Source organism: Cynocephalus volans, chromosome 10, assembly GCF_027409185.1.
Source record: "Cynocephalus volans isolate mCynVol1 chromosome 10, mCynVol1.pri, whole genome shotgun sequence".
NCBI lineage: Eukaryota > Metazoa > Chordata > Mammalia > Dermoptera > Cynocephalidae > Cynocephalus > Cynocephalus volans.
Window position 1 is genome coordinate 42,509,234 of NC_084469.1, and position 72,089 is coordinate 42,581,322.

Genomic DNA, 72,089 nt, shown 5'->3' on the forward strand with positions numbered 1-72,089 from the left:
GGTGTTGCGTGGGGCGAGGGCTTCAGCCACACCCTCCTGACATCTGAACCCAGCCCAGCAATGACCAAGCCACTACTGGAAGCCCTCTGGTCTCCCCTGCAGGAATGAGGGGGGTGCCACAGGCCTCAACCTCACCCCTCCTCCTTCCTCCTCCCACCCTATTTCCTTCCCCTTACCCCTCCCCACTACCCCCAACTGCTCCACAACATCATAGAATGTAAAAAAAAATAATAATATTAATAAATAAATAAACTTAAAAAAAACCCAAAAAACAAAGTTTATAGTATTAGGGTCTCATGTAATCAATTTAGTGCCACACAACCGGTATTCTTTAAAAGATTAAATAAAAGTGAGTGAAATAGAACAGAAAAGAAGAAAAAACAGAGTGCATTACATGTCGTAAGACTAGGTATTGTTTCAATGAACTTTTTCTTCTGTTGTTTGCATATACTTGGTTGCAATGTAAAGGGTTCGTGTGTGTGTTTTCTGTTGGTCATGGTTAAAGGATTTTAAAAATTCTTGCTCTAGTGATCTGGTCTCCAGCCTCATATCTCTCTCCCTTGTACCCTACTGCTTACCTTCCCACCACCTCCATACCTCGATCCATTCCAGCCTCCCTGCTATTCAGCACGCCCTCACATATCTACTCAGCTTGCTCCCTCCCCTCCATCAAATCTCTACTCGAATGTCATCTTAACACAATGTGCCTTCCCTCAACACTCTATATAAAACAGGAGCCCTATAATATCACTCACTATCTCCCTTACCCAGCTTTATAGTTTCTTTATGACACATCTCCATGTGACATGTGTTTGTGTTTTCCTGTTTACTGTCTCCTTATCTCCACTCAAACTGTAAGTTCCTGTGTTTTGACCAATGTTGTGGTATCTTAAGTAAGCACTAAATATTTGTACTGTCCTATGTATTCTTTTTGTGTGTGTGTGTTCACAGAGGTGGTTTAACTCTTTCATTTCCAAACACGATGTTTCCCATCAGTTTTTAAAAGTTATTTACAAAAAGTGTGATTCTACTACTTCTACTTTTAAACACATCAAGCACTTTTAAATATCCAGAAAGACTAGATGTTTCATATGAAAATTTGTCCACTGTTAAATAAAATTGCACACAATTAACAATGGTTATAATCTGAGCTACCTTCTAAATATGACCATGTAGGGCCTCAAGCCACTCCCTCCTCACGCCCTTCTACCTTCAGTGCAGTGGACAAGTAATGTGTCAGGCATGTGTAATGTTTAGAGATGGTTGGACAATTTCATATCTAAAAGTCATTTACAGAGGACAAGCTTTCCTATGAATTTCAACAAAAGTGCTAGTTTTACTAACTTCTTTGTCATACACTGAGAACCTCTTTAAAATGTAGAGACTAGATATTCCAAAATAGGAACTCATTTGTCCATTATATACATTATATATAATGCAACAGCAATAGTATTTATACTCGGACAAGAAATTCATGGAACAATAGAATTAAAAGATACAAATCTTTCCATGAACTTTCCATGGTTGCAGTGTAAAAGGGGTGTGTGTGTGTGTTTTCTGCAGGTCATGGTCAAAGTTCTCTCATATTACCTTTTACAATTCCCTCCCACCTCCTCCAACCATCAGACGAGTACAGATAGTACTATACTGCTTACAGAGGTGGTATAACAATTTCATTCTCCAAAGACAATATTTCCTATGAATTGTCACAAAAAGATACATCCGAAGCAATATTTGCTACCTCTACATTTAACATATGTTGGGCACTTCTAAGTATCTAGGTAGACTAGATGTTTCAGGTACTGACTTATTTCACCCAGCAGTCTTGAATACACACAGCAGTCTTGAATAAACTGCATACATGTAACAATAGTTGTAATTTGAAAGTGTCTTGAAATACGAACAATCTGGCCTAGAATTCTTCCCTTAACCAACCCAATGGGCTATAATGCTCAAATTTTCAGAAGACAATCTTTCCTAGAAATTTTAACACAAAATGTCATACACTGGCAACCTCTTTTAACATCTAGAAAGACTAGGTGTTGTAAATTAGGACTCATATGTCCTTCATATACACTGTATACACAGCAAAGTAAAACAAATGCACAAACATAGGGGACAATGGCCAGTCTTGCCTCACTCTAAGCAGACTGGCCTAGGGCTCTCTGCACGTCCTTCTCCTCCACTCCCCACCCCCCCAACCAGTGCACAAACACGATATGTACTACTAAGGAGATGGTTTGACCATTCCCTCAAAAACATATAAATTTTAACAAGACATTTTAAAAATGTGTTATTTTAGTGCCTCTACTTAACATATATCAGGCTCTTCAGAACACCTAGAAAGACTAGCTATTTCAAAACAGTACTTAGCATTGTCAACTGCATACACAGTAGTGAGGAATAAAATGCACACACAAAACAATGGTTATAATATGAAAACATCTTCTAAGGATGACCAGTCTGGCATACAATCTTCTCTTCCTTCTCACTGTCTTCTGCTCCATATCCTCTAAACCACTGAACAAAAGTGGACCTGTGTCACTCCTGGTGTTGCTTCTAGATGTGGTCTAACAATTCCATTTTAAAGTTATTTCTATGATTTTTTTTTTTAAACAAATGGGCACTTACAGAACATGTGATTTTCTAACTCTGTCATAGATTGGCAACCTCTTTATACTTACAAGGCCTAGATGTAGCAAGAGTTTCCTTTTTCAAATGTTGGGGGAAAGTTGAGAGTCCCTTTTTCATAGTATACACACAGGCCTTCTACAAACAGCCAGTAAATCTTCCCACAGAGTGGTGGGCATTTCCAATCAGCCCAATGTGCTATGTTACAGTTACGGAAACCCCAAAGGTCCATTTGCTCGCTGCTCAATAACCAATAATTGAGAGACAAGTATTGGTGTAAGGAAAGGTAGCCTTTAAACAGGAAGCCAGCAGCCTGGGGAAATGGTGGACTTATGTCTCAAAGACTATCTCCACTTTTCCCAGACTTGACAAAGGGTTTTATAGGGACAGGTGGTAGGGAGCTGGTTCATGGTTAAAATTGCAGATAAACATCAAAGGACTTCCTGGGTGGGAGCTGAATCATGGTGACCATCCTCCATGAAGTCAAGTCATGGATTCAGTTCCTGTTAACCTCAAAAAGATCTAGTTGGTAAGCTAGTAAAGAATGGACATCTGGATTAATAATTTCTTCTATAATTATTCTGAGTACAATGTGAGCAAAAGTCATTATGTTCTAGCAATCGTGAACAAGAATCTTTGTATTCTAATGTCCAGCTGCAAGCTACGCAGGTTGGGTTACAAGAGTAAGAAAAAAAAACTTTTTAATTTAGAATTTAACAAAATGGAGTCACTTCTGTTCAGGCTGTCGCATTACTCTATCATTCTATCATCTGTCTCTTCCCATACCAAGGTCAGAAAGAGCCAAGACCAACAGTGTGAGGTGGCTGGATAACCATTCCACGCATCCTCATCGGGGGCTCTGTAGAGCTAGGGCTAGGGGCTCACAGACCCCTCAAGCTCATTGTCCAGACTGGGTCACAAACCCTTCACACGCAGGTCTGCGAGCTAGGTGACAGGAAAAGGTTCTTGGAGACGTGGGTGAAGAAATAATAGGCTTTATTTAGGGTTAGGAGCCGCGGACCCAATACGCTCCCAGGAGCATCCTCTAGAAGCTTCTGAGCCATTAGTCCTTTATACTCAAGTCCATAATCCAAAAACAAAACAAAACAAAACAAAACAAAACCCGGATGCACATGCGCAGTCACAGTAGCCCGCAGCACACCCGTGCGCACCGCACACCCACCTCAGACGCTGGGCAAGCCTCGGAACATCGGAGAGGCCCTGACCGTTTTCCTCACATTTTCCCAGCAGCTACCAGTCACCTTCCAGGCCCGTTATGGCCTTTGTCTGTCATTGTTGGGACAAGGTGAGGTGTTGACTGATTGGGGCAGAGGGGTCACTCCAGGACCGGATCTGCGCAGCTCCATGGCCTAAAGAGGTGGCCGAGCTTGCGTCCATAGACCACCTTCTCCAGCCTTCCAACCAAAACGGCCCTCTGTGGCACTAGGGTGGCCGCCATTCTTCTCACCCGCCATGCCCGCTGCCACCAAAGGTGCTGCGTCCTTAGCGGCCTGACTGGGGGGCTTCGCCTCCACCCGGCAGTGTGGGGACGGCAGCCCCGGCGGGCCCCAGGGTAGGACGGGCAGCCGCTGCCGCCATCAGGTCACCGAGGTGGGGTCAGGGAGAGGCTCGCCGCTGCGTCAAGCCTGGGCCGGGACCGCGAGCAGCTGCAGGGACAGCTCCTGGTGTCTGCGGGGCAGAGGCCACCGCCTGTCCCCGGCCCCCAGCCCACCCGGCGGGAACAGCCCGCCTGCTCCTCGCGGTGCTCCCTGCAGGAACTCTGTATTCTTTGTTAGGTTAACTCCCGGGTTATTTTGACCGGTAAGGGGATCGCAACCCTCGGCACGGTGTGGTCTGCACCACGCTCAGCCAGTGAGTGCAGCGGCCATCCCTATACAGGATCCGAACCCCCGGCCTCAGCGCTCCCAGCACCGCACTCTCCCGAGTGAGCCACGGGCCGCCCCCCCCCCCCCCCCCCCCCCGCCCAGGTACTTTTTGATGAGCTTGTGATGGGTGAAAGGAAACATCCCCTCCTGAGCACAAAAATAAAACACACCAGGAGACGGACTCAACCAAAGTGCATCAGGCAGGCAAAATGAACAAGCGGGCTGCCCTCTCAGAAGTGGGAGCAGCAGCAGGGAGAGGTGGGGTGGGCCTTATTTACATCCGGTTAGGCTGAGCTGCACTGTTCCTATTGGCTAATAAGGAAGGGGAGGGAAGCCAGCGGGGTTTACTCTTCTATAGGTGGAGGAATTCACACGCGGAAGGGGACGTGATGGTGAGGAGAAAGGGGGGGGGTGTCTTTGTTCTCGGAAAATGTGCTGTTCTAGGGACCTGAAACTTTCCGCAGCCGTTTTGGGTGTTCCTCCTGTCCTCGGTGGCCATCTTAGACATTGGCTAAAACATAATTGCCTAACAATGGGTGTCTTGAAGTTTTTAATTGTGATATAAATATTACGTGTAAAAGAATGCACAATGCTTAAAATGAATAATGTAACAAATGTGCATGGGTACACTACCCAGTTTAAGACAAACTGCGAATGGTATATTACTTTCTGTTACTGTTGATGTATTGGGCTATTGGTAAACTCACCTTGAATCTGGAAATGTTGCTAAAGTTTATTTTTTATAGTTTTCATAATGTTCTGGTTCTTTGAGGTTTTCTATGTAGATGATATTTCATACTATATCACCAGCAAATAAGTAAAATATATATGAGTTCATTTAATATGAGCTCACTTCAAATATAGCTCATTTAATCTTCACAACCACCCTGTGAAGTAGGTATCGTTTACCGTCCCCGCTTTGCAGGTGAGAGAACTCAGGCCTGGAGAGGTGAAGTAACGTGTCTGAAGTCGTGCAGCAAGCAGCAGAGGCAAGATTTTAAAATTTAAAACTTGGTAGTCTGGCTCCAGGGTCTATGCTTCTAACTTATACTGCCCCTCAAGTAATTCCCATTCAGGTTTTGTCTCCTCTCCAGTTTTCTAGCCTCACACCTCTTTTATTTGTTTGTTGTTTTGTTATTGCTGTATGAGACAGGACCGCCTCTACTGCATTGAACATTAGCAGTTTAAAGAGAATATCCCTAAACTCCTTTGTTAAATTTACATTTGCACCGTTTTCGGTATATAGATTTTATCAAATTAAGAAAGTAATGGGTTTATTTTTTACCTAATTGTTAATAGATAGTAAACTTCATCAAATGATTTTTATTTCTATTGAGTTAGTCATTTGATTTTTCTCCTTTAGAGTCCATTAGTGTAGCAAATCTCACAGCTAGATTTTCTGCTGTTAAACTCTACTTGGTCTTGATATAGGTAAAATTCAGTTAGTTAATATTTTATTTAGGCTTTTGAACCTATGTTTCATAAGTAAAATTGGCTTATAATTTTTTTTGTAGTATCATTTTCCATTTTAAGAATCAAGGTTATACAAAATTACTGAAATAAATTTGGCAGGTTTATCTCTTTTTTTTAGGACAACTTTTAGAAGATAGAGAAGATGTGTTCTTTGAAATTTTGGTGGAATTTGGAGCATAGTCTTATATTTCAACTTCTTTTATAATAATTGATTTATTAATGTTCTCAATTTCATTTTGTGCCTTTTTTTATTTCATATTTTCCTAAATGTACCTACTTCCTTATGTTTTCAAATGTATTAGTGTTGAATAACCTATGTTGTGTCTCTATTTTTTTTTTCTGCTTATTCAGTCTGTATTTTGTATATCTTCATCTGCTCTCTTTTTTAAAATTCATCATTTTCACATCTATTCACTGAACCAGGTTTTGGTTTTGATAATCTTCTCTATTGGTTTTTGTGTATTGTGTACACTACTTCATTGATTTTGACTGTTTATTATTTATATATTCCTGTACTTTTGGGTCAATCTGTTTAGCTCCTTGAACAAACTCCATAGCTTATTTTTTTCCAATTTTTCTTAAATATTTGAAATTATATATTTTCCACTAAGTACTTTTCTAGCTGGATCCTACAAATTTTGAATGAATTATTTTCAATGTGATTCAGGTATAAGTATTTCTTAATTTCTTTCATTATTTTCTCATTAACCCAAAATTTGTTTAGTACTGTGTTTTCTTTTGCTTTTAGTATTCAGAAATGGAGAAGTTTTAGCTCTCTTTTTCTTTGTTATTTCTATTTCTATTGCAGATGGTCAAAGGGCATAGAACTGTACCATCCAATATGGTAGCCAGTAGCCATATGTGGATATTGAACACTTGAAATGTGTCTAGTTTGATTGAGAAGTGTAATATGTGTAAAGGACACAAAAGATTTTGAAGACAGTACAAAAAATGTAAAATATCTTATCAATAAGTTTGATATTGATTACAAATCAGAATAAAGTTATATTAAATATGTTAAGTTAAATATATTTATGTAATTAATTTTACCTCTTTTTAAAAACTTTTTTAAAATAGCTACTAAATTTTTTTTATTACATATGTGGCTTGCTTTATATTTCTATAGTCTATATTATATGTAGTGACATAGATGTATGATATTATTTTAAATCCATTGAGTCATCATCTGGGTTTTAGCATGTCATCATTTTCAGAGTAATTCGTGTGTGTCAGAAAAGAATGTATATTCTCTATTTGTTGTACATGAAGTCGCATGTAGATTCCATTACCTTGACATTCTTAATCCCGTTCTTAAAATAGCTAAAGCTGTTCATTTTGAATACTTGCAGTATCAGTTGCTCAGAGGGTCATGTGATTTCTTTATCAGTCATTATATCTTCTTAGTCTCTCATTCATTTTATAAGTATGGGTCCATACGAGATGGTGTGGACTTATTTCTCCCCACTCCTTCCTGCCAAGTGCACAGTAAATGCTAGAAATAACAAACAAGAGCTCTAACAGGTGGAAAAAAGGAAGATGGATTGGGTAGAGAGAGACCCCAGGACTGGAGGAACAGCATGGTGGCAGGGCTTCTTACAACCCCAAACCCAGCATTAGAATATGGCCCAAGTAGGCCCACTCCTCCTGCTGTGGAACAAGGGCCCCATTGACAGTACCAGGTGAGCTTAGGGATTGATTGGAAGCCCCACTGACAATAAGCACCCAGAGGAAGTGTTCTTTCCCACCAGGTCTGAGACTCTCCTCTCCCATCCAGAACACAGATTGATTGGCAGCACCAGGAAGAGGGATCCTGTCACAGCAAACCCTGGCCCAGCCAGATCTGGAGATCCCTACTTCCCCTGTCTCCAACACACACACACCTCGAGATGTCCTCTGATTAGGTAGTACTGGCAGGTGGGAATCCCTCCACATACAGGACCCAACCCAGGAAGCACTCTTCTTCCTCATGGGCTGGAGAATCCCTTTCCTCACCATGGTCCAGCCTGGGGAATCTCCTTCCACCCAAAGTACCACAAAGACGCTGAAGATGAAATTGTCATTGGAAGCATATCCCACAAAAGTAGGCCAAGGCCTGTATAGTAAACCCAAAAAGAGTGACTGCCTTCTAAATTAAAGATTAAATAAGATGCAGAGTCTCCTAATATAATAGCCAAAATATCCAGGAATCAATCCAAAATCACCTATCATACCAAGAACCAGGAAAATCACAACTTGAAGGAAAAAGAAAGACAACCAACTAATGCCAATACTGAGAAGATTCTGATGTTGAAATCATCTGGTAAGTATTTAAAGCAACCATATATTTTTTAAAAAGTTTCAGTAGGAAATTACAAATTATTTTGAAACAGATGAAAACATAGAAAATCTTAGCAAAGAAATATGTTATAAAAAGAACTAAATGAAAATTATAAAGCCAAAAAATATAATTATTGAAATTAAAAACTCACTGGGTGGGATTGACAGTAGAGATGACAGATAGCAGAATCAGGAAAATTGAGGAAAGATCAATAGAATTTACCCAATCTAAACAACAAAAAGAAAATAGACTATAAATAAACAGAGCCTCAGGGACCTGTGGGACAATGACAAAAGTTCCAGCAATCTTAACATCAGAGTCTTAAAAGGCAAGGAAAGAGTGGGGGACTGAGAATATTCAAAGAAATAGTGGCAGATAATTTCCCAAATTTGGTGAAAGACATAAACTTACAGATTCAAGAAGCTGAACAAACCCCAAATAAAATTGTCCCAAAGAAATTCCTACCAAGCTATATCATAACTAAAATGCTGCAAACTAAACACAAAGAAAAAATCTTGACAGCAGCAGAGAGAAATGTGACATTATCTATAGGGGAACACCAATTTGAATGACAGCAGGATAGTCATTTGAAACCATGAAGGCCAAAAGGAAATGGCACATCTTTTAGGTGCTGTCAACTTGAAAGAAACCACTGCCAACCGTGAATTACATATCCAGTGAAACTATCCTTCAGGAATAAAGAAATCCAGACATTGTCACATGAATAGAAACTAAAAGAATTTGTTGCTTTCAGACTCATCCTTAAAGAACGGCTAAAGGAAGTTCTTCACTCAAACGATAAACGAATCGTGGAGCATCAGGAAGGAAGAACAAATGAACATGGAAAGAGGAGAGACATGAGCAAATACAATAGAGCATCCTTCTCATGAGTTTTGCAAGTATATAACGTCCATTTTTTGACCGTTATGATGTTATTATCTTGAATTTAATTTATTAATAATAACATTGTTATCTGGTATCATTAGCTCATATTTGCCTGGTATATCTTTTGCCATCACTTTGGTTTTAATTGTTTTTGTGTTGTTTGGCTTCACATATGTGTTTTGTAAAGAACATGTTGCTCTGTCTTGGTTTTTTGTTTGTTTGTTCGTGTTTAACTCAAATTGAGATACTCTGTCTTTTGATAGGAGGGTCTGACCCATTTACATTTCTGTGATGAATGACATAATAGGCCTTATTTTGTCTTTTCTCTCAAACATACTTTCTTTTTGTATCTTGTTTTCCTTTTATCTGGGTTTCCATTAAATGATCAGTTCTTTTTTTCTGGTTTGGATGTTATACATTCTATTTTATTCTCCTGGTGTTCCTAACTTATTAAAATCGATGCCTATGTTTCTTTCTCACCACCCTACCCCCTTGTTCATTTTTTAAGCTCGTGAATGTATATACTCTCCCCCTGATCAAGACAGGTAACTTGACTACTCTCATTTTCTCATTTCTACTTCCCACCCCATCCCCAATGATACCTAAAAGTTTAGTGCTGTATTACTGTGTATCTAGTTAGTGTTACCCTGCCTCACTACCTCTTCTCCTTGCTTATTAAGAAGATAATAAATACTTTGTTAAATTATTCTTATCCTTACTTTCTTTATATCTTGAAGCATCTTCCTGAATTTTTTTCTTCTTGCAGAAATACTTCCTCCAAGAATATTTTCAAGGTTTTTTATGCATAATATTGTCTTTATTTTGCCTCGTTTACATAATACTTAAATAAAATGTAACATTCTAGATTCGAAGTTTTATCTTTTACAATTTAAAAATATTGTTACATTTTCTTTTTTTTTCTTTTTTTTTAAATAAAGATAACCGGTAAGGGGATCTTAACCCTTGACTTGGTGTTGTCAGTACCACGCTCTCCCGATTGAGCTAATCAGCCATCCTTATATAGGGATCCAAACCCGTGGCCCTGGTGTTATCAGCACCACATTCTCCCAAGTGAGCCATGGGCTGGCCCAAAATATTGTTACATTTTCTTATTGTGGTCAGTGCTGCTATTGACAACAGAGTTATTTATTCAATACTTTTTTTGTTGATGGGCCATAAAATGCCAGGCACTGTTTTTGACACTAGGGATTCAATTTTTTTTTTAATTGTGATTTTTGTTTTGCAGGTGATCTGTGTTTTGTCTCTAGAAGGTTTTACAATTTCTTCTTTGTTTATGTATGCTGTTAGACTTCACTATAATATGTGGTGGCTTTTCATAATTTTCTTATTTGACTCCCTATGAATACTTTTAATCTAATGTCTTTAACTTTTCTTTATTTCTCCACAATTCTTGGTTATTGTTTCTTAAAATGCTTTTTCTTCTCTGTTTATTCTTTTCTTCTACGACTTTAATTATATAAAATCTAGTCAATCTCCATATTGCTTAACATTTCTTTAATATATTTCAACTTTTTATCCCTTCCTGATATCTTATGGAAGAGTTCCTTGACCTGATATTCTAGCTTTGGAATTCAGTCTTCACTTTTACATTCTGGTATTCAATCAATCTGTTGAATATTTTATTTCAACCATCATATTTTTCATACACAGATTTGTTGTTTTTGTTTTTATGACAAGTTCTTGCTTGACATTTCCTATGTCCTCCTTTGTCACTTTTAGGATAGCTTTTTAAAACTATATATGTAGAGCACAGAGTTTTATTCTAATGGTCCATTAATTCTGGTTCATCTTTATAGATTATTCAGCTTACTGTTTTTCTTTTATAGCAATATAATTCTCAGTTATTTTATGTTTTTCCTGTGAGCGCATATATATTTCCTAGGCCCAGGTTATAAGCTGGTAACGTAGAGAGGGAAGAGAACGAAAACTCTGGGGTATTTCCTACAACTCCTTCAACTCACTAGGAAGGGCACAAGTTATCGATTAAGTGTATGTATGAATGTGTCTGGGTGTGTGTATGTGAATTATTCTCAATGCAGAGGATCTTTGGTGTTAAAATTTGGGCAAGACCACTCTCCGTTTACCATTCTCTTCTTACCAGGGGACCTTGTCCTTCAGAAAACCTCCCTACTTCCTCTTCTTTTTGCTGTAATCATATGGCTCACTTTGTGTGTGCGTGTGTGTGTGTGTGTGTGTGTGTGTGTGTGTGTGTGTATCAGGGGCGGGAGAAGGGTGAATAAATCCCTATGAGGTTTCTCTGCTTGTATCTATTGGTATCCACTCCTCTCCCAACCTAGTTCCAAGGCTATCCTGTGAAATGCTGAAAGAGTGGGCAAAGATTTACCCAGGACAATGTGGAAAGTGGACAGAAATAAGCAAAACAAAACCCTAAAATGCAGCCCCATTTCCTACAACACCTCCCCAACAAACTCCTGTGGCATCTAGAATCTTCCATTGCAGCTACCATTCCCTGTCTGTCTACACACACACACACACACACACACAGAGTTTCAAGTCAACTATCCAATAGTTTGTCAATTGAACAACCTCCCTCTTCTGGAGAATCTCCATGTTGGGTTTTGGCAAAGGTGATAGCTGTTCATGTTAGAATGCTGTATTAACTATCTTCTTCATAACAATATTATCCCATACTTAGTGGCTCAAAACAGCACACACTTAATATAGTTTCTGTGGGTGAGGGTCTGGACATAGCCTAACAGAGTCCTCTGTAGCCTACTATCAGGGTGTCAGGCAGGATTGGGTTCTCCTGGGAAAGCTCTCCAGTGAATGATCTGCTTCCAAATACATGGAGCTGTTGAACGGGTTCAGGTCTTTGCAGGCTGTGGGATTGAGGACCTTAGGTTCAATCCCTTATTCTTAGTCCCTTGTCAGGGGAGCCTCCCCAACATCATCACTCACTTCATCAAAGCCAGCAAGGGAGGGATCTCCTAGCAATGATACTAGAGGAGAGGGTCTGGGGAGGCCCAATATCCAGCCTCAACCTACCCCATCCTCTTACCACGTTTGATACAAAAAGTAAGAAATACACACCTCAGGCAAAGTGCAGGCTGGCCCCAGGAAAACGAGCAACAACCCCACCTTTTACCAGGATTCAGCTTTTATAGATTCACTAACTCCTTTCTACTGAGTACGCTCAGCCACTGGATTTGCATAAGTCCACCCCTTGTGCTCTCAATCTCCCCATATTGATACTGAAAATAGGTGCAATAAACAACAGTAACTCTCCTCTAGGGGAGGGCCTAGTGGAGGGACTTGAGAACTTGGGGAGTGGCTTGAAATCCAGAGGTGTGTCTTGTAACAAGAACCCATGGAAACCGAGCACCTACTATTTCAGCATGACAAGCATCAGACGCTTAATGTTACTCTTGTGTTTTACTGGTTAGAAGCAAGTCACAGTCCTACCCACATCCAAGGGGAGGGGATTGCACAAGGGTGTGACTACTAGGAGGCTCAGATAACAGGAGTTGCAAGTCCCTTCTCGTGGGAACCAGAAATCATCTTTCCCCAAAGTTTCTGAAAGCCACTGAAGGGTTTTAAGCAATAAAGTAATACCACATCCTTGCTTTAAAGCAATCACCGGCCAGAAAGTGTGAGTACATTGGTGGAGAGCTAACTCGAGTTAGGGAATAAAGACAGGAAGCTGTGAATATAGCCTAGTAAAACGGTGGTGGCCTGAAGTATGGTAATGCTAGTGGGAATAGACACGAGAAAGTTGGATAGCTATTTTTAAAATGTAATAGAAGAGAAAAAGAGTTGGAGAAAAGAATTGAGAATATTCTGGTTTGGGCTTGTGCAAGTGGGTGAGTGGGTAGTAATTTCATTCCCTGAGAAGAAGAGGGACAGTTTAGACATCTTCAGCTTGAGGTGGGTGGGTTAACCCCATAACAATTGGAGAGACTCAACCATGTTCCCTTGATAGAACGACCTTTTTGGATAAATTTAAACTAATTTTTATGCCCGCAAAGAACTTGTTGCTCAAATTTACTGATGCTGGTTCCACCTTTTCAACTCATCTCACATAAATGAATTTTCAGGATTACTAGTCGTCTACAGATACAAGAACATAGGATTGAGTGTACGAACAGGAATATGCTCTTCCTAAAAATACAACTTTTACACTTTCTGAAGGAAAAGGATGAGTTTTAGGTCAAAAATATGGATAGAGAAGATGGTGGTGGCTGCGGCGGTTGGCGCGGAGTAGCTGAGGGGGAAAGGCGGCCACTGGGCCTTAGGCAGCCGGGAAACTCGTGGACCTTCCTCTTGCCGTCTCTTAAGGGAGGACCGCTGCTGGTGGCCGGTCGTGCAGGCTGACCGCCACTTCGCCCTTGGCAGGAGAGGCTGCCTCATTTACAGGCAACAGCTTTGAAGTATGGAGCAGGAAAAGAATTGTTTCGTAGCTGCAAAAGCGAGTCTCTAAACAGGGAACATGGCACTGGGGCCTCTGTTGACACTGCCAGGATCCCGGAGGCTGGGGCTGCGCTGAAGGTGGCCAGCTGCCCTATTCAGGAGTCGAGGTTTCAGGTCGGCATAAAAGAAGATTCCTGGGAGCGCCCGAGCTGCGCCGTGGGACCGAGTGAGCAGCCTGAGATGGCGGTGGCCGAGGACGGGGACGGTGACGTCGCAGAGGCAGAGAGGGAGCCACCCGGACCGGCACAGCCCCGTGAGTGACTCCCGGCCCGGCCCTGCTCAGGGCGGGGAGAGGGTGGACACCCGCTCGGCTTCCGCCTGCCCCACCGGGCCTCACCAGCCCTGGGCTGCCTCCATTTTCTTAGGTGGTGGCGGCTCCGGCCCGGCTCGACCAAGCCTGTCCTCCTCGCCCAAGCCTGTCCTCCTCGCCCAGCTCAGCTACTCACTGAGCCTTCCCACTTGCTTGCCCCAGCGCGGGGCTTCCTTGGGCCTGCGGGCAGCCTCCCCTCCCACTCCCTCCGCAGTTCTCTGGCGGGGCTGGTGGCATGGGGCGTGCTCAGCCAGCGTCGGGAGGGCAAGGAAGTACGGGCTGGGCCGACTGTCACTCCATCGCACCCTGGGCTCTGGCCCCCGGTAAACTTCCTGTTACCGGGAGGCAGATACCATCTCTGCGGCCACCAGTTCGGAAAAACGCCTAACCGATTTCTGGTTAGGAATAGTGTGGTCGGAGAGTTCCCGAGTTCGCTTGAACCTGCCGGAGAGCTGACTGTGGGTGGGCACCGGAGTCGGTCCGCGCCGGGGGGATTCAAAGGTGAACCGTGTGCTGCGGGCTCCTCCCCTGAGGAGCTCACGCTGTGGTGTGGGAGATCAGACAAGTACACAAATAACCACAATACCAGGAGGAAGGTGATAAGTCCCGAGAAAGATCTACACAGTGCTACAGAGGCACCCAGAGCGACCAGTCTTCTGTGCCTAGCAGAAACCTGGTAGACTTCCTGGGTGAGGCGGTGCCGAGCAGGGTCTTGAAGGCCCAGCTGATAGACGAGGGTTGCAGAAGACACGTCCCAGCCCAGCCCAGTGCGCACAGAGCGGGGAGACTTCCGGCTAGGGAGGCAGAGACTCGTGACAAACCACACACCCTGTGGGGCAGCCACTGTGTGATCCAGCAGCCTGGGCCAGAGCGCACAGAACAGGGAGAAGTCCTGCACAGGAAGTGGAAGCCCGGCAGAGACCACACACCCTGCGGTATCACCCGTGATCCAGCAGCCCAGCAGGGTCCAAGCTGACCAGAGAGGTGGCTCCCCGGAGAGTCCCAAGACCCGAGGCAACCACACACACAAGGCACTAGAGGCCAACTGAGCAGTCACGGAGGTAGCCATACCAAATTGGCAACCACAGCAACATCTTAGTTAGTCAATAGTCTCAAACTGGTGGACTGTGAAACCCCCTGCCACAATGAATAAACATCAAAAAAAAGATACCAGAAATACAAAAAATCAAAGTACACCACCAAAAGTTAATAAATCTCAAACTCTAGATCCTATAGAACAAGAAGCCTTTGAAATGACTGACAAGGAATTTTGAGTGATAATTCTAAGGAAACTGAATGAGATACAAGAAAACTCAGCTAGACATCATGATGAAATGAGGAAAAGTATACAGGACCTGAAAGAGGAAATGTACAAGGAAATCAATGTCCTGAAAAATAATGTAGCAGAACTTGCCGAACTGAAGAAGTTATTCAGGAAAATAAAAAACACAATGGAGAGTTTAACCAGCAGGCTTGTCGAAGTTGAAGAGAGAACCTCTGAACTTGAAGATGGGCTGTTTGAAATAACACAAGCAGACAAAAAGAAAGAAAAAAGAATCAAAGACATTGAAGAAAATCTGAGAGAGATATCAGACAACCTTAAGCACTCAAATATCCGAGTCATGGGTATTCCAGAAGGGGAGGAAAACGGAGATTGCATTGAAAACATATTCAACAAAATAGTGGCAGAAAACTTCCCAGGTATAGGAAAAGTCACAGATCTTCAGATCCAGGAAGCTCAACGATCTCCAAACGTATTCAACCAAAAAAGGCCTTCTCCAAGACACGTCATAGTCAAACTGGCAAAACTCAGAGACAAAGAGAGAATCTTAAAAGCTGCAAGAGAGAAGCGTCAAATCACCTATAAGGGAGCCCCAATCAGGCTAACATCAGACTTTTCATCACAAACCCTAAAAGCTAGAAAGGAATGGGATGATATTTTCAAAATACTAAAAGACAAAGATTGCCAGCCAAGAATACTCTATGCTGCAAGGCTATCCTTCCAAAATGAAGGGCAAATAGTATATTTCTCAGACAAACAAAAACTGCGGGAGTTCACTACCACATGACCACCCTTACAAGAAATCCTCAAGGGAGTACTGGGTTTGGTTCCTGAAAAATAGCTACCACTGCCATAAAAACCCAAGAAAAATCAAAACCCACTAGTATAATAAAAATGGCATTCATGAAGAGAAAACAAACAAACAAAAACGCTATCTACAACCTAAGGAACTAACAAACACAGAAACCAAACAGTAAATCAGAAAGCGAGGAACAAAAGACACCTAAGACAACCAAACAACCAATAAAATGCTAGGAATAAATCAATACCTTTTAGTAACAACTCTTAATGTAAAAGGCTTAAATTCCCCAATCAAAAGACACAGACTGGCTGACTGGATCAAAGAGGAGGACCCAACTATATGCTGCCTACAAGAGACCCACCTCACCCATAAAGATTCACATAGACTAAGAGTGAAAGGATGGAAAAAGATTTACCATGCAAACAGAAAAGAAAAATGAGCTGGAGTAGGTATTCTTATATCTGACAAAATAGACTTTAAACTAAAAACCATAAAAAGAGACAATGAGGGACACTACTTAATGATAAAAGGACTGATCCATCAAGAAGACATAACAATCATAAATATGTATGCATCCAATGTTGGAGCAGACAGATTTATAAAACAAACTCTATTAGACCTAAAGAAGGAAATAGACACTAATACCATAATAGCAGGGGACCTGAACACCCCACTGTCAATATTAGACAGATCATCTAGGCAAAGAATCAGTAGAGAAACACAAGATCTAAACAAGACTCTAGACCAATTGGAATTGGCAGATATCTACAGAACATTCCATCCAACAACCTCAGAATATTCATTCTTCTCATCAGCACATGGATCGTTCTCCAGGATAGATCACATATTAGGTCACAAATCAAGTCTCAATAAATTCAAAAAAATTGGAATTATCCCATGTATTTTCTCAGACCACAATGGATTAAAACTAGAAATTAATAACAAACGAAACTCTGGAAACTATACAAACACGTGGAAATTAAACAGCATTCTACTTAATGACATATGGGTCCAAGAAGAAATCAAGCAGGAAATCAAAACTTTTATTGAAACTAATGAAAACAATGATACATCATACCAAAACCTGTGGGATACTGCAAAAGCAGTATTGAGGGGGAAATTTATTGCATTAAAAGCTCACTTCAGAAGAATGGAAAGATGGCAAGTGAACAACCTAACACTTCACCTTAAAGAACTAGAAAAACAAGAACAATCCAATCCTAAAGTTAGCAGACGGAAAGAAATCATTAAGATCAGAGCAAAACTTAATGAAATTGAAACCCCCCAAAAAATACAAAAGATCAATGAATCAAAAAGTTGGTTTTTTGAAAAGATAAATAAAATTGACAAACCATTAGCATGGCTAACAAAAAAAAGAAGAGAGAAGACTCAAATAACAAAAATTAGAAATGAAAAAGGCGATATTACAACTGATTCATCTGAAATACAAGGAATCATTCGAGACTACTATAAACAACTATACGCCAACAAATTTGAAAATCTGGAGGAAATGGATAAATTTCTGGACACACACAATCTCCCAAAACTGAACCATGAAAACGTAGAAAATTTGAACAGACCAATAACAATAAAGGAGATTGAAGCTGTTATCAGAAGGCTCCCAACAAAGAAAAGCCCAGGACCAGATGGATTCACAGCAGAATTTTACCAAACATTCAAAGAGGAATTGACACCGATTCTTTACAAACTATTCCAAAAGATTGAAACAGACGCAAATCTCCCAAACTCATTCTATGAAGCAAACATCATCCTGATACCAAAACCAGGTAAAGATATAACCAAAAAAGAAAACTACAGGCCGATACCCTTGATGAATATAGATGCAAAAATCCTCACTAAAATACTAGCAAACAGAATACAGTAACACATACATAAAATTATTCACCACGATCAAGTGGGATTCATCCCAGGGATGCAAGGTTGGTTCAACATACGCAAATCAATAAATGTGATACACCATATCAATAAACTTAAACACAAGGACCATGTGATCATCTCTATAGATGCTGAAAAAGCATTTGATAAAATTCAGCACTCATTCATGACAAAGACCCTCTATAAGTTAGGTATAGAGGGAAAGTATCTCAGTAATTAAAGCCATATATGCCAAACCCACTGCCAATATCATCCTGAATGGGGAAAAGCTGAAAGCTTTTCCTTTAAGAACAGGAACTAGACAAGGATGCCCACTCTCACCACTCCTATTCAACATAGTGTTGGAAGTACTAGCCAGAGCAATCAGAGAAGAGAAGGAAATAAAGGGCATCCAGATTGGAAAAGATGAAGTCAAATTGTCCCTGTTTGCAGATGACATGATCCTATATATCGAACAGCCTAAAACGTCTACAAAAAAACTCTTGGAATTGATAAATGATTTCAGCACAGTAGCAGGATACAAAATCAACACACACAAATCAGTAGCATTTCTTTTCTCCAATAGTGAACATGCAGAACGAGAAATCAAGAAAGCCTGCCCATTTACAATAGCCACCAAAAAATAAAATACTTAGGAATTGAATTAACCAAGGAGGTGAAAAATCTTTATAATGAGAACTACAAACCACTGCTGAGAGAAATTAGAGAGGATACAAGAAGATGGAAAGATATCCCATGCTCTTGGATTGGAAGAATCAACATAGTGAAAATGTCCATACTACCCAAAGTGATATACAAGTTCAGTGCAATCCCCATCAAAATTCCAAAGACATTTTTCTCAGAAATGGAAAGAAGTATCCAGACATTTATATGGAATAATAAAAGACCACGCGTAGCCAAAGCAATGCTGAGCAAAAAAAAAAATAAAGCTGGAGGCATAACACTACCCGACGTTAAGCTATAATAACCAAAACAGTATGGTACTGGCATAAAAACAGATACACTGATCAATGGAATAGAATAGAGAATCCAGAAATCAACCCACACACTTACTGCCGTCTGATCTTTGACAAAGGCACCAAGCCTATTCACTTGGGAAGGGACTGCCTCTTCAGCAAATGGTGCTCGGATAACTGGATATCCATATGCAGGAGAATGAAACTAGACCCATACCTCTCACCATATACTAAAATCAACTCGAAATGGATTAAGGATTTAAATATACACCCTGAAACAATAAAACTTCTTAAAGAAAACATAGGAGAAACACTTCAGGAAATAGGATTGGACACAGACTTCATGAATACGACCCCAAAAGCACGGGCAACCAATGGAAAAATAAACAAATGGAATTATATCAAACTAAAAAGCTTCTGCACAGTAAAAGAAACAATTAACAGAGTTAAAAGACAACCAACAGAGTGGGAGAAAATATTTGCAAAATATACATCTGACAAAGGATTAATATCCAGAATATATAAGGAACTCAAACAACTGTACAAGAAAAAAACAAGCAACCCAATTTAAAAATGGGCAAAAGAGCTAAGTAGGCATTTCTCTAAGAAAGATATACAAATGGCCAACAGACATATGAAAAAATGCTCCACATCACTCAGCATTTGGGAAATGCAAATCAAAACCACACTGAGATGCCATCTCACCCCAGTTAGGATGGCTAAAATCCAAAAGACTCTGAACGATAAATGCTGGGGAGGTTGCGGAGAAAAAGGAACCCTCATACATTGTTGGTGGGACTGCAAAATGGTGCAGCCTCTATGGAAAATGGTATGGAGGTTCCTCAAACAATTGCAGATAGATGTACCATATGACCCAGCTATTCCACTGCTGGGAATATACTCAGAGGAATGGAAATCATCAAGTCGAAGGTATAACTGTTTCCCAATGTTCATTGCAGCACTCTTTACAATAGCCAAGAGTTGGAACCAGCCCAAATGTCCATCATCAGATGAGTGGATACGGAAAATGTGGTACATCTACACAATGGAATACTACTCAGCTATAAAAACGAATGAAATACTGCCATTTGCAACAACATGGATGGACCTTGAGAGAATTACATTAAGTGAAACAAGTCAGGCAGAGAAAGAGAAATACCACATGTTCTCACTTATTGGTGGGAGCTAAAAATTAATATATAAATTCACACACACACACACACACACATACAAAAAAAACTGGGGGGTGGGAGGAAGAAGATATAACAACCACAATTACTTGAAGTTGATATGACAAGCAAACAGAAAGGACATTGTTGGGGGGGAGGGAGGAGAGGGAGGAGGGAGGGAGGTTTTGGTAAGGGTCAACAATAATAAACCACAATGTATATCGACAAAATAAAATTTTTAAAAAAAATATGGATAGAATCCACATACTCTAAAACATCTTTCATCAGAGTAACCTGGGTTGAACTCAGAAGCCCTAAGCACTGTGCTGTAGGCAACAGTGCTGACAATCGCGGGCATGCACACGGACTGCAGTCCCTGCCTCTGGGGTTCCCGCGCTCTCTTGTCAGGCGGTTCAGACACATGAAATGCTGCGCGAAAGTCTCGCGAGAGGGAAAGGGCTTGCTCGTCCTCCGATTCTCGCAACCGCGCCACGCGTGTTCCCACCTCCTGGGAAACAGGCGGACGAGGCCCAGGGGCTTCTGGGAATCGTAGTTCCAGACCAGGATGAGATCGCGCAGCCCGGGGACCCGCTCATTGTTACGCATGCGCGACTCAGAGCTGGTCCGAGAAGTTCGTCGCCTTTGTCAGGCCCGGGATGGGAGGTGAGTTTCTGGCTCAGACGCCGCTCCGTCTCGGGGGCGGCCCCGGGGGGTCGTTCTGCGCCGGGTCAGGGCTGGAAAGCGCGTTTGGGAAGGGATCCTCGAGGGCAGACCGTGAGCCCCATCCCGTCACGCTGTGGCGCGAATCACTCCCCGCGGGGCCGCGGGTGCGAGCGCGGGGCGGGCGGGCGCGCGGTGCGGAGCTGGCGGCGCGGGTCTCGGGCGAGCGTCCCGAGCGCGGCAGTGTTTGTCTACGTTCCTTGGGCCTCGGTGACAGCCCCAGCGCCATCTCTTCCAGGAGCTCGGTCCCCCCAGGGACAGCTCCAAGCGGAGGGGCAGGCATCGGAGGACCCAGCCTCAGGGACGCTGTCCCCGGGTTTCCAGTCTCCAGCTCCGTAGGACCGAGGCAGGCTCCACGGTGAGGAAGAAACCCGACCTGCCCTGCCCGAGACCTTGGAGCAGAGTCCCCAGACGCAAGGCAGGAAGGACACGAAGCCTCGGGGGCTCTGACCGTTCTGCACGGAGAGGTCCGGATTGGGGTGAAAAGCAGACTCGTCAGAACAAGAAGGAGGTGGCGATCATGGAGACAGATTTGGCCGAAATGCCCGAGCAAAGAGGTGAGAGTTGCTGAAGTGTCGAAGGTGTGTGGTGGAAGGACGAAATGCTTCCTCCTGCAGGGGAAACGGTTGCCTCAGGGAAGGGGGCTCTTGGCGGGGAGGGCGCTCTGTCTCCATGCCTTGGGGGCAGATGAGCTCTTAGAGTGAGAATCGAGGATTTGGATGGGATCACCGCCCTTTCCTCTCCAGCTGTGTGCACGGTGGACCCTTGAAAGCCACCCCTAAATAGTGAGGGAAATGTTAGCTTCTGAAGCATGAGTAAAGCCTCAGTTACTTTTCCTCACACGTCCTTCCTCGCAAATGATTATCCCATCCTACACTCATATCAGTGGGGCTGAGAATTCAGCTTTTTAATTGGCAAAAATATTTTCCCACACCTGTTATCCCACTTTGGCCGCACGATGACCCTATGACTTCAATAGAATAAATGTATGTGTTTCAGGAAGAGGAAACAGACCTGGAAGTCACTGATTTCCAGTTCTACTACACCATTGTTTCTTGACCAGTGTGGTCTGTGACCTCCTTGTCAGAATTCCCCCAGGGGCGCTTGCTAGATTTCTAGATAGTACCCAGAACTCAACCAATGATAACTACTTTGGGGTCCAGCAATCTACCTTTGAAATAAGTTTGCAAGGTGATTTTTGAGAACCATTGAGCCTATATCTCTGATGTTAATTTAGTATAGAGAAATCTGGGACATTAACTGACATACTTTAAATTTTAGAGCAGAGAATGTCATGTTCCAGAAGGTGTTATGATGATAGCACCTGAATTTAAGCCCCAAGTGGCAACATTCTGGGACATTTTTCATGATCCTGGGAGGTGGTAGATTGTTTGGAGCTCTGTTCAGTCTCAGTGTTTGTAGGGAGCACATGTGTTATGGTAGAGGGATTTTTAGACATGTGTATCAGAGTAACAAGATAGGTCTAGCCCCCATCATGAATGGTTTCTTGCCCTTAGCTCTGTCTTCCCAGGATTCTCCCCTTTCTCAAGAGAAGAGCACAGAGGAGGAAGAAGTGACAGCTCTGCGCCTCACAGCCAGATCTCAGGTGAGTGTGAGTCTCTACTGATTATTGAAATTCTGTCTTGTTTCACAGAGTACAGACATACTCGCTTCTTTTTGATGTGGGGTTTCTTTGTTCACTAGAGCCCACCTAGAGAGCCGAGTTTTTAGCTCTAAGAGATTACTTGGGAGACTAGTGGACTCAGTAGAAAATGTTTCCTACTTCCTTATAGTACCTTTCTTCTCCATCTGCTACTTATTGTCCATCAACAGGCAGGTAAACAGCATTTCCCTTCAGTCTACTGCTAATTTTTAGCTTGTTAATGTGGGAAACTATTTTAAAGATAATGTGGCACATACCTCTTAAAATTTGTTTCTCTAAGGAAAACAACATGCACGTAACTTTAAGTAGGGATTTAGGAAAGCACCTTAAATGCTGAAGTGGTTATAAAAATAATAAGTTCTCTGTTCAAAGGAATGCTGAAAAAGGAAAGCCTGTGAAGTCTTAACTAAAAGAGTTAACAGTTAGAATTCAACCCTCTGAGATGATGAATGCTGAATTAATATGGGTGCAGCTTGCTTTTATATTGTTGCCGACCCCCCCAACCAAGGGCAAATATGGCAAATATTAAGAATTGTTGAATTTAAGAGGTGGTTGTATTATATGAGTGATTATTGTGTTTGTCTTTTTTTTTTTTTTTTTTTTTTTGTCTTTTTCGTGACCGGCACTCAGCCAGTGAGTGCACCGGCCAGTCCTATATAGGATCCAAACCCACGACGGGAGAGTGCGGCGACGCTCCCAGCGCCGCATTCTCCCGAGTGCACCACGGGCTCGGCCCTATTGTGTTTGTCTTTTAACTTTTGTACATTTGAAGATTTTTAAAGAAGTTGGGTAGGAAAATAAGGAGCTCTCCATGATGAATGTGGCATACTGCAACCCAAAGATTCCTCAATCCTCTTTGCTACTATAATCCAGGTGTAAAAAGTAAACATTGCACGTTGGTAGTGTTTGTAAAAGTGACTTCTCAGGGTCCTTTATGTATCTGCTAATCTTCATTGGCTTCTCAACCACCTTATGTTAGTCTTAAAGACTTTATTAGTGAAGAAGTTTTAAGTTGTAGCTGATAAAAATTCACCTTAAACTGGCTTAAGCAAAAAGACATTTGTTGATTAACGTAACTGAAAAATCGGTCTAGCTAGATAAGGGATCAAGCAGTAACATTAAAACCGAATTTCACTGACCTTTTCCTCTCTCTCCATGGGTTTTGCTCTCAAGCAGGCTTTTCTCCTAGTGCTGGCCTCTACCAAGCTTAGTCTTACATCTTCCTATGTTGAAGGCCAGACAAAAAGGGCAGTTTCTCTCTATGTCATTCCAGTAGAAGTGCTGGGATTTACTCTAACAGGGTATTAGGCCCATTCCTGGACCAGTTCCTGCCCAGATCTAAGTATAATTGTCTATTGAATATACCTGCACACACACATACAAACACACATCCACCCATGAGTCAGGGATGGAGTCAGTACTACCTGAACTACATGGACAAAGTGTCCAGGCATAGTGTCCAGAGGATAATCAGGGTACAGGTACTAGAAGAAGGATGAATGCTTTATGTATTTCAACACTTTGATATTAGATTTAAGACTGTTACGGCTGTTATCAGGGTGGATGGAACCTGTTACGGAAATTTAAAAACCCTCTCTTTGTCCTTTTTGCATTTCATTAGATTTTGTTTGATGTTAATATTATAGCTTTCTTTTTTGTTATAATTTGCTTGGACTTTTTTTTTGGTATCTTATTAGATTTTTTAAAATATTAATATTTAAATTTTTGCTCATTGTAACAAGGTGAACAGCACAGACATAAAAAAATATAAAGGTAATTACTTCCCTCCCCAAATTCAGTCCCTCAGCTCTTCCTACTAAGGGTTAACAGTTTGTCGTATGTTTTTCCATAGTTTTGTTGAGTTCGCACTGCTGTATTCAGACATGTGGTATTTCCTCCCTCCATATATTTCTTTCCATTCCTCCCCCCACATCCCCAACCTTGCAATAATATTTTGTTCCGATGGACTAGTTTAACTTGATTTGTATGCTCCACTCATTTATTTACGTTATTTTTTAAATGAAATGGAAGTGTTTAAAGCTATGCAATTTCCTTTGAGTACAGTCGTAGCCATTTGGCATCACTTTGTGTTTTATTTTCTTTTGATATTCTGATTTTTTTTTTATTTATCATCAGTTGTTGCTCTGTTCTATTTCTGTTTTGGAATTTATTGAAATTTACTTTGTTACTTTTTGCAAATACCTCATGAATGTTTAAGTAGAAGGTACCTTCTATCCAGTTACAGCATTTGGTATATATTTATTTCAGAAACCTTGGGATATTATTCCCATTCTCTGTGATTTAAAGGGGCATGTTGAGTTCTGATATGTCTATCTCCTTATACTTTTTGTATTTTTTGTCTTACAGAAATGTAATCTTATGATATTTTACACATAAACATTTATGAGTTATATCTGTACCATTAATCAAATGAATTTGTTGTTGTCATTTTCCACAATTTAATACTTTTTTCCTTGAATTGATTCCATGTTTAACTGGATTTGGTGCTCACTTTCAGTCTTTTCCTTCCATGACTTCTCCATTCACAAGTTCTGTATTACAGTTCATCTTCTGATTGGTTAGGTTGACTCACAGGGGAATTATGCAGACATGCCTTTTTTTTCTTTGCTTATATTTTGTTAACTTTGCCATACTACATTGTTGACTCATTAGTGCGTATTTTAATACCTTATTCCCCAGAAAAATTCTCGTCTCCTAATGGAAAAACCATGGTCTTAATTCTTTTGGTTCTCATATTGAATCTAACTCTGTGTATGTGTTACAGAATTGATACCCAGTAACTTTACATAGACTATTCAGAATCTGAAAACAATTAGAATATTTGTCACTTATCACTGTCACTTTCCCTGTTGAGTGTATCTCAGGCCTTTGCTCCAGAGCCAGCAGCAACTGGAAATTACCACACTCACAATATCAAGTGAAAGATGGTGAACAAAAGTATGTTTTTTGTCTTAGGAAACAGTGACATTCAAGGATGTGGCCATGGACTTTACGCCAGAGGAGTGGGGGAAGCTGGATCCTGCACAAAGGGATGTGATGCTGGAGAACTATAGGAACCTGGTCTCACTTTGTAAGAACGGATTCTCATTGTGACTCTGAAATTTACTTCCTCGTTACTTTAGTGAAAGTGAAGTAGCTTAACAAAGCCTTCACTTTTGCATTCAGGAGTCATAAAGTGTTCACTCTTTTGGACCTAGAGAAAATCTGTTTCTGCTCTAGGTTCTTTGTGAAAAGTCTGCTTGTTTTGTATCGGGATTCTTCGGATTCAAATGGTAGAAACCTAATTCACAGTAACTTGAAAGGGAAAAACAATCTTGATTTAGGGAATCAAACATATTATCAAGATTACTTATTTATTTTTAATCAATTGGCTTGGTTTTGTCCTGTATTAACCTTTATTCTTAGGATCTCCCCATGAGGCAAAGATGGCCTTTGGCAGCACTGGGGTTACATTATTCTTCCAGTTAGGATGCTAAGCAAAAAAGAAAATTCTTCTACCCTGGGAGTTTCAGCAAATAGGGTCACACGCCCATCAGTGAAACAATTGATAGAGCCAGAGAGATGAAGTACTCTGACCAGTTCTGGATCCTGTGCCCACCATTGTGTGTGTGTGTGTGCACACATGGGTGCACATACGTGCATATGTTTGTATGCAGGGTAGAAGGGACTACGTTAGCTCCTCCCAAACCTCATGTGACAAATCCCCTAAGAAAGTAACTTCTATTAACTGGAGAGGAACAGGGAAATCATTAGAAGATAAAAACTCTAGTTACCACACTCACAATTTTGTGGTGCTGCCTGGAGGTCCCAGTTTTTTCATCTTCTTTCCTAAAATAAGGACTAATCTGTAGTATCTCTCCAAAATTTCTTCACACCGTTAAGAAATTGAGAGAAATTCTTTTCATTTTTTGACAGTGAAAACATTTGTCTTTACAAACCCAGTTTAACTCCTTACCAGCCCACACTCTTGCTGCAAATACTTTAACCTCCATTTAAAGGTCCGTGCTTCTTTACTCTAGACCTTACTGTAATGTCTTGACTTCTTTGTAGATTAAGGGGCTGGTACTATACTCCATTATAGATTTTTGTGCCCATCACAAATAACTGAGTTCCTTTTCTTTCTTTCCTTTTTCCTTCTCTACCTTTCCCTTCTCCTCTCTCCCTCCCTCCCTCCCTTCCTTCTTTCCTCCTTCTCTCTCTCTTTTTGATGAACAGGGCTTCCAGTTTCCAAACCTGAGAACTGCAGTTTGGAGAATGGAAAAGAACCATTGAAGCTTGAGAGAAAAGCCCCCAAAAGCAGCTATTCAGGTGAGTCAGATAGACAGGAGTCTGCAGAAATGATAGCCCAGCAGGACAGTGAAGAAGTGTTTAAGAAAGAATATTGGAAGTGCCTATGTGCCTTTATTTTTTAAATATTTTTTTAAAAATTGTGATATACTTCAAATACATTCTGAAGTTTAGAAAATAAAATAACACTTGTGTATCTATCACCAGGATTAATAAGTACATCCTCATATTTTGCCTCATTTGCCTTTTTTCTTTTTTCCTTTTTTTTGTACTATATAATACATAAAAGCATCATAATTGTACAGTTCTATGAATTTTCACATATCGAGCACGTTCATGTAACTCATGCCCAGATCAAACAACCGTACAAGTACCTTTGTGCCCTCTCTTAGTCACCTCTCTCTTCCCAAAGGTAACCTTATCCTTACTTGTGACCCCATAAGTTAGTTTTAACTGTTCTTGACCTTTATATAAATGGAATCATACTGTGTATTCTCTTGTGTCTGGCTTCCTTCACTGAACATTAGCTGTGAGATATGTCCATGTTGTTGGATGTCCTAGTTTGTTCATTCTCATTGTTGTACGGTCTGTCATAAAGTCAGTATACCAGTTTATTAATCCATTTTCCTGAAGATGGGCATTTGTTTCCAGTTTCTGACTATATGAGTAGTGCTGCAATGCACATTCTTTTACATGTCTTTTGCTGATCATATGTATGCTTTTCTGTTGGATACATACATACAAGTAGAATTGTTGGGTCATAAGGAAGGTGTGTGTGCACTTTTGGTAGATGTTGCCAAAGAGGTTTCCAAAGCCAACGTAACAATTACTTTCCCACCAGCAGAGTATGTGAGTTGTGGTTGTTCCATATGCTTATCAACACTTAATATTGTCTGTCTGCAATTTGGCCATTCTTAGGAGTGTGATATCTTTTACTTTTTGAGAATTAAAAAATATTACAGGGCCGAGCCCGTGGCGCACTCGGGAGAGTGCGGCGCTGGGAGCGCAGCGATGCTCCCGCCGCGGGTTCGGATCCTATATAGGAATGGCCGGTGCACTCACTGGCTGAGCACCGGTCACGAAAAAGACAAAAAAAAAAAAAAAAAAAAATTACAGATTCAGTTAAAGTCCTTTCATTCTCTTTCTTTCCTAGCAGTTACCACTATATCTTGAAGTTGGTGTGAATCATTTCAGTGTTTGTGTGTGTATGTGTATGTACACACACACACATGCATATACATAGATACATAAAACTATATATATTTCATTATGTTATACCTTTTCTTCTGTAATTTAATTTTTTAAAATTTCATATTGTATTTTGATATTAGTCTGTTAGTATGTATGAATCATGTTTATTCAGTAAGTCCATTGTGTGAATAAACTGAACAGTTATTTTTCCTTTTTAGCTATGAGTGACAGAGTTGGAGGGATCATTACTGATTCCTTATGTTCATCTTGAGAGTTGGCTTAGGGTAGATAACTGGAGGAGGAATTACTGGGTCTTAAAATATCATACATTTACTTCACTAGGAACTACCAGGGTCCTGTCACCATCACCTGGCCAACAGTTGATGTTATCACAATTATTAATTTTTATCAAACTGATGGGTACAAGATGTTATTTAATTTGCATTCCTCTGAGTGGTAACCGTGAGTGAGTTTGAACATTTCACATTAATTGGCTATTCAGTAAGTTTCCTTTTTTGTGAATTACCTATTGATACCTTTTGCCTGTTTTTAAAAATTGTGCTGTTCACATCTTTCTCTTGATTTGTTGGAGCTCTTTATATATTTTAGATACTAACGCATGAACAGAGGTAATATTAGAAATCAGTGAGGAAAAATTGGTTCTTCCAATCTTTGACTTATTTTATTTTATGGTATCTTAGGCATACAGAGTTTTAAAATTTTAATATCAGATTTATTTTGTTTTATAGTTTGCTTTTTATGCATTGTCTTTCTTATCCCAGTATCAGAAAGATAATCTCTGTTTTATTCTAAAATATCCAAGTTTTGTTTTACAGGTATTTATTTTGTATATGGTATGAAATAGGGGACTGACTTTTCTGTGCTTAAAGCCAATAGTCCAGCATCATTTATCGAATCTTTTGTCACTGATTTGTAATGCCAAAGCCAGTTCTCCTACATACTTGGATCTATTTCTAGGCTCTCTGGTTTACTTACCTATATATGCCCCCATACCATACTGCTTTAATTACTGTACTTATGTATCTCATAAAGAAAGTCCTTCCTGAATATTCTTCTTCTTTTTAATCTTATTGTTCTTTTGAGTGCCAAGAGAGCTTTAAAATCTTTTCCTTTGATTTTGGGTATGTCTGTTTCTCCTTGTGGGCCTGTTAGTTTTTGTGACTTGCATGCTCACCGCCCTTCTTTTTTTTGTGGGAGATTTTGCTGTTTTCTTAGTGATCTGTAAGAGCTCTTTGTATATGAGATATTTACCCTTTGTTATGTCATAGATTTTTTTTTCTAGTTTTTGCCTTTTAGCTTTGCTGTGCTTTTTGATGTACAAATTTAATGTTTTACAATCTTCTATTTTCTGCCTTTTGAGTATGGCTTGAGAAGTCCTTCCTCACCCCAAGATTACATGAATATTTGCCTATATTTTCTAGTGTATTTTTCTTTGAATTTTTTCTTTAAATCCTTTATCCATTTGGAATTGCCTCTTACTTCTCTGGGTGTATCTTCCTAGCCTTTTTCAAACAATTGAGTGTTTGACTTGCTCAAGATTTGACTTTAATCTCCCTTCCCTTTGTATGCTTGGAGTCGTAAACTTACGTGCTTACATGGGCCAGGAGGTGGTTGACTGAGTGAAGCAGGCAGGGTGGGACCGATAAACTAGAGGAGCACACACCTCAAATGAAATGAGCCGCCATGACTCCACTGGCTCTCGCTGAAGGGCTGGCATACTTTTTACGTAAAGGGCTAGATAGTAAATAATTAGACCTAGTAAGTAACTAGGTCTCTCTGCAACTGTTCAATCTGCCATGGTAGTTTAAAAGCAGCCCTAGATAATGCATACGTGAATGGGTATGACTGTGCTCCAGTAAAACTCTGTTTAGAAAAATAGGCAGCAGGCTGTGTTTGCCAACCCCTGCTCTAACTGGTTGTTGTCATTCAGTGTGCTACCAGTTCTTTTCAAGGGAAACCCCAAATTTGGATTTCTATGTGAAATCTCCCTGTTTTTAGAAGCTGGCAACTAATACGGAAAATTTATATAAACAGTGTGGGCCAAACAACTGTCTGAGGTCAGATTTGGCCAGCTACTCATCTGTTTGCAGTCTGTACTTTATCCTTAGGTAGTCTTATCGTTCCCACAACCAATTTTCATCTATCCTGATGAGTTCCAAATTTGTATTTCCATTCTAGACCTCTCCTTGGAGCTCTCGCTCTGAACATCTCTGTAACTATTTGATGTCTCCATTTGCTCATGTCAAAGACATTTCAGTACAACTTGTTTAAAACTGAATGTTGGAAATATGCCCAAGTTCCCCTTCCCCCCACCCAGCAGGATCCTTTTCCAGTAATTGTCTTAATGATACGTACTGTTTTATCAAATTGTACATGCCAGGAATCTATGAACAGTCTTTGCATTTCCCCTTCTCTCATTTATCCAATTTATTATTATATTTACCTAATTATATTGTAAATATTTCTTCACTCTTAACATCCCTCCATATCCCTTTTCTTTGCCTGGACTACTATGATAATCTCTCTGACTCTATCTTTGCCCCTGTATACTCTGTTCTGTTCTGCTTAAAACATTTTGATGGCTTCTCATTGCCTTTAGGATAACAGCCAAAATCCTTGAGGCCTACGGAGTCTTGCAAAATCTGACTCTTACTTATTATTCCAGCCTTATTTCTCACCTACTCTCCCTCTGTCTCTTTGTTCTATCGTAGCAGTTCTCGAATGTTTTGGCATCATAGCATCTGGTGTAACTAAAAATTATTGAGAGCCCTAAAGAGCTTTTGTTTATGTAGGTTATATCTACCAATATTTAGAAATTAAATATTGTATTAGAAATTAAAACTCAGAAAAATTTTAAGCTGTTAGTTAATTCACTTAAAAATAACAATTATAAACCCATTATATGTTAACAGTATAATTTTTATGAAAAACAAACAAAAAAATGTCATTGAAAAGAATGGAATTGTTTTACACTTTTGCAAATCTCTTTAATGTATGGTTTAGTAGAAGATAGCTGTATTCTCACACATGCTTCTGAATGCACTTTGTTGTGATATATTGTTCTGGTTGAAGTGTATGAAGAAAACCCAGCATCACACAGATATACTCATATAGTTTTGGAAAAGGGAGAAGTATCTTGTAACCTTTTCAGATAAGTATGGCTATTCTTCTTTGATATGACTCCAAAATTGGACAAGTGGTAATTTCTTGAAGATTAGGTACAATGTGGAATCTGAAACCATATCCAGAAATTTGTCATACTCTGTTACATTAAAATCTATTGATCTTTTGGAAAATATTTGTTCACTAAGTTTTATAGATCTTCCAAATGTCGACACTTTGCATTGTCAATGTTTTTAAAAATCATAATTTTTGTATCACCACTGACCTTAACAGAAAAGTCATTTAAGTTTTAAGACGCTATCAAGCTGTCAGTGGTAGGTAAATGTTTTCCAAAACTTGTAATTTCTGCTTGAAAGCTCAAATTTTATCAAATACTGTCATTTGTTTTTCTTGAAATGACAAGCTCACTTTGTTCATTTCTAAGAAATAATCTGCTAAATACTTAATGTGGGCAACATAGTTTTTTTGTTAGTCATTCTTTCAAATAGAAATGTCCATGAAAAAAGTGGTTAGTTCTGCTCACTATTCAACTGATTGCAGAAGTGATTTTCTTCAAGACAACCATCATACTTCCGTGTGAACAGAATCGTCTTATGAATATTTATTTCATCAACCCAGAATATTAAAAAGTGTTGTACTCAAGGATTCAAGTTTAATGAAATTTATAATGTTTATTGCTTCTTTAGACATTTTTTAATGAAACTGGCTTTTTTGTTTTTTAACTGAGAGTTACATGGTGGGGAGGAATATAGTAATTACTAATAAGTTTAGTGTCATTGTCCTGATTTGTGCTAAGTTGTGAACAGTTTTACTACCATTACTTTTGCAACCTCAGGGAAAATGTCATGACAATGAAAAAGGCAAATAACATCTAAGTGTTATTTTTGAAAGTAGTTTTGAACTTACCAGTCTCCCAGGGGCCCATGGACCACACGTCAAAATCTCTATCTCTACCTGCCTATACCAGCCTTTTATCAATTTATGTTTTATTTATTTAACAAACACTTATGTAGCACTTGTGCTATGTCACAATTTTAAGTGCTTTATAAATATTCTCATTTAATGCTCATTAAGGTAGGTATTATTGTTATTCCATATGAAGTGGGCACTGTTATTGCCATATCATACACATAAGGAAACTGAAGTAGAGAGGTAAAATAACTGTCCAAGATCACAGAACTAGTAAGTGGCAGCACTGGGATTCAGTTTCATGTGTGCTGATTCCAGTTCATATTCTCAACCGCTGTACTTTTCTTGAATGTCCCTCTTACCTTGGGGCTTTCATACTTATCATTCCCCACACCTTTCTCACATCATAGAATATGCACCCAAGTCCAATCCACTTTCTTTCATCTCAGTGATTTACTTCCTCAGAGAATACTCTCCCTCTTATTCACCCTCATATTTTTTCATAGCATCATTTGCCTTCTATTTCTCAATACTTTGAACAGGTTCAGTTTTATATTTATTTGTGAATGTTAGATTAAATTCTCTTTCCCTCTGTGTGTGTAGGGACTATGTGTATTTTCCCCCAGTAACTAGCACAGAGCCTAGTACATGGTAGATATTCAGTAGATATTTGTTAAATAAAATAGATAAGTAGATGAGTAGATGAATGAATAGAACTTATTTGGGTGTATGAAATGAGGGACAAGTCTAACTTAATTTTCTTTTAAATTTGTAATCATTGTTATGGCACCATTTGTTAGAAAAACAAATCTATCTTTTGTTTAACAACTGAAGTATCATCTTTATATTATCCTTAATTCTTATATATACCTGAGTTTATTTTTGAACTTTTCTGTTTCACTGATCTGTTTCTTCCTTTGAACCATGGTGTTTAAATTATTTTATCTTTACAAAGTAGTTTCATATTGGATATAAAAATTCCAATATACTTCTATTAGATATATTTAAAGAGGTTTACCTCCCATCCCTGTCCTCTTTCTTCTGTTTTGATATTTTCCCTATAGGTAACATTTTTATTAGTCTTTTGTTTATCCTTCCTTGGTATTTGAAAATATAACCAAATAGTATATATATTTGTATCCTCGTCCTTTTTTCCTACACAAAAAGTAGCAGGGTATGCATGCTCGTTTACACGTTGCTTTTTAAATTTTTCTCAGTATATTCTGGAGATCACATCATAGCAATATAGAGATCTTTCTCATTTTTTAAAAAGTTGTATAGTACTTCATTATATGTATACCCTATAGTTTATTCAGTCATTTTTCATTTTGCAGTGAATAGCCTTGTGCATATATCATTTCATATCTTTGCCATTACATATGAGAGATCACAGATTTTTGATCAGGGACATATTATAAAAGCATTGTTAGATTAAACTGGCAGTGGGATATACATTTGAACATGAGTAGGATTGGAAGACAGGAAACTTAGAAGTCATAACTGTACTCTACACTAACTAAGATGATAACTGCCTGAATATTTATTATAGCAGTAGGTATTCTGTAAAAAGTTGTTTCTCTCCATGCTGATCTACTGTACTCATTGCCTGCTCATTCACTGATATATTGCTTTATCTGCATCCCTCCTTCTCCTATATTTCTGGTCATCTTCCTCCTCTTATGGCTGTACTGGATGGGTGTATTCATTTTCTCTGCATATTCTAACCATTTGTTTCCCTCCATTTGCTTCTCTTTGCAAATCATCTTTTGAGTCAAATCCACTTATTTCTTGATGGCATGCTTTCATCTTTATTAACTCTTACCTATTACAGTACTGCCTTTTTGTTGAGCACAGAAACAAAGGAAATTTGCATTTCAAATCAATGTCTTTCAGACATGGAGACAAGACCTGAGAGCAAGGATTCAACTTCAGTGCAAGATTTTTCCAAAGAATCATGCCAGGTTGCAATAATAGACAGAATAACAAGGAGTAGTGTCTATGACTCCAACTTGGAAACAGCTCTTGAATGTGAAAATTGGTTAGAAAATCAGCAAGGAAATCAGGAGAAACACTTCAGAGAAATATTTACCCATGTGAATTCACTCCCTGAGAAAAGAGATCATGAGCGTGATGTATGTTGGAAAAACTTCAGCCAGAAGTCTGTCCTTATTGCTCAAGACAGAGTTCCCAAAGGATCCTATACCTTTCATACACTTGAGAAAAGGTTGAAACAGAAATCAAACGTAATGAAAAAGCAGAGAACCTATAAGGAGAAAAAGCCTCATAAATGTAATGATTGTGGTGAACTCTTCACTTACCATTCAGTTCTTATTCGACACCAGAGAGTCCATACTGGAGAGAAACCCTATACCTGCAATGAATGTGGTAAATCTTTTAGCCACAAAGCTAATTTAACTAAACATCAGAGAACTCATACTAGAATTCTCTTTGAGTGCAGTGAGTGCAAGAAAACCTTCACAGAAAGCTCATCTCTTGCAGTACATCAGCGAATTCACATTGGAGAGAGACCTTATGAATGCAATGAATGTGGGAAAGGTTTTAATCGAAGTACACATCTTGTGCAGCATCAGTTGATTCATACTGGAGTGAAGCCTTATGAATGTAATGAATGTGATAAAGCTTTCCTTCATTCATCAGCACTAATTAAACATCAAAGAACTCATACTGGAGAGAAACCCTATAAATGTCAAGAATGTGGGAAAGCCTTTAGCCATTGCTCATCCCTTACTAAGCATCAGAGAGTTCATACTGGAGAAAAGCCATATGAATGTAGTGAATGTGGAAAAACATTTAGTCAAAGCACACATCTTGTTCAGCATCAGAGAATTCATACTGGAGAGAAACCTTATGAGTGTAATGAATGTGGGAAAACCTTTAGCCGGAGCTCAAATTTTGCTAAACATCAGAGAATTCATATCGGAAAGAAACCTTACAAATGTAGTGAATGTGGAAAAGCCTTCATTCATTCATCAGCTCTTATTCAACACCAGAGAACTCATACTGGAGAGAAACCCTTTAGATGTAATGAATGTGGGAAAAGCTTTAAGTGCAGTTCATCCCTCATCAGACATCAAAGAATTCACACTGAAGAGCAACCCTGAAAAATTACTGAATGTGAAGAAATGTAAGTTGGCTTTATCACTGTGTTAAATACCTGAGTATTTAGGTGGCAGACCCTTAATATGCACTTGACAACCAATTCTTTATGCTTCTAATTACACTTGCTACATTCTTTTGAGCTGTAGGTAGTATGTTTCTTATCTCCATTGATTTGATCCCCAACCTCCCAAATACCCATTTGTGGAAATTCAAGAAATCCTTGAGAGTGGGAAGCAGTATGAACATTATGAAATCTAATTTCCCCAACTCTTGGTCATATCAGAGCCCTTTTGTAGCCTCTCAGTTTGTAAGGAAATTCTTATTTGATAGGTTAGGCTGAGGGTTTACATCCTTTCCATCAGGAAGATACAGGGTGGTTCTTGTTACTCTTTGAATCCAAAGTAGATATTCAGATATACAGATGGTGTCACTTCTCCAGAGAGTATCATTTCTTTTATATTATCCATAAAAACTAAAAAGGCTAAGTGTTGAAAGTTGCTTAGGACTTTTTCCCTGTCCCTGAAGGCTGCTGTTTAATTTGATGAACGTAACTAGAATGTATTTACAGCAGGTTTTAAGTTATGTTCATGTGGATTATGTTGTTCATAGATTTAAGTAATTGGTATCCCACTTCTGTGGAGATCTTCCTTGAATTTTTATTCCCTGGAAGTTACCCTAAAGTAGAGAGTTGTTGACCAAGTCCCTGTTTTCTTGTCCTTTGCATTGAATGCATCCTTGTTTCTCTAATCAAAGTATCAGGGAGACTTCATTCCTCTACAGTATTCAGCTTTTTGTAAACTATGCTTTGTCACTTTGAGAAAAAGCCCCATTGATATTGTGGGTCTGAAAAGTTGATGGGCTCAATGTGTTGTTGTATTTAGGATCCCAGGCAAGAAGAACTGAAGCAACTTAGGCACCAGGGCATACCTTCCTGTCAGGCATGAAAAACAGCTCATAGGATAGTCCTCAAGTGGCTCCCTTGAGGATAAGCAGCTTCCCTTCATGAAGAAGTTGCCATTTCTCTGGCCTTCATGTTTACCCACATTGTTTTTGTTGTTCTTCTATATATGTTGGTTGGCCTTTATCCCAGAGCCCTAAAGAAGATAGACAGTGCGTGAAAACAGTGATATTTTAGCATGATTTCCTTGGGTGACCAAAGACCAGTGGTAGGATTGGAAAAGTTTAAGTAGGTATTTAGTAAAACATTATACAAATGTCAGATTTTTATTGTTACTCTTGTACATATTACATGTTGTATGAAAAGAAAGCTATAGAAAATTATACACAAAAAAATAATTAACCACAGATTTTTTCTTTTTTCTCTTCTGAATCCTCTCATTCATGACCATCTAGCAACCAGTCCATATTTCTGCCACTTCCACATTATCCTCTTATAATTCTCTCTCAGTAGACCTTAATTTTATGACTGAGGAAAATTAGGGGAATAGAATTTAAAGAAGTGGTGGTAGTGGAGAACACAATCATTAAGGATGAACAGAGTATAAATCCTGTAATGATGGAAATTATAGGAAATAAGAGTGAAAGGATTTTTCACAAAGAGATTTTAGAATGAGCAAAAAAACACATTGAAGGGGGTTGAGGTGGGTGGGAAGGCTTAGGGTATGAGAGGTCAGGGTAGGATAATGGCTGGTTCAAAATACAGGAAAAGGAACTCAACTCTTTCGTCACCTTAATATTCAGCATTAATGATTTAGGGCAGAAATTAACAAACTATGGCCTGGACTCATGAACCAAGTCTGGCCTACCACCTGTTTCTGTAAATAATATTTTATTGAAACTCAGCCACATTCATTTACATGTTGTCTTTGGATGCTTTTGCATGTGATGGCAAAGTAGAGTAGCTGCAGCAGAGACTGTCTTCAAGCTGATGTAACAAAATACCATAAACTGGAAAGCTTATAAGCAGCAAAGATATATTTCTCACAGTTCTAGAGGCTGGAAAGTCTAAGATCAAGGTCTGGTGAGGGCCTGCTTCATGGTTCAGAGAAGGCACCTTATCACTGTCCTCAAATGGTATAAGGGGTGAACTCCAGTCTCTTCAGCCCCTTATAAGGGCCTGAATCCCATTCATCAGGGCTCTACCCTCATGACCTAATCACCTCCCTAAGGCCCCACCTTCTAGTGTCATCACATAGGTGATTAATTTTCACCATATGAATTTTGGAGGGACATATTCAGGTTACAGCAGATTGTATGTTGCACAGAGCCTAAAATATTTCCTATTTGCATTTGTCTCTACAGAAATGTTTGCTTTTCCTTGTGCTAGATTATTCATGCCATGTTGAGAGGTGGGGTATAGGGATTAAACCAGTTAGAAGTCAGGTGGAATGGAAAAGTTGTAATGATGGTGAACTTATCCTTCACTAGGGACTAAAGCTATTATAGTTACCTTCATAGGACACACTGGTAAGCACAGAAAGGCTGATAAACCCCCAGTGGTACTACTCAGTAATTTAGTAGTCCTGCCACTCTATTTTTAATGTTACAGAATTGTGTGTGTGTGAGAGAGAGAGAGAATTGACATGGGGAAAATAAAAGAGAGGGGAAACGATGCATCAAAATACTCCTAACCCTAGGATGTTACTGTATGTTGTTGAAGAATTGAAGTTATTAAAACTTTCAATATGTCAAATGCTTGAGTGAAAAGAAATCCATCTGGTGCCAAAATTTGAGTAATGAAATAAGGCCAACTATGGGTTATCAAAGTTGAGTTTGAATTCTGCCTTCTCCACTTAGCAATTATGTGACCTTGAAGAGCCATTTACTCTCTCTGAGTCTCAGGTTTTTTATCTGTAAAATGGGAATAAATCATCCCTTTCTCATAAGATTCTCATGAGGATTAAATAGGACAGTGTATGTAGAGGACCTAGCACACAGTAAATAGCTATAGAGAGCCCCCTTGCTCCCCCCTTCCTTATTTTCTCTCACTCTCTGGAAAAATAGAATTAAAATATAATACAAATCTTTACAGGAACTTTTTGAATGCCCCTCTTATGTACGTGTGTGTGTATTTTATATATATATAAAATAAACTGGCTAAGCATCAGTCAATAGAAGTTGAGTGAGTGTATCTTCCACACCTTTTGTTTACTGATTAAGAGCTGTAACCCTCCTATTCTCTGGCTTATCATAGTGATGGGGCTTCACTTCTTTCTGTTCTTGCTTCCATCTGGTATGTTTCCTACACAGTCTCCTTGAGGCCTCCTGGAACCTGCTTTATTTCCTTCTGAGTATCACTTAACCAGGAGCTATCTGATGGTTCCAGAGATTCAAGTTTGCAACCAAATTGCAGTTTAGTGTTAAGGGACTTGTTCCACAGCTCTGCTGGGCACAGCCCAGAGAAAAAGGAGCCTGCAGCTTTTCCAGGCCAGTGTTGCACATTGCCAGTGGCCCTACAGTTCTGGGGTCCTGACGGCAGCCCTGCTTCCTTGGCTCTACTAGACATCTCCCTGGTGGAGGCTCTCTGTGGTGGCTCTCACCCCACATTTCTGCTCAGAATTGCTCTAGTAGATGGCCTTTGTGGGGGCTCCACCCCTGTGGCCTAGGCCCCCAGCCTTTTCTATGTATCCTCTGAAATCTGGGTGGAGACTGCGACACCTCCACTGCTCTTATGTTCTGCCAGCCTGCAGACTTAACATGATGTGGATGCCAACAAGGTTTCCGGCTCATGCTCTCCAGAGCTGCTATACAAACCATACTTGGGGCCACTTGAGGCAGGGCTGCTCCAGCCAGAGCAGCTGGGATACAGGGAGTAGGTTCCCGAGGGCAGCAGTGCTCTAGGTCTGTCCTCCAGAACAACTTGGTCCCCCTAGGCCTCTGGGTCTGTGATGGGAGGGGCAGCCTTCCAACAGGGCTTTTCTCCTGTTGTCTTGACTTTTTTAGCACCTGGCTACCTCATCACCAAGCTAATGTCTTTAGCAACCAATCTATGTGCTGCACCCTTGCGTTTTTGTTCTGAAAGGGCTCTCTCATTCTTTACCACATGAACAGGCTGTATATTTTCCAAATCTTTATGCTGTGCTCCCCTTTTAAATTCTGGATTTACATCATGCTTTTTCTGCCATACCTCAGTACAGGCTGTTGCAAGTGTCCATGCAGAATCCTTAGTGCTTTTCCAATAAATTTGCTTGGAAATTTATTCCACCAAACATTCCAGTTCACAATTCTTAAGTTCCACTTTCCACAAAGTTCTAGGGCATGGACACAATGCAGCCAAGTTCCTTGCTATGGTGTAGCAAGGGTGATCTTTTGTCCAATTCCCAATAAGTTCCTTATTTCTGAGACCTCATCATCAGCATGGCCTTTACTGCCCACATTTCTACCAGCATTCTGGTTGCAACCATTTAACCAATCTCTGTAATGTTCCAAACTTTCCCTCATCTTTTTGTCATCTTCTGAGTCCTCTAAACTCCTCCTTCCTTTGCCCATTACCCAGTTCCAAAGCCATTTCCACATTTTCAGGTAGCTATAGCAGCAGCCCATTCCTCAATACCAATTTGTTGCATTAGTCCATTTCGTGTTGCTATAAAAGAATACCTGAGACTGGGTAATTTATAAAGAATGCAGGTTTATTTGGCTTACGGTTTTGGGATAAGTGCATCTGATGCAGGCTTCAGGTTGCTTCTACTCATGGTGGAAAGTGGCAAGAATGCGGCAGGTGGAAGCAAATCACATGGTGAAAGGAAGTGAGAGAGAGAGGGGAAGTGCCAGGGTCTTTTAAACAACCAGGTCTTGTAGGAACTAATAGAGAACTCATTCACTACTCCCTACCCTAGGGAGAGCATTAATCCGTTTGAGAGGTATCTGTCCCCCAGGACTCAAAACGGCTGCCAGCACTGCCACATTGGGGATCAGATTTCCACATGTTTTAGGGGAACAATAACATCCAAACTCTTATCATTGATTAAACAGTTACCATCTCAAATATTGCTTTTGCCATACTGGAAGAAAAGGAGGGAGCTACAGGGTCTTGCACTGACATACTTCACTTCCCTTCACAATTATATTCTCTAAAATAGGTCAGTGCCCCCATCCAACCTTTCCTGGTAAGCTCTCTCCTGTGCAGCTCTCTGCAGAAGAAGAGGCTCACTCTCCCACTCTCCACACACTGCAGGATTAGTAAATTCATAGAAGATGGCATCCTTACCTTTTTAAAACCATCATCATCAATCCTCGTGTACAAATACCTTTTCTGAGGCTAATGCCTGTGACTCTACCACTTCTTCCCCCTCTGTTAACATTTACTGACTCCCTGCTCACTTATACATATATTCATTGAGATGTTGGGCATCCTGTCTTTTGGCATTCCCTCAGTATCCTTCTGAGTGATGTCAGAGGCCATATGTATGACATCCCTAGTATCCGGACCACACAATTATGAGGATGTTTCAAAAAGTTGATGGAAAAATACAATTAAATGATAATATGAATATTTCCAAGAACCTCTTGATGTACTCATATTTGAACTCTTCAGTTTTAATGATCAGTTGTTTTCATTCCAACACTTTGCTCCCATGGCCATTCCCTGTCTATGCCCAGAATTGTTTAGCAAGTACTTTTGAGGAACTACTATGTGCCAGGCACTATATGCTAGGTGCCAGGGATGAAATGATGACTAAGACACATCTTTGCTTTTAGCTAAGAGATATAGCTAGGTAAACAGGCAATTACAATCTGGTGTAAGAAATACTGTTATACAAGAATGCATTAGAGACTGTAGCAACACAAGCAGGACACTGTGTTAGTCCTTTTCCTCTTGCTTATAACAATACCTGAAACTGGTAATTTTTAGAGAAACAGAATTTATTTCTTACACTTTTGGAGGCTAGGGAGTGCAAGGTTCTGGGAGCACATCTAGTTGAGGGCCTTCTTGGTGGGAACTCTCTACAGAGTCCTGTGGGAACCAGGGTATCACATAGTGAGGGGCTGGGCAAGAGCACTTTGAAATGCTCACTTTCTCTTTTTATAAAGTCACCAGTCTGCTCCCTGATAATCCAATAAATCTTTAACCATTACTTCATGAATGGGTTGATTCGTTCATGAGAGCATAGTCCTCATGATCCAGTCACCTCTTAAAGGCCCCAACTCAACACTCCCACAGTGGAGATCAAGTTTCCAACATGAGCTTTGGAGGGGACATATATTCAAACCATAGCAGACACCTAACCCAGATTTTCATGGTTAGAGAAGTTGGCATCTTGAAAAGCCAGGAATATGTTATCACACTTGAATCCCAAGGAGAAGGAATTACACCTTTAAGAGGTTAAATGGGAGGGCATGATATTCTAGGCAGAGGGAGCAAGGTGTGAGGTACAGGATGGTGTGTTTTAGGAACTGGATGGATTCATGTGTGTAGAGCTTGGATAAGAAGAGTGGCAGTGGTAAAAACTGAGCATGTAGTGATCATCAATGGCTAGATCCTGAAGGGCTTTGTAAGTTAATTTGGAGTTGAGTGTGAAGGATATGGAAGAGAGGGAAGAGGCTCTTTTTTTTTTGGAAGAGGGTATTAATTATTTTTAGCAATGAGAGTAGCATGATCCAATTTTCATTTTTGAAATATCACCAAGGCTGCAGTGTGAATAGACTGGAGAGTAGCAACATTGATGGCCAAGAGCAAGTTAGGAGGTTGTACAGCAGTAATGTAGGGATGTGACAGTAGTGCTCAAGATAAAGCTTTCTCCTTTTCCTATCCTTCTGAGGAGGGTTCGTTATATTCTTCCATTGCACGTCTAGGTTTCACAGCTATAATCAAGATTTTAAAGAACCAGGCACACACACATACACTACTTATAGACAATACACTTGATTTTTGTTTTTATTATCAAATTTTACCAAAAAGAGCCACTTCCATTATCTAGTACAGAAAATGAGGCACTAAATTTTGCTGTTTTCTTCAGCCTGGAAGATAAGATGTGTCAAAGTATAATTTTTAAAAACGTAAAAACAGACTGTCATATAGTAAGTATGTGTCAAAGATTTATTGGGCTCATTAATGAGGGAACTATCAAGGTAGTAAGGCTGCATCAAAGGAAAATAAATACTGGTGACTGGTGTGTATATATAGTCAGTGAAGGAAAGAACGCTAGAATAAGATTGATAAGTTAGATACAGAACTGGTTAATGTCCTGCAGGGCTATTACCATAACCTTTGGGGCCATCGTTTCCATCAAACAGAAATCATTTGCAATTTATCTGTTTTGTTTTTTTTTTTTTTACAACTCAACAGTTACTTCACAGAATCTGATCTTAATCAATAGTAAGTAGTAAGACAAAGTTCCATTCCCCTGAAGAGTCAACCCTTAAGCAGGCATGTTAGAGAAATTTCCAATTTGACATTGAAAGTTCATACAATGAGCCTTTTGTCTTATTTCCAAGTTGTGGATAAATTTTTCTCAAGTCTTCCCTTGTGATCTTAAACAATCTCTGCAAATTATTCTTGATTTCTAAAAAGACTGGATTGACTGTGGTCTTGTTATTTGGCTTTATTCATTTACATAGTCACAGCAACAGGTGTTAATTCACTGCTCTAGGCTACTTTGTTGTATTATCAGCAACTCTAGGACGATATGGTTCTGAGCAGCTATTAAGACCACAGAACAAATTTCCATTTGGAGACTATATTTTCAATAGTCTCCATCATTCCAGAGATTTAAAATTTTTTTCTTTTATTTGTTCTTCTTTTGACCCAAGGCTAGGAAACCAAACATGACAGATTCATCTGCACCAGGTTTCACCTGCATCACCTATAAATGTGGATGATTTCATCTCTTCTTGGGGTACCCCAGATCAGTTAAGGCTCCTATCCTGCCAGAAAGTGACCTTCCTTACTGTTTGTGGGGCTGGAGTCCTGAAAGCCATAGGTTAGGAAGCATAGCCCATGCATGTGTCCTGGAAGAGTTTTGGAGTCATTGGTTCCATATATGAAATAAAACATTCTTTCTTAAGGGTGGGCTTCTGATGCTTGATTAAGAAAGATTTTTAGGTGTAACTTCAAGGTCTAATTTGTATAATTAATTTGTTCAATTATATCTTGGTGAAAAGGAGGACAAACTCTTATTGTAGTTATTATTTTCTGTTTTGGTTTATTTTATATTTGACACAATAATTATACATTCTTATGGGGTACAGTGTGGTGGTTCAATACACGTTTACAGTATGTAATGATCAAATCAGGGTAGTTAGTATATCATTACCTCAAACACTTGTCATTTCTTTGTGCTTATTGTAGTTATTCTATGTAAATAACTACATTGTCATGAAAACTAAACTCAGTAAAAGTATATGTTCTTTAATTATAACTGATGATAACAAACTACTATTTACACTTTAAATTTTACATTAAGAGGTGGGGTAAGATGGTGGGCTAGAGGTGCCCAATACATGATGCTCCCACAGAAAGCGACCAGAGCAGGGAATGGACAGCCAAGAACAGGGGAGAGCATCAGCAGGAGAGTGTGGGAGGGCAGCAGAAGTCTGTTGAGGACCCTGTGAAGCATGAAAACCAAGCAGGGTGGTATAGAAAGGAGGAAGAGTCATGGGGCTTCAGGTGCTGCCACATTCCTGACACCAGGATCAGTGCAGGAGGAATTCTCCCTTGTGGCAGAAAGAATCTGCTTAGCCGTGAGCACTTTCCAACAGTAACCCTCCTCCTCCTCCTGCCCTAGCTCATCCCACCACTGCTGCTGCCACCTGTGCCATTGTTTAGTCCCAAAACTGTGGCCCTTCTCCCTGCACAGGAATTTGTCCTGCACAGTACCCCACTCCATGCTGCCCATACAGCCCCACCCAGCTGCTCATGCTGCCTCATTCACCCATGTGGCCCTAACTGCCTGGCTACCTGCACAGCCCCACCCACCTGTATGGACCCAGCCATCCAGCCACCCATGCAATCCCAGCCACCCCAGCTGCCCACATAGCCACAGGCATCCAGCCACCAGTCAGTCTCAGCTGCCCCAACCTCCCATGAGGTTCCAGCTGCCTGTGTGGCCCCAGTCACAGATGTAACTGCCAGCTCCCCCCCACCCCCAGTCCCCCTGGAACTACTGAGGCTACCAGGAACTACTGAGACTACTCAGTCTACTCGTAACCAGTATTTAATACATACATATATACATATATATATACACACACACACACACACACATATATATAACAAATAAATACATATATATGTATGTAACAAATATATAACAAGTCTACAGGAGGGAGTCTCTGTACTCAAAAGCCACCCCAGAGTAATGGAAGAAGCATCCATTCTACCAGATGACCAGACATCAATGTAGGGATACTAGAAATACAAAAAAGGAAAGAAAAGAAAATATCACATCACCAAAGGAACACTATAATTCTCAAATACCAGACCCCAAACAACAGGAAACCCTTGACATGTCTGAAAGGGAATTCTAAGTAAGAATCTTCAAGAAACTCAGTGAGATACAAGAAGACTCAGATAGGCAACATGATGAAATGAGAAAAAACAGTCCAAGAGATGAAGGAGAAAGTCTTCAAAGAGATAAATACCATAAAAAAGAATGAAGCAGAATTCCTGGAACTGAAAGACTCATTCAATGAAATAAAACCACAATTGAGAGCATAAGCAGCAGGAAAGGGCAAGCAGAACAATTTCTGATCTCAAAGACAGTCTTTTTGAAATAACCCAAGCAGACAAATAATGAAAAAAGAATTTAAAAAGTGAATAAAATCTATGAGAGCTATCAGACAACCTTAAGTACACAAAATCTGAATCATGGGTGTTCTGGAATGGGAGGAGAGAGGAAAAGGCTTTGAAAACACATTCAATGAAATAATAGCAGGAAACTTCCCATGTATTGGTAGAGATATGGACTTCCAGATACAAGAGGTTCAAAGATCCCTTAACATATTCAGTCCAAAAACATTCTCTCCAAGACATACTGTAGTCAGATGGACAAAACTTAAGGACAAAGAGAGAATCCTAAAAATAACAAGACAAAAGCATCAAGTCACCTGTAAGGAAGTCCCCATCAGACTAACAGCAGACTTCTCAGCAGATATCCTGCAGACCAGAAGAGAATGGGATGATATATTCAGAGTACTAAAAGAAAAAACTTGCCAGCTAAGAATACTATAGCCAACAAGGCTATCCTTTGGAAATGAAGGAAAATAGTTTATTTCCCAGACAGACAAAAGCTGTGGGAGTTTACCACCACATGAACAGCTCTACAAGAAATCCTTAAGGGAGTCCTGCACCTGGAACTCCAAAAAACAGTAATCACCACTGATGTACACAAGAAAGAGCAAACCCCACTGGTAGAGCAGATATGCAAATGAGAAAGAGTAACTATACGATACCACCTCAAAAAAACCAATAAACACCAAAGAAAAATAATAAAAGGGAAAAGAACAAAAGTATTTAATTCAACCATATGACATTTCCCAGATGTCCAACAAGTACATGAAAAAATGCTCAAAATCACTAGTCATCAGGGAAATGCAAATCAAAACCACATTGAGTTATCAGACCTCAGTCTGGCTGTCACCAAAAAGACAGAGAATAACAAATGCTAGTGAGGATGTGGAGAAAGGGAAACCCTTCTACACTGTTGGTGGAACTGTAAATTAGTGCTGCCGTTATGGAAAACAGTATAGAGTTTTCTGAAAGAACTACAGATAGAACTACCATATGATACAGCAATCTCACTACTGGGTATATACCCAAAGGAATGGAAGTCATCATGTTGAAGGGATACCTGCACTCCCATGTTCATCATAGCTCTATTTACAATAGCCAAGAGTTGGAACCACCCTAAATGTCCATCAATGGATGACTGAATTAAGGAAAACATGGTATATGTACACAATGGAATACTACTCAGCCATAAGAAAGAATGAAATTCTACAATTCGCAGCAGCATGGATCATCTTGGAGAAAATTATGTTAAGTGAAATAAGCCAAGAACATAAAGAGAAGTACCACATGTCCTCATTCATAATTGGGAGCTAAAAAATACGTATTTAAGAAGTAGAGAAAGTAAGAAAGAAAAAAACAATATGTCGGACTTTCAGAAGGAGAGAACAGAACTGGGGTTATTAGAAGTGGGGAAGAGGGAGGAGGAGGAGGGTCGGCAAGAAATTGGTTAATGGACACAAAGAATGATTATGTACTGTGATGATGAATAAGCTAATTATCCTGATTTGACCATCACATACTGTACATAAGTATTGATAGTCAACTCTGTATCTGACAAATATGTTTAATCAATTTCATTTGAATAAAACCAGCCACTGTTTGGACATTAAAAAAATTTTACAAAACTTTTATATTAAAGGTATTACATTTCAGTTTACAGAAGCATAGACTATTAAATTGAGGGTTAGAAATAGATCTGTGAGAGAAAGGCCTTCCTCATATGCCTATCAGGTAGAGTATTTTTTAAAAATACCAACAATGTTTTGAACAAAAAAGCACAACTATTTCCTCCATCTGTTTATTCATTCCTCCTCAATTAACTCTTGTTCTGCTGAATCTTAGGTAGCAGTCTCATCTCAGGAATTGGTTTGCTTGTGGACTAAAGAGTCCTGGAAATCCTCAGTCTGATAGTTCTCTGAGCAGTGTCAGCTTAAGCTTGGAAGTATGGACTCGTGAGTCTGTTCTTTGAAGTATCAGTAGTTAATACCTGGTTCAGTTATTTCCAGTGAATGTTAGAGTCTTCCCTCTTTTTTAAAGATTCAATTTCTGGCCTGTAGCTTATGGGAGAGCATTCAGGCAATGAAGAAAGGCAAACATAAACCACCTATTGAGAATCAGACTGAATAGCTCTATTTAACTTATTACAGTATCCAACAATATCAGAATGGAGGACAGTAAAATCCTTTATTGGAGTAATAATCATGTCTGCTATAAGGAAGAGTTGATCAGTGTTTCCCCAGAGGATAAGAACACATTATGGACAGTGAAGACAAACCCCAGGACCTTCCATCCAGAGATAAGTTTACAGTCTCTGAAACAAACTTTAATGTCTGTACAAAATTAATCCAGGGAAGGCTTATCTTCTCTTTGATTTGATACCTCTTCCCATAAACAGCGCAGCTCTTAAAATAATTTTGAACTAATTGATAACTATGGAACATACCAAACAAACTTAGGTATTTTTTACATTTCCCCTGCTTGTGGTGCCATATCATAGGCTGCAAGGTAAGGAACTATTTTCGGGTTTTGGTTTTGTTTTTTGTTTTTTATAATGAGTATGACATAGCACAAAGCACAAAATTTAATCCTGGTGAGAGACAGAATCTCTGCTATTTGGGCTGATTACATAGAGGGTAAAGAATGATCTTTCACCTCCTCTTGTTAAGAACAAACTATCAAGCAAAGATGTAACTAAATTCTAATCGTATTCATGTAATATTTGGAATTAAAAGTTTTACAAACATTTTCATGAATAAACCGATCAAGCCAACTTTTGCAAAATTTTAACTCACTTTGTTGCTTCTTTATGTATCTGTAGCTATTGCAAAGCCCAAGTAAAGTTCGCTGTCCCTCAAACCAAACCTAAAATTTAACTGTATCCACTCCAGTTCAGTCTTTTACTATCTTCTTTCACAATCCATAGTAACCAGACATTTTACTTGAAGACAAAATTACTTTTCTCTTGATAAAAACAACATCCCATTTTCTTACATGCATGTTTAGGGATCCCCAAGACACCCTAGATTCAATGACTTACTGGAAGCATTCACAGGACTCAGCATATTGTACTCGTGGCTGTGGTTTACTGCAGTGAAAGAATACAAAGCAAGATCAGTAAAGGGAAAGGCACATGGGGCAATATCTGGGGGGGCAAAGGCACAAGCTTCCATGAGTCCTCTCCCAGTGAAGTCACACAGGACGTGCTTAATTCCCTCAGCAATGAGTTTTGAGAACGTGTGAAATGTGGTCTATCATGGAAGCTCACTAGAGACTCGATACAGAAGGTTTTTATTGGGTGCTGGTCATGTAGGCACCCTTTATCTAGCATGTACCAAAACACCAGACTTCCAGAAGGAAAGCAGGTGTTCACCATAAACTATGTTGCTTGTACACACAGTTTAGAAACAGCAAGCCACTCTTACCAGTTGTGGGATTGGTGGGAACCATCCCAAAGTGAAGTTCCCAGATGCCAGCCTCTGGCCAATCTTATAAGCAGGCCTCTCTGAAGATAGCAGTCTCGGACTTACTGTGTTAACTTTTGCTATGTTAACATATATTTGTAACATATTTGTAAACACACACACTCATTTCCTAGCTCTGTCCACTGAAGGAGACTAGAAGCAGTGACACCCTGCTTGCAGTGAGTACAGATCTTGATTTCTGATACCATTCTCTACTAAAAGGAAGCAGGATTCCTCAGACAAATGGCTGATTCCAGGTCTGAAGGAAGGAAGCTCCAAGAAGATACTGGAACATCTTATTTTAGAACAAAGGTGGTACTCAAAATATGAGAGTAGGTCACAAAGACGCAGGTGCCTGCTTGATGTGACCCTCACTGACCAAATCTGGGACAATTTGTTAGCTTTTTTTTTTTTTTTTTTTTAAAGATGACCGGTAAGGGCATCTTAACCCTTGACTTGGTGTTGTCAGCACCACGCTCTCCCAAGTGAGCTAACCGGCCATCCCTATAAAGGGATCCGAACCCGTGGCCTTTGTGTTATAAGCACTACACTCTCCCAAGTGAGCCACGGGCCAGCCCCAAATCTGGGACAATTTGAATAGCAAAACAATTAAGACAATAATAAATTGCAAACCATTCAGAAAAATTAGTCCATGGGTTCACACTTATAATAACAAGTAAATAAGCAAGGGAGAACAGAGGACCTTTGCTTAGAGTAGAATGCCTGATGCCAACTTGTAAATATGAAGGTTGTGTGCAGCCACCACAGTGAAGAGTAATTCAGGCAAGAATCATCAATGGATGCTAAATCAAAGAGGGGAACTTTTGATGATGAACAGGATATTTGCATAGCGTGAAAGTATCTTCTCCCAAGATTTTGTTACAATTAGGAATTGCAAGCAAAAAAATAATATAGTAGAAGAACTGGGAAACACCTTGATAACATGTTCAAAATTAATATAATGAGCAAGGGATAGATGGACATTGTGTGCCTCACATGTGATACTGTGAGAGGAACACAACATAATTTATGTAATGTCCTGGCTGAGAATGCACAGCTGGAATCTAATCATGAGGAAATACTTGACAAACACCAAAATTAGGACTACGAAAAACAAAAGGACTGCATTATTCAAAAGTGATAATGTCATAAAAGACCAAGAAATTGACAAAGGCACCAAGTCTATACACTGGGAAGAGACTGCCTCTTCAGCAAATGGTGCTGGGAGAACTGGATATCAATATGCAGGAGAATGAAACTAGACCCATACCTTTCACCATACACTAAAGTCAACTCAAAATGGATCAAAGAATTAAATATACACCCTGAAACAATAAAACTTCTTAAAGAAAACATAGGAGAAACACTTCAGGAAGTAGGACTAGACGCAGACTTCATGAATATGACCCCAAAAGCACAGGCAACCAAAGGAAAAATAAACAAATGGGATTATATCAAATTAAAGAGCTTCTGCACAGCAAAAGAAACAACAGAGTTAAAAGACAACCAACAGAGTGGGAGAAAATATTTGCAAAATATACATCTGACAAAGGATTAATATCCAGAATATACAAGGAACTCAAACAACTTTACAAGAAAAAAACAAGCAACCCAATTAAAAAATGGGCAAAAGAGCTAAGTAGGCATTTCTCTAAGGAAGATATACAAATGGCCAACAGACATATGAAAAAATGCTCAACATCACTCAGCATCCGGGAAATGCAAATCAAAACCACACTGAGATGCCATCTCACCCCAGTTAGGATGGCTAAAATCCAAAAGACTCTGAACGATAAATGCTGGCGAGGTTGTGGAGAAAAAGGAACCCATACATTGTTGGGGGGACTGCAAAATGGTGCAGCCTCTATGGAAAATGGTATGGAGGTTCCTCAAACAGTTGCAGATAGATGTACCATATGACCCAGCTATCCCACTGCTGGGAATATACCCAGAGGAATGGACATAATCAAGTCGAAGGTATACCTGTTCCCCAATGTTTATCGCAGCACTCTTTACAATAGCCAAGAGTTGGAACCAGCCCCAATGTCCATCATCGGATGAGTGGATACGGAAAATGTGGTATATCTACACAATGGAATACTACTCAGCTATAAAAACGAATGAAATACTGCCATTTGCAACAACATGGATGGACCTCGAGAGAATTATATTAAGTGAAACAAGTCAGGCACAGAAAGTGAAATACCACATGTTCTCACTTATCGGTGGGAGCTAAAAATAAATACATAAATTCACACACACACACACAAAAAAAAAACCGGGGTGGTGGGGAGAAGACATAACAATTACAATTCCTTGAAGTTGATACGACAAGCAAACAGAAAGGACATTGTTGGGTGGGAGGGGGGAGAGGGAGGAGGGAGGGAGGTTTCAGTGATGGGCCACAATAATCAACCACATTGTATATCGACAAAATAAAATTAAATTAAATTTTAAAAAAAAACCACACACACACAAATAAAAGACAAAGAAAGGCCCAATAACTGTTACAGATCAAGAGTCTAAAGGACAACTAAGTACAATATGTCATCCTTGAATAGGTCCTGTATGAGAGGGAAAATCCTACAAAGGACGTTATTGATTCAATTTTTTAAAACAAATACAAGCTGTAGAGTAGATAAAAGTATTCAGGTTAAATTTACTGCAGTTGATAACTATATCATGGTTATGTAAAGTAACATCCTTAACGCACATTGAAGTATTTAGGAGTAAAGAAGCATAATGTATGTGGTTTACTCTCAAACGATTCAGAAAAAATATGTATATAGAGAGGATACACAGGATAAAATGTTAACAGTATGTGAATCAGACCAGACTAAAGGGAATGTGTATATCCTTCGTAATTCTATTACATCTTTTCTGTAAGTTTCAGATTAATTTCAATTAAAAAAAATTTAAGTGAACACATGCATTAACATGACTTAAAGTTAGACCTATTCTATAACAAAAGTAAGAGGCAAAAATACATATGATACAACTGTTTAAAGACCCTCTTTTTCTAATTTACTTAAAACTTATTTGTTTCCCATGATTATGTATTAATAAACTTTTTCTTTTAAATGGGAGAAGATATTTCCACCCTTAAGACAAAATCCCAAGAATTGGTTTTTAAAAACTCAAAATAATTTAGAAAGCTTGATAGCACAGTAGAAAAAGTACAAAAAATGTGCACAGACCCTTGAAAAATAGGAAAGTGTGTGTGTTTACAAATATGTTACAAACATGTGTTTAAATGTTCTCAAGCCTTTTAATACTTAGAAGATCAAAGTAAATAAAAATGAAATACCATCACTCACTAACCAGCATAACTAAAATGAGAAAGACTGACACAGTCAAGTGTTGGACAGGGTATCTAATAATTAGAACTTTCTTAAACTCTGTTTGGGTTGCTTATTGGTCAAACATCTTCAGAAGACTTAAAAAAAATTTTTAATTGACAAATATTGTATATATTTATGGTGTACAATATGACGTTTTGATACATGTATACATGTGGAATGGCTAAATCAAGCTAATTAATATATCCATTACATACTTATTTTTTTGTGGTGAGAAAACTTAAAATCTGCTCTCAGCAATTTTCGTTATTGACTATAGTCGCCATGTTGTACAACTCGTAACATATTCCTCCTGTCTAACTGAAATTTTTAGTGTGTTACATTTGAATATATGCAGTTACTATGACCAAGCTATTTTATTTGTCGGTCTAAACGAAAATATCTATGCATGTGTACCAAAAGAAATTAACAAGAAGTTGCTTTATTGCTAATAGCCCCAAACTGGAAACAAACCGAATGTCCATCAACTGCGGAATTGTTTTGCTTTGTTGTTTGTTTTTTGTTGGCTGGCCAGTACAGGGATTCAACCCTGGACCTTGGTGCTTTCAGCACAACACTCTAACCAACTGAGCTAACCCACCATCCTGACTGGTATATTCGAAGAATACCACAGTGCAGTGAAAATGAATGAATTGCTCCATGAAACCACACAAATAAATGTCACAAATACAAGTTTAATGCTAACCAAAAGAAGCCAGACACAAAATAAATCCTACTTTGTGGTTCTAAAGACACACATTTATAAAATAGACAATACTAATCTGTGGTATTAAAAACCAGATGATTATTAGCTTTGGCACAATAGAATAAGTAATGGTTAGGGAATAAACCCCCAAGGGTGGAGTTTCTGGGTTGCTATTTATATTTTATTTTGTTTTCTTGAAGTGTGTTGTAGTTACAAGGATGTGTTCATTTTGTGGTAAATCATTGAGGAGTAAAATGATGATTTTGGTAATTTTTGGTGTGTCTGTTATACTTCAATAAAAGTATTTGAATTTATTTTTGCTATTAGGACAAATAATGTAAATCATAATAAGACTTCGCAATCTTAACATTATTTCTATTTTATGAAAAATAAAGTCATCTGAAGGATTCCAAACTTGGATGATTCAACTATATAGCTTATGTTTGCAAATATATTTTTTTGAAGTATCATAACTGTTTAATGTAATTTGCATGTAGAAAAGTACAGTTATGTTTGCAATTTGCTGACTCTGTAATCTTTTAGTTGAAAGTTGAGCTATTTATCCATACCCACCAATGAAACTACTTTCACAAAAGAGTCCAATCCATGATATAATTAATAGGGACTTCAGAAAAGTTATTTTTTCTTCATTATTTATGTAAAACATTAAATTTCTTAGAAACACAGGCCATCAAACTCTCAGTTCAGGGTTTTCTTTTATTGCTTTCCGTAATCTTATTATCAGAGAAGAATTTTTCTGTTCTGGTATTGCAGAGAGGGAATAACTGTGACTATCTTGATTACTGCTATGACCATCAAGACAAGGTGCATGATTCCTAGGATCCGAGCAATGACCCTCCCTGGAGGTGATAGGGATTAAAAAGTGACCTGCTATGGAAATTGTGGGGACTGAGTAAACAGGCTTTGCAAATCTGTCTCTGTGTCTGATGCTTGAAGTCCACAGGCAGTAAACAAGGGAAGATTACAAAAGATTGCAAAACAGGTTGGGGTGGGATTCTATGAGCACGAGCTGGAACCCCATAAGATGGACTGAAACCTGTGTTCATGGAGGTAAGCATGCTGGTAACACAGGAGTCAGAGAAACTAAAGCAAAAATCCAGGGAAGACAGAGCAACTACAGGCCCAGCTGCTGCTTCAGGCTGCTGAGGTGAGTCAGCAGATCAGCAACATTCTGTGTGTGTGCAATTCATTTTATTATCAGTTCATTTCATTATCAGTTCAATTTATTATCAGTTCAATTTCAAGGTCTTAAAGTTCTTTGGAAATTATGTATAAGCTAACTATAAAGCAGCACAATTACTGTTGGTGTCAAAAAGTTTGTCAGAAGTATAATTCAATGGAATTGAACATATAATTTTATATTTTTCATAATCTTAAACATGTGGAAGTAATATAACTTAGCTGGTAAGTAAAACCAGTATGAGAAGTTTAGATTAACTAAGCTCTCCATGAGAAAATAAACCCAACTCTCAAAAAAAAAAAAAAAAAATACATGCTTATAAATGTATTCTATACTGATAAAACTCAGGAAAAAATATATATGGCTGTTTTTAAACCAAAATTATCACACCAATCTGATCTGTTCACAGATTCACCTTCATTATAAGTGTTTTGATTCTTATATAAAAATTGCTCTAAACTAGTCTTTCTATTGGAAGTTTTGTTTTTGTTTTCCTTAATAGTGTGTTCAGAATATTCAAAGTTTAGTTTCTTCCCTGGAAATTCTTCATTTTCCTTGCATTAGATTTATGAAAATCCTTATTTGCTGTATAAATTAACCAGAATTCCTTTAAGAGTCTTTATAACCTAATTTATTAGTCCCCTCTAATTGTAGGAAAATATTCAAAACACGTGAGATAAAGGCTTTTCTCATTTATTGACACAGGTACACAGATAGCATGCAGCTTCGTTTCATCAACCTTAACCACAGGTCAGAAATAAACACAATAGAAAACCTCACCTGTGAGGTATTATAGGGCTGTTCTTTTTTGGTGAAGATAAGATATTTTATGTACTGATCTGAAGTCACATACAAACACCAGAGTTTCTGTCTTCTCCCACCCGTCAAAGAATAGGTTGATTTCCTGGTTATCTGCCTATCAGAAAATAGAGTATATCACCCATCATCTACTCAACAGATATTTGATCTAAGGAACTTTTTAAAGCAGACAAACACCTAGGGGAAAAGAATGGGAAGACTTATAAGTAATGCTATCAGTAGTCCATTACGGAATAATCCTGGAAATGTGAAGACTTGTTAAAAATGTAGCAAGACAAAAAGGGGTGTCGTCTGATGCAGAGTTGAATTTCCTACAAGAAACTTTAGATTGAAAGTGTATATTTTACTATAGACCTTGCAGGAAAAAGTTCACACATGGCACACATATGGAATGAAGGTTAAATAATTCTGATCTATTCATGCATCTGGAAAGTTTCTTAAGAAAATAGTTTTAATTAATGTTAAAGAACCTTAGACCAGCACTAATACTTTATTTTATATAAGAACATTTATACTAGAGAAAAACTACAATGGTTAATTTTATGTGTCAAGTTGACTGGACCACGGATGCCCACATATCCAGTCAGACATTATTCTGGATGTGTCTTTGAGGGTGTTGCTGGATGAGATTAACATTTGAATTGATAGACTGAGTAGATTGCCCTTCCTAATATGGGTTGGCTTTATCCAATAAATTGAAGACCTGATCAGACACTAAGGCTGAATGAGAGGGCTGGGCTAAGTCCTCCTGCCTGATTGCTTGGGCTGGCACATTGGTCTTTTGCAGTCTTTGGACTCAGACTGAAACATCAGCTCTTGTTGAGCCTTGAGCCTGCCACCTTTCAGACTGGAACTCATACCATGGGCTGTCCTGATTTTGGACCTAGACTGGAACTACACATCAGCTCCTGACTGCAGATCTTGGGACTTGCCAGCCTCCATAATTGCATACATCTGTTACACACACATGTATAACCTATTGGTTCTGTTTCTCTGGAGAACCTTGACTAGTACAGAAACTCAACAGATAACATATAAGTCTTACTACATATAAAGTAAGAAAACACTTCGTGAAGAAAATCTTTGCAGATGTAATGTGTGCAAAACTGTTCTGTGACTCCAGAACCCTGCCCTATAAGCACCCATGTTTTTAGGTTAACCATCTCAGAATGTGCCATATTGTTCACAGTCTTATTGTAGCTACATCAGTATAGAAACAAGTTTCCCTGCCCCCACAGATGATAATACCACTGACTAGAATAAAGACTATAGGAGAAGGATATTTGGTAGGGGAAGACAAGGAATTCAATTTGGGAAAGGTTCAATTTGAGGTGTTAAGAGGGACCTTGGGCAGGTTCCATGACCACTTTGTACCACCTCCTCATCTGTAAAGCAATAATTATATATACATACTTCATTGGTGGAAAATTAAATGAGTCATCAACATTTTAATGGCTGTTGATGGCATGGGAGTGGGTCATCATGCAAGGAGTAGACAGAGCAAAAGAGAAAAATGCCAAAGAGAATCCTTTAACTTCTTTAACCTCCAGAAGAGGAACCAGATATGGAACTATCGTGAAAGGTAGAAGAACTTTTGGGCCTCAGGCTGCTGTGGTATTAAAGTAGTGAGAGGAAACCTTCTCATGCATAAATTGGTGTAGGCACAGTTTGACAGTAACTATTATATGTAATATAATTTTAACGTTATATGCCCTTTGACCCAGTGATTATTTTGATCCTGCCAATGCCCGGGAGTGTGATTTGGCCAACTATCTTTGCCATCCCGTAAGTGCCCAGGTACTTCCTCAGACACTTGTATCAAATCCTTTTCCAGAATATTTCAGGTGTACTAACTTTACAAGTCTTGGTCTCCCCGGGCAAGATGACCAAGACTAGCTGAAGTATAAGCAGGCTGGAGATTGTATCAGGGAGAAACTTCACTTGGATTCCTAAACCAGAATTGCTACGGAAAATACAAGAGATTATGTTCTTGCTGTGATCTTCATGGCCACAGCCCAGTCCAGCATTCCCCAACTAAAGCCATCATCATATTATTATGTCAGGGGACAGAGTAGAGATTTAAAAGTGGTGGTCTGACCTGCATTTTCATTAAAATGAGCATACAAAAAAGTGACTTGATTAAGGCCAAAGAGGTGAATGCCAACCAGTTAAGTGGCTACGGTCTTGAGATGTGAAACTCAGTGGGTAACACACAACAATCCCCCCTACACTTTTCAGAGCCCTCACGAGATTCTTCCATTGGTTGTCTTCTTTCCGAGTCTTAAGTAGGGGACTGGGGGCAGCCTGCCAGGCTCTTGGAGGAATGAGTTTAGGCGGCCACACTGAACACAACTGAGCAACCATTGTTGTCACTGGGGTATATATTTTTAGAATTTTCAAAAATACTTTTACAACCTGAACCCACTGATCTATCATAGCACTATAAAAAGACAAGTAGTCATGAGGCTCATGATGTGCAATGGGAAGCACACAGCAGTACCTAGGAAGTCTTCTTGTCTAAACATTTCAACCAGAATCTAATCAAGCCTCCAGATCCAATGACCAATTTGCGGGAAATATTGAGGACAAAGGAAAAATTAAACAGGAGAAAGCGATATCGCATAAATCAATGTGGGACATTCTACTATGCAAATGTCTCTCTCCAACAAAACAATGCCAAAGGGGGGGGGGAAGGAATAGGGGATAATTGCATAATACATGAGGCTTCAGAGACATAAAAAAAACAAATGGAGTGTGAACTTTATTTGGATCCTGATCTGAATGACCAACCAAAAACCTTTGTAAATTCCAAACATTAGAAATTTAGTGGCCGACACATTTTATAAGGTGCTTCAAACAAATCTGTTATGTTCAAACAAGTTATCATGTATATAAACTGTTCAAGAGAACAGAGTAAGATAGAGCAGGTTTTCTATATGTAAAGCTAAAATTTTCTAAATATTTAATAACTGATTCTTCATATATGTACCAGAAAGAGAAAGAACTTATTTCTCCATGAAATGACAGGGGTAAAAGAAGGTGTGAAATATATGGGTTATGGCTACTCTACACTTGTCAGTTTTGTCTGAGGTAGGCTGTGCCTTTGTCTGTTTGTAAACAGCTGTTTTGGTTTTCATTAAATAATATAGAAGTTTGTATAGAGTGAAAATCTGCTGCCCTTTTCTCTTCAGTCCCATCCCACAGAAGTAAACATTGTTAGCAAGTTTGCCACGTGAAACTTGATATTTTGTCCTTCTGCTTGCGTTCATATGTGCATGTGTGTGTGTATGAGTGTGAATAGGTCACCCATATTCTTTTAAATGATTGCATATTGTATCACATGGTTGTACCATAATGTATTCATCAATTTCCCTTTTGATGAACTAATTGCTTTTGCACACAGTGCCACAGCAAAAATTCTTGCACAAGTAATTTACAAAGTTCTGTTAAAATAGTGTGGTATAGATCATAAGATTTTCATACTTAACATTTTGATAGATTCTTCAAAAATGCCCTTCAAAAGTTAGTACAATTTACATTCCTACTATTAGTGAATGAAAACGAGAGTACCCATTTCCACCATCTGTAAATACTATCAGTGATTCCAAACTTAAAATGTTCTGTCTGTGCTCTTTGCCTTCTTGCCACCAAGTTTTACCCCTGGGCCATTCCTTGCCAGTTTTCCCTGGCCAGAGTTTTCTTACGCCTGACTCAGTACAGACCTTAATGATAGAGCATGTTGCAGCCTCAGTGCCCATCAGTGTTTGGCACAGAGTAGGGTTCAATAAATATATGTGGAATTAATGAATGAACCATGTCTTTTTAAAATTAATTTTATTTGTATTGAGTAACATATACACATAGGTGAAAAATCAAATAGTTCTAAAAGCCTTATAAACCAAAAACCAGAATTCTTCTGCACATCAGTAGCAAACACTTTCAAATCTTTTAGCTGTTCTTAAAATTTTTATTTCTGTATTTCCAAATAATATACTTATGCCATTCTTTTCTCAATATGCCACTTTTAATCCTCTTATAATACCCACTTCACCTTTCTCTCTCCCATCTTCCCAACATAGTTATATCATAATTAGAGAATGAATCATTAGCTAGCATTTATGTTATATCTCTGTAAATATTATTAACTTCTGATAAGTACTCTAACTTGATTATATGAGTTTCCTTTCTTGTCCAACTCTTATTCATCTGAAGTTATTTGCTGACTTGTTTTCTTTTTCTTTTTTTTTTAAACAGGTTAGAGGCCTTTCCATTTTTTTCTTCATTCCTCTTCTTTCAGTCCTTGTGGGTTGATTTTCTTTTGTCTTTATTTTCATATTAATGGAGATATAGGAAGTAGAGGATACCTGGAATCAGTGTACCATTTGTATTGAGAAAACACAGATTATCCTGACGACTAGAAAACCAAGAATTCTGGCAGTAGAAGTGAGCTACATTTTGTCATAAGTAGAAAATTTAGATGGTATTTTATAGTGATCTTCAAATTAAGAGCTCTCTTGGGAGATAACATGACAGTCTGGATATTTACAGAATCCCTCTGAATACAGCATAACTAAAAATGCTAGATAAAATGTGTGTTACTAGAAATTAGATGAAATGATATACATATATGTGTATATATACACACATATATACATACATACATACATATATATGTAAGAAAATCTTAAAAGAAAGACAAACCCAATGGAATAAGCAAGCATGGAAACTGGCATTTTTTCTAATGTGGTTAATATGCCAAGACCTCATGGCCTACAACCTGATTTTTAACAGACCGCAGAGAATAGGGGACAGAACACAAAACCTAGGGCCTAAATGACCTTCGTAAAAAGCCAAAACCACCTGAAGGCCAACATTCTTGATTGATGGAGTTTGGATGTGTTGTCCCCTCCAAAACTCACATGGAAATTTGATCTCCAATGTGGCAGTGTTGGAAACTGATTGAGTCATGGGGGCGGATCCCTCATGAATGGATTCATGCTCTCCCTGGGAGAGGGGGAGTAATGAATGAGTTCTCGCTCTGTTAGTTCCCGCGAGAGCTCGTTGCTTAAAAAGACCCTGGCACCTTCTCTCTCTCTCTTGCTACCTCTCGCCATGTGATCTGCTTGTACCTGCCGGCTGCCTGCCACTTTCCGCCATGAATAGAAGCAGCCTGAGGCCCGTGCCAGATGCAGCTGTCCCAGAATCGTAAGCCAAATAAACCTCTTTTCCTTATGAATTACCCAGTCTCAGGTATTTTTCTTATAGCAACACAAAATGGACTAAAACATTGATGTTGAACTACAGAGGGGGAAAAAGAAAGCACTCTCCAGATATAGACCATGGGGATACTTCTTGTCTCTGTCCCTTTCAGTCCAAGCTGGTAGTCTTCCTACAAATATAATTATTTTGAAAACTTTTTGGGTCTCGTCTGGGTTGCATTGGAATTTGTTCCACTAGACAACGGCTGTACGCACAAATCTCTTCAAGATAAGCCCTTCTCTGCCTTAGATTTCTGCTGAATTGAAGGATGACATCCTTAAAACTTACTAGAAGTCATGTTGTTTGACTCATTCTCTGAGGTACCTTAGATCTCTCTGAGGTATTAACAGATGATTTTACAGTCACACCATAGGCTTTCTCTTTAGGTCATGTTTTCCTGATAGTGTCCTGGGTTTGATATTTACCCAGAATCCACTCCTTAATTTTAGCATCATTTGCTTCTTGGAGAGGCTGGGAGTTTTCAAAACCTTTGATTTCCGGTACCTTCATATTTAACATTCCTTCCTTTTGTTTATCCCCCTTCTCTTGCATTTTAGTATAAGCAGCAAGAAGAAAGCAGGAGACATCTCAATATTCTGCCTGGAAATCTCTTTAGCTAGATCACCAAGTTCAATAGGTGCGTGTTCTACTTGTCACATTACCTCAAGCAGACATGTTGCTAATCTTTCTGTACTGCGTGACAAGGATCCACTTTCCACCAGTTTCCAAACACATTTTCCTCACTTTTCTTTGAGCCTCATCAGCAGCCTCCTCAGAGGCTTCTACTAAGTAGTCTCTTCAAGGTGACCTCAGACTTTCAATGACACTCTCCTTGAAGTCCTTCCAGCTCTGTCCACAACCTGGTTCCAAGGCCACTTTCACATATCAATAAGAAAAAGGTAACGAATTCAATGGCAGAAAAAGGGCAAAGCTCATGGGCATCTCACTGAACAGGAAACAAAAATGTTCATAGCGTCATATTTTGTAATACCAGAAACCTGGAAACAAGCTAAATGTCACTGGTAATAGCGTGAATAAATATATTGTGGTAGGTTCATAAAATGTAATGCATTGATGAGTAAAAATTAATTAGCAACAGTCTCATGCATTAACATGGATGAATCTAGATAATACAATACCAAACCAAGCCAAACAAGAATATATATATGTCATTTATTTATATAACGTTCAAATAGAGACAAAACTAAGCGGTGCATTGTTTAGCGATATATATACATTTGGTTAAACTGTAATGAAATGTAAGGAAATGTTTAACACAACATTTAGAATAGGTTAATTACTCCTTCAGGGATAAGATCCAGGAAAGACACACAGGAGATTTCAAAGGTATTAGTAATGTTTTATTTCTTTTTCTTTTTAAAAATTAATTAATTAATTAATTAATTAATTTAGGTTGGTACTGTTTTATTTCTTAAACTGGGCAGGAGTACACTGTTGTTCAGTTTGTAGTGACATTTGTTATAGACATTCTTGTGTGTATTACATATTTAATAAGTTTTAAAACTCAGTTAAAGGAAGGAACTTATGCTTTTTGCCTTCAAATAATAAATCAATTGTTAAAAGTTAGTTGAAGGCAGATTTTTATTCAGATTGTAAAAATTTATGCTGACAATGAACAGCTTCTGAAAATAAAGTAGGCTGCCTTGTGAAATGATGAGTTTTAATTCTTGGAGCAATTCAGGGAGAGATATTAAAATGTCCTCTTAGGAGTTAGACTGGATGGCCTGCAAGCTCCCTTCCGCATAAGGATTTTGTGTTCACATGAATTTTCCTTTCAATATTATATGTATTTTTCCTCTCAGCGGGCCATGTAATGGATAGTTTCATATCATAACAATGCATTGGATATTTAGGAATCAGTGACATTCAGGTATGTGATGGTAGGCTTCACCTGGGAAGAGTGGGATTTAATGGACCCCGCACAGAAGAATCTGCACAGGGATGTGATGCTAGAAAACTGCAGGAACCTGGTCTTTCTGGGTAAGAACAGATTCTGTGACTGTCCATACTTCTGTTGGACCAAATGGAGCTTAGGGTTCAAGGATTTATGATTTCTTATGGATGTTTTATGGAGTAATCCTATCCCCATTTCCAAGTAAAAACTCAGCTGTTTGTAGAGTGAAAAATTTATATTTTCATTGGCCTATCTTGAAAACTCCATCTTTTTTTGGTCATCCCAGATTTGTTCTGTGACGCAGCATATCTCACCATTCTTGGGGGCACAGATTTGAGCCCTCCCCAGGTACTTTTGTTATCATATGGAACTTTCTGTATTGAACATGCCTTCCACAAGATTCATTGCAATTAACTTCCCTCTTAGTACTACTTTTACAGTATCCCACAGATTTTGATATGATGTATCTTTATTTTTTTGTTGGCTTGAGGAAATTTTTTGATTTCTTGTTTAATTTCTTCTTGGGCCCATAGGTCATTCAGGAGCCTGTTGTTTAATTTCCATGTATTTGTATAGTGCCCTGAGTTTCACTTGTTATTAATTTCTAGTCTTAAGCCATTGTGGTCGGAAAAGATGCTTGAGATTATTTCAATATTTTTTAATTTGTTGAGGCTTGATTTGTGACCTAACATAGTCTATCCTGGAGACTGCCCCATGTGATGATAAGAAGAACGTATATTCTGTAGTTGTTGGATTAAATATTCTCTAGCTATCTGCCAGGTCCAGTTGGTCTAAGGTATAATTTAAATACTGTGTTTCTCTGTTGATTTGTTGGCTAGATGATCTGTCCAGTGCTGACAGAAGGGTGTTCAGGTCCCCCACTACTATTGTATTGGGGTCTATCTCTTTCTTTAGGTCTGGTAGTGTTTTCTTTATGTATCCGGGTGCTCTGGTGTTGGGTACGATTATATTTATGATTGTTACATCTTCTTGCTGGATATAGCTGGATAAATCCCTTTATCATTATATAGTGGTCCTTCTTTGTCTCTTTTTACGGTTTTTGGTTTAAAGTCTGTTTTATCCTATATAAGAATAGCTACTCCTGCTTGTTTTTGGTTTCCATTTGCATGATATATCTTTTTCCATCCCTTCACTATTAGTCTGTGTGTGTCTTTACAGACGAGTTGGGTCTCTTGAATATAGTGTATAGTTGGGTCTAGCTTTTTAATCCATTACATCATCTGTGTCTTTTAAGTGGAGAGTTTAATTTATTTACATTTAGGGTTCTTATTGAGAGGTACTGTGTTACTCCTGCCATTTTATCGCTTTTTGTTTAGATGTTCTAAATATCTTTTTTTCCTCTTCTTTTCCTTTTATTATTTGTCTTCAATGTTTGTTGTTTTTTTTTAGGTGGTAAGATTTAGTTTCTTTTTTTTCTCATTTGTATTTGTGTTTTACCAGTGGGTTTTGTTCTTTCTTGTGTATTCATGGTAGTGATTATTTTTTTTTTTTTGATTCCTGATGCAGGACTCCCTTGAGAATTGCTTGCAGGGCTGGTCCCACTTTGGGGCCAAAGAAAGCAAAAAAAAAAAAAAAAAAGAAAGAAAAGAAAGAAAGAAAGATAAAAAGAAACACATGGCTCTAATCTTAATTTCCCTTATTTTGTGAGTAGTATCATTTTTCTTGTATTCTCCAAAACTAGAAATGATGGTGCTGTTTTTAGTCTCTCTTTCATTCCTCACCTAAATTCACTCTGTTAAATGATCTCACCTTTTTTTTTTTTTTTAAGTCTTTTGAATTCTTTCTTACTCGTATTTCCACTTCCATTACTCCAGAGCTTATTGCCTTTATGCTTCCCTTACTGCAGCAGCTTTTTAAGGGGTCTCACTAGTTCTGGTTTTGCCTTACTCCAGTCTGGCACACATCATGACACATTGTTTTATTGCCCCCAAATTCTCCTCTGCCTAATTTTCCAGGCTACTGTAATCCATTTTAATTTTCATCTATTCCTCATCTGTATCTTTTATTTCAAGTGTCTCAAGCTCTATATTTTCTCATACTTGCCTTGAAATTTCTACAACCTAGGCCTGTGATCAGTTTCTCCATCTCACACTAGAAATGGGGCCTTTCTAGCAACCAGACTTATGCTTAACTAAGGGGAGAAAGGTGACATTCCAGCAGCTCTGCCTCACTAAATATCCATTTGGAAAGTTTTGGTTTGTTGGTTTCCCAATTTCCTGTTCTTTTAATCAGTTTTTTTCTATTGTATGTCATTGGCAAAGGCTTTCCCCTTACTTCCTATCCTTCTGTTTTCTGCATCTTTGCTGTCTTCATCTATCTTTGCACAGACTGCTTTGCCTTTCCCTCAGACTACTTTTTTAGAACACTCATTCTTCTTCAAATCTTTTCTGCTTCTAGCTCTTTCCATGTTAATTGGCAAGCAGGCCTCTATCTCCAGGCCTTTCTACATGTTATTCTCTCTTCCCAGAACACTCTTTTCAACAGCTTTGTGCATTGTGTTCTCCCTCATTTCTTATAGGCCTCCACTTAAATGTCACCTTTTCAGGCCTTCCCTGATGATTGTATTTAAAGTACCAACCCCTTACCCTCCCCACTGTTCCTTTATTATTGACCTTTGTATTCCTGCATGGCCCTTCTCACCTTCTGTCATACTAGATATACAAGTATTATTGTTTGTACATTTATTGTTGAACTCTCCCCAATAGAATGTAAGCTCACAAGAGCAGGATCTTTGTTCATTTTGTTCAATGTTCTATCCTAGCATTAGATACTGTCTGGCACATAGTAGGCACTCAGTAAATACTTGATGAGTGAATGAATGAATGACTGAGTCCTTGCAATGACCTCTCCTGTTTGTGGATTGGGGAAATGGTAGTTTTTTTCCACCTCTTTCTATTGCTTTTCTTTTTTAAATCCCTACGTAGCTCTTTAAGATGACAAGTTTTTCCTAAAGCCTTCTTCTTTGAGAAAAGAAGAGGCTCAGCCTCAGCCTGCTTCTTGATCCAGAATGCCTCTTTAGACCATCACTCTAGCACAGTCATGAATTCCTCCTCATCCAGCCATTATTGTCCCTTTCTACCACCATTAATACAGTTATTTTCAAGTCTCCAGAACACATAGGTTTTTCTTAATGATTTTAGTTTATTGGCCTTCACTCACCCACATTTTAGATCAAAGAATTGTGAAAAATAGTTCATTCTGCATGATATCAAACTTATTTCTCCATCTTCTTTACCACCCTCTTACTGCACTGTTGAGCCTGGTTAGCTGCTCTGTGCAGTCACCCTAACTGCTCTGGTGACTCCTTCAGCCTCCTGTGTCTCCATGTGTTTCCTATCCATCCTATACAGTTTGCATACCGCAGCATTAGGTTTTTATTCAAAAACATTCAAAGTTTCTTCAAAATTGCTTCATCCCCATACATTTCTTTGTTCCTTCATATTTCTCTGTGCCAGTAACACATTCTGAGTGACCTTTTTTCCTATATTTTATTTGGTCCTGGAGTTCTAAATATTACTAGAGGAAGATGACTTTTTGATAGACTTTTTAAGGTCTCTAAACTATTCCCTTCCTGCTTCAATGGGCCATGTTTTAATGGATTGTCCCTTACCTCTGTGTTTCTTGGAATGGGTAACTCTGCCTTTGGACTCCAGCTTTTTATGATTAAAAATACAACAACACACCTAGTTCCTAAAGAAGATATCCAGTGATTACCTTTAGAAATCTAAAAGACAACAGATCTAAACACATTTTAAAATAAACATACAGTGTTGTCATGTGTTACTTAATGTAACTGAGCATTTTATCTATGACATATTAATCTACTCTCTAAATTATTTCCAAAAGATCTATATGATTTTTTAAAATTTATATTATGTTGTTTCTTGATAATTTCTTGATAATTTTATTCTATCTTTCATGTCTTTAAACATTTTAAATATAGTTATTTTAAATTCTGTATCAGATACACTGAATATCTGAAGTTATGGGGCATATATTTCTGCCATTTATTGTTTCTGCTGATTTTTACTCACAGTACCTTATTATTTTACTTGTTTTGTAATTTTTAAGTTATGGGATTTTATTTGGTTGATCTTCATCTGTGGAAAATGTAAGGGAACTCTGACCTCCACAGAAGATTTGCATTTGCTTAGTTTCTTATCTCAGCATATTAAATGAACATTTTAGACTTCTCACTGAAACTCTTTTTCACTGAAAATTCCTTTTTATTTCAGTCTGCTGTGAAAAACCTGTTTTTTTTTTTTTTTGTTTTGTTTTTTTGTCTTTTTTCGTGACCAGCACTCAGCCAGTGAGTGCACCAGCCATTCCTATATAGGATCCGAACCTGTGGCGAGAGCGTTGCCGCGCTCCCAGCCCCGCACTCTCCCGAGTGCACCACGGGCTCGGCCCAAAACCTGTTGTTTTGATCACTCTTTGATGCCACTGTCCTTGGAGGATGTACCTCATTCCCTGTGCATTTCTGTATGTGGAAGAGTGTTGGGAAGAAGAGTTCCAAATAACTCATTAATTCTTCCTTTGTTTCATTCATTATGCAAGCAGTCTACTAAGTAGGCACTGTAAGTAATAAACTACATGAGACATAGTTTCTGTCCTCAGAATATCATCTTTGTTAGGGAAAACAGAAGGTAAATAAATCTTAATACAGCTGTTGGATGAACAGCTCTTGGATAAACAGTCAAATAGATTTGTTGGAAATGAATGCTTTCAGTCATTGTTTTTTGAGAATTGTCATTTGTATACATTGTGGAGAACAGTTTTTTATCGGTCTTTAAAAAGCGGTTTTTTTTTCTTTTTAGTATTTTAAAGAATTTTTGCCTTTGAAAATTTCTAATTTTTTTTTCAGGCATTCATATTCATTCTGATTAATTGGCACTGTAATCATGACTTTTTATCTCTTACAACCCCAAGGGAATGGTCATGAAATAAATTATTCAGAAATAAATGTTTCCAAGCACCTGTTCATCTGTGAATAACTTGGATGTAGCTTAGGTAATTTTATAACCATCCATGCATTAACATTTTTTCCTTTCCAAGTTATATAATTTTAAAAACTCAATTATCTTTTTCCCCTGGATCCTAAGTATGTATTACAGTTATAAATGCTTTTTGCTGTAGCTTTAATTCTGATTATACATGTGGTATTAAGTCTGAGTAAAGCAGGGTATTTTATGCTTAAATAAAAGCTGCTAAAATATAAAATATATTGTCAAAATATGGTTTATATTGATAAAACAGGTTTCATTAGCTGAAAATGAACTTCTTAAAATCCTTAACTTTATTTCCATAAATGTATTTAATTTTAAATAAATTTATAAATTACCTTTTATTAATTACCTTTTATAAATTTATTAATTACCTTTACCTATAATAGCCTTTTATTTTCTCTTCTGCTAGGCTGAGCCTCTATTATTCCCCTGTTCCCACCTCAGGTGACCCAATGTTAGCAAACATCTGTATTGCATATTTTTCTCTGTAGTCATATAATCTTACACACATATATACACAAACATCAATATTCACATATGGGAAAGTTGATCATTGTTTTGAAAAAATGGCATTATATTTTATAGATCTATGTATTTTGTTCTTACGTTATAAAGTCCCCCTACACCATCTATAATGATTAAATAATGCTTATGGCTTTTAAAAATTCTTTATGGCTGTCTTATTCCATTTGTGGTACTAGCCGGGTAATTTATAAACAATAGAAATTTATTTCTCAATGTTCTGGAGGCTAGAAATCCAATATTGAGGCACTATCAGGTTCAGTGTCTGTTGAGGGTTCAATCTTTCTGCTTCCAAGATGGTGCCTTTTTGCTGCATCCTCCAGAGGGGATGAACACTGTATCCTCACATGGCAGAAGGGACAGGAAGGCAAAAAGGGTCAAAGCTAGTTCCTTCCAGCCCTTTTGAAAGGCAATGATCCATGGCTTATATAAGGCAAATTCCTCATGATTTGATCACTTCCACAAAAGGCCCCACTTTTTAATACCACCACAATGGAAATTAAGTTTCAGTATGAATTTTAGAGGTAACACCATCATTCAAATAGTAGTAGTGGCTATATAATATTCCATGGTATTGATGGATGTGGAATCAAAAGCTAATAAAGTAATAATTCATTGTGACATTTTTTGCTTTAAACAAGTGATCAAAAATCATTTTATTAACAATTATGTGGTAGGAATTTGACCCTTTTCAGTTTAATTATCAGGCTTACATGAGTAATTAACTTTCTCTCTTGCATTGGAAATAATCTTTTGCTTTTTTCATCTCTTTCAGACTGGAAGATTAGATTTGAAATCGAGCAACTTGCTCCTACAACAGACATTTCTGAAAAAGAAACATGACAGGGGACCATACTGGGAAAATTCATAGAAAATGATGCTTGGGACCTTAGTTTAGGAGAATTCTGGAGAAGAGATAGCAGGTTATTGAAACAAGGTAGATGGGATAAAAATTTGAGTAAAGATTAATTATCCATGAGAATACGCTCACTGGAGAAAGTGACTTTTAGTCAACGTCTATTCTTAAAGAACAGAGAATTCTTATAGAAGATAGTCGCCAAAAAAGTGGTCTGTATGGACAAGTTACAAAGAACATTCAGAGCTGATTATTTAAACAGGAACCTAGCTGAGCAAGAAAATTTGCAGGACTACTAAAATCAACAAAGATGTGAGTCAGGCATCAAAACTTACAGTAGATAGGAAAATTAATGGTATAGAGAAACCTTATAAATGTAATATATGAGAAAAAGCTTTTAGTTTGAGGTCATCACTTGTTCAACAACAGAAAATTTATACTAAAGAAAAACCATATGAATGTGATGAATGTAGAAAGCTTTTCAGTCAATCTGTGTACCTTAACCAACATTAAAAAATTCACAGTGGAGAAAAATTGTATAAATATAATGAATGTGGGAAAGCCTTCATTGTTTCCTCAACTCTAATTGTCCATCAGATAATTCTTACTGAAGAGAAACTTATAAGTGCACTGCCTGTGGAAGAGCTTTCAGCCGATATGAACACCTCACACGGCATCTGAACACCTTCACGCCATCTGAAAATTCATGGCCTTATCTATGCCATGAATGTGGTAAAGCACTCAGACATCAAAAGTTACCAAACATCAAGGAATTCACGCTGGAGAGAAGCCCTACAAATGTAGTATTGTAGGAAAGCTTTCAGTAATAACTCATACCTTACTGTGCATATGGGGATTCATTCTGAGGAACAATCATGCAAATGCAATGAATGTGAGAAAGCACTCAGGAGTATTCCAGATTTCACAGTACATCAGAGAATTCATACTGGAGAGAAGTCATATAGATGTAAGTAATGTGGGAAAGCCTTTAGAAATAGTTTGAGCCTTACTGTACATCAGAGAATTCATGCTGGAGATAAACCATATAAATTTAATGAATATGGAAAGACCTTCCTGTGTTCCTCATCTCTTATTATGCATCAGCAAATTATACTGAAGAAAAACCTTACTAGTGTAATGAATGGAAAAACCATACAAATGTCCTGATTGCAATAAAGCTTTCACTCAAATGGTAAATTTTGCAGAACATAAGAAGATTGACTCTGGAGTGGAACCATGTAAATGTACCAGTTGTTGGAAATGTTTCAAGAATAGCTCACACCTTACTGTACATCAGAGAACCTTTCCTGGAGAAAAACCGTATAAATGTAGTTAGTGTAGCAAGCTTTCATCAGTATGTCACAACTAACTCTGCATGAGCGAACTCATACTGGTGAGAGACCTCACAAATGCAATGACAAGTAATTCAGGCTTTAATGCCCATTAAATAATACACACTGGGGAGAAGTCATTTAAATGTAATGACTATAGGAAGGCATTTAGCTAAATGATACATTTTATAGAACATCAGAAAATTCTTACTGGGGAGAAGCCCCATAAATGTGATGAATATGGAAAAGCCTTCAGAAGAGGTTCTTTTACACTATGCCTTTGAGAACACATACTGGAGAGAAGCCTTATACATGTAATGAATGTCAGAAAAGCCTTTGAGACTAATCCTTACTTTACTGTACATTGGAGAGTACATATTGGAGAAAAACCTTGTAATGAATGTGGAAAAGTTTTCAGGAGTAGTTCAAACCTTACTATACAACAGAGAATATTTCAAAGAGTATGAATAAAAAGAATGCAAGATGTCATTCGATGTCAGTTTTCAGACAGTACCAGAGGAAACATACTGAAATAAATTTTATACATTGAATCACTGTGGGAAGAAAAATGTTCAAGAGTTATTTAATATTGTTTACCAAAGAATACATTCTTGAGTGAAAACTTATAACAAGTGCAAACTTATAACAAATACAGGAAATTAATTATATGTCAAGTCTTATGGCTTATCAGAAAATTTACACTTAAGAGATTACCCATAATTGACATGGAACTTTTTTTTCAGATATCATACATTATCATTCCTTCAGTTTTCATTGAATACCTTGGAAAACACTTTGTAAAGCAATAGTTTAATTCTATAAATGTGGGAGAATTAATTATGGCAGTAACAGTGCAACTTCAATTAAAGAGTTAAAAGCCACTGGCTCAACAATCTCTTAAAAATGAAAAGAATTATGTAAATTAACAAAATGAAAATTTAGATAGAAAATCAGTTACACATATAATCTATACACAGAAAAAATATGAAAAAAAATTAAATTTACATTATAAAGTCTGTATAATTATATTACAAAATAGTAAGAAAATAGGGAAAAGAAAACCCCTGTAATTCTAACATTCATTGTTTATAATTTTTGCTATATTTATTCCTTTTTCAAGATAAAAATATTATTGTGTTTTTATTGTAGAAATAACATCTTTGGGGAATGGGGTGATAGAGAAGAAACACAGAAACTACATTTTTATTGTAAGTATAAAAATAGAAAGTATGTGACCTACATGCTATCACCCAGAAATAAATATTGTAATGTGTTTATTCTGGGCTTAACATACACACACAAACACACACACACACGTGTGTATATATACATACATATATATGTTACACAGATGTTTTCGCTTATCATTACATCATAAACATTTTACCTTTTTTGTGTGTAGTATAACTTGCATATTACAACACATGAGATAAAGGAATAAGTGACTTGGTATATCACTTTCATTTTAAATCTAGAATAATTTTATAAAGAGTGCTAGTTCTCCTTTCTTTGGATAAAAATTCAGGCAAGTCCCATAAAATTTTGGGAAAAAATTTCTGTCATTACAATTGTAAAAGTATAGGCACAACTTAGAAAATAAAATACATGTATCCCATGTAATAATCTAAGGATTCAATCTGAACTTGACTTAAATTAAGGAGAGATTAAATTTTAAGTCAAGTTCAGGTTGAATCCAACTCATTATTGTTTCATACCAGGAACCTCAACATGCAGAAGGAAAACATGATCAACTTCTTCCTCTTCTTTTTCCCTTAACATAGCCTACCTGGAGCACCTACAGGTTTGAAGCTTGCAGAGGGAGAAGAGGTGTGAAAAAATCTTACTTGACTGGTACTGTGGTAGGCTGGCCTTGTGCTTTTGGGACATTGCAGAGGTGTGAAGATGACTCAGGATTTCCAGGGGTCCTTAAGCAATCTTCCATTGTTCTGTGATTTTCTTGATTTGTGCTAATGCATCTATACACTATTTTCTTATTCCTTCCTCAGTTCTTAGGAAGCTGACAATGTTTTAGGCTTCTTTTTCTAAATATCCATCCACTCTTCTATGCAGCCTTTGGAAACAGGATTTAAGAAGATACTATTTCCATCTTCCATGTGGCCCTCATTTGGTCCATATTCATGTGATTCACATTTTGCCTCAAGGAATTCTGCAAGTATGAGTCACTCACACGACCACTTATATCCGTATCAGCAATTAGATGCCTCATTTCTTACTCTTTGGATTTAGTAAGAAGGAGTCAGACATCAGTTTGTGTAGCCTTTAGCTGCAAAGAATGCATATCAACTACTCCAAGAGATTCTCAGAAGTGTTTTTGTAATCTCCAGTATTCAACCAGTTATAGCCTTAATGGGGAGGAAAAATTCAGGACTCATCTAATCAGTTCTTGGCGACCTATTTTAAAAATCTACATCTTATCTGGCCCTTTGTTATCTATCATCTTGGGACCTTTATCAATATTTACATTTTAATATTTTGTTCGAGATACTCTTCCTAAGATTTTTTTTTCCAGAATCTATTATCTTGTGAAATTTTTTGAATAAGTGCTCATATACAAAACTCAGGAAATTCAAAAGATAAACCTTATTAAAAATGATACTATTCGTGAGTTGATCTTCAAATTTATTCTCCTGTTTAATGTTTAGCTTAGTCCTAGTTTTTCAGTAATGGATATTATGGATCCAGAATAATATCAATATGGATATCTTCATGCATGTATCTTATGTTTTCAATTGTTTTCTTAGGGTAAAGTCTCAGATACCAGAATTAACTGTGCTAAACATATAATGGTTTTCATGATGTTTAATCTTGCCTTCTGAAATAGTTGCCTCACTTTA

General features: G+C 38.4%; 1 protein-coding gene across 1 annotated transcript; it reads left to right on the top strand.

The window, feature by feature from the left end:
* The first annotated feature begins 20,660 nt into the window (after positions 1-20,660).
* ZNF286A (zinc finger protein 286A) lies at positions 20,661-35,205 on the top strand. The gene is made up of 6 exons (XM_063109844.1): positions 20,661-20,719; positions 21,101-21,333; positions 22,294-22,382; positions 25,416-25,530; positions 26,676-26,768; positions 33,885-35,205. The coding sequence occupies exons 1-6, from the start codon at positions 20,661-20,663 to the stop codon at positions 35,111-35,113; spliced, it is 1,818 nt and encodes a 605-aa protein (XP_062965914.1). The 3' UTR covers positions 35,114-35,205.
* Positions 35,206-72,089: the final 36,884 nt, after the last annotated feature.

Bases quoted from the DNA above. Each gene is read 5' to 3' on its own strand.
- ZNF286A (XM_063109844.1), top strand. From the start codon at position 20,661: ATGCGCGACTCAGAGCTGGTCCGAGAAGTTCGTCGCCTTTGTCAGGCC. The intron at 21,334-22,293 runs GTGAGAGTTGCT...TCTTGCCCTTAG, and splicing joins CGAAATGCCCGAGCAAAGAG to CTCTGTCTTCCCAGGATTCT. The intron at 26,769-33,884 runs GTGAGTCAGATA...AATGTCTTTCAG, and splicing joins CCCCAAAAGCAGCTATTCAG to ACATGGAGACAAGACCTGAG.